General features: G+C 46.5%; 4 protein-coding genes across 4 annotated transcripts in view; 2 read left to right on the top strand and 2 right to left on the bottom strand.

Moving 5' to 3' along the window:
* LTF (lactotransferrin) overlaps positions 1–12,441 on the bottom strand; it is a gene marked incomplete at its 5' end in the record, with an annotated part of 23,550 nt that extends 11,109 nt beyond the window's left edge. Inside the window, 10 exons of the mRNA XM_084247776.1 lie at positions 1,312–1,406; positions 2,533–2,678; positions 3,540–3,714; positions 4,125–4,303; positions 5,167–5,222; positions 5,934–6,081; positions 6,393–6,575; positions 6,892–7,000; positions 9,508–9,671; positions 12,399–12,441. Of these exons, the coding sequence (XP_084103902.1) occupies positions 1,312–1,406; positions 2,533–2,678; positions 3,540–3,714; positions 4,125–4,303; positions 5,167–5,222; positions 5,934–6,081; positions 6,393–6,575; positions 6,892–7,000; positions 9,508–9,671; positions 12,399–12,441 (1,298 nt within the window). The remainder of the gene's footprint in view (positions 1–1,311; positions 1,407–2,532; positions 2,679–3,539; positions 3,715–4,124; positions 4,304–5,166; positions 5,223–5,933; positions 6,082–6,392; positions 6,576–6,891; positions 7,001–9,507; positions 9,672–12,398) is intronic.
* Positions 12,442–23,518: 11,077 nt separating this feature from the next.
* RTP3 (receptor transporter protein 3) lies at positions 23,519–26,468 on the top strand (the record flags this gene model as incomplete). Its single annotated transcript, XM_084247775.1, has 3 exons — positions 23,519–23,673; positions 25,736–26,074; positions 26,180–26,468. 3 exons carry the CDS (start codon positions 23,519–23,521, stop codon positions 26,466–26,468), a joined length of 783 nt encoding a protein of 260 aa, XP_084103901.1.
* A 4,250-nt stretch (positions 26,469–30,718) lies between these two features.
* On the bottom strand, positions 30,719–45,103 carry LRRC2 (leucine rich repeat containing 2; the record flags this gene model as incomplete). The annotated part of the gene is made up of 8 exons (XM_084246996.1): positions 30,719–30,768; positions 32,025–32,161; positions 34,810–34,965; positions 36,358–36,503; positions 39,851–39,987; positions 41,328–41,484; positions 43,845–44,052; positions 44,979–45,103. 8 exons carry the CDS (start codon positions 45,101–45,103, stop codon positions 30,719–30,721), a joined length of 1,116 nt encoding a protein of 371 aa, XP_084103122.1.
* Positions 45,104–65,864: 20,761 nt separating this feature from the next.
* On the top strand, positions 65,865–69,205 carry CRIPTO (cripto, EGF-CFC family member; the record flags this gene model as incomplete). The annotated part of the gene is made up of 6 exons (XM_084247774.1): positions 65,865–65,878; positions 66,934–66,986; positions 67,091–67,186; positions 67,620–67,734; positions 67,820–67,929; positions 69,023–69,205. The coding sequence occupies 6 exons, from the start codon at positions 65,865–65,867 to the stop codon at positions 69,136–69,138; spliced, it is 504 nt and encodes a 167-aa protein (XP_084103900.1). The 3' UTR covers positions 69,139–69,205.
* Between the last annotated feature and the right edge of the window lie 2,104 nt (positions 69,206–71,309).

Here is a 71,309-nt window from a genome sequence, read left to right as displayed (position 1 = left end):
GTTTCCAAAGCTTAGCTATTGTAAAGAGTGCTGCTATAAACATAGGGGTGCAGGTGCTCTTTGGAATTGATGTTTGTGTCCTTTGGGTAAATACCTAGGAGTGGAATTGCTGGATCATATGGAAGCTCTATGTTTAGTAAGTCAAGAAATCTCCACACAGCTTTCCACAGTGGTTGGACCAGTTTGCACTCCCACCAACAGTGCAGGAGAGTTCCTTTTTCTCCACAACCTCGCCAACATTTGTTGTTGCTAGTTTTTTTAATATGTGCCATTCTCACTGGTGTGAGATGGTATCTCATGGTAGTTTTGATTTGCATTTCCCTGATGACAAGTGATGTTGAACATTTTTTCATATGCCTGTTGGCCATTTGCATTTCCTCTTCAGAGAAGTTTCTTTTTAGCTCTTCTGCCCATTTTTTGACTGGATTATTTTCTTTGTTTTTGTTGAGTCTCATCAGCTCTTTGTAGATTTTTGTGATCAGTCCTTTATCATTAGTGTTGTGTGCAAAAATTTTCTCCCAGTCGGTGGGGTTTCTCTTTGTTTTTGTTATTGTCTGTTTTTCTGTGCAGAAGCTCTTTAATTTGATGTAGCTATTGATCTTTTGCCTTCACTATCACTTCAGCAGTGTATTTCATCATTCTGCCTGTTCTGTTCCCCGCTCTGGCTCTGGTGAATTCTCTCACCCTCCCGCGCTTTTGACTGTACCCAGTGCTTGTATAAATAAATAAATAAATCTTTTTAAAAAATCAAATAAAAATAAGTTGGGGCCTCCCTGGTGGCACAAGGATAATGCAACCTATGAAGGTATCCACAGCCACTGCAGCATGAGTTCCATCCCCGGCCAGGGAGCTACCCACACGGCACAACAGACCTCTCCTGATTCGCCCACTGCTCCCCTCAGCAGTGTATTTCCGCCGATCTGCCTGTTCTGTTCCCCACTCTGTCTCTGGTGAATCCTCTCACCCCCCCACACACACACATCTGGCCTAGTTCTTGTATGCATAAACAAATAAATATTTTTTAAAAATAAAAATAAGTTGAGGAAACCAACCTGTGTTTTGTCAGTTCTCGACATGATAAGTTGTATGGGTTAAACAGCCCCTTTCACTTGGAATTCCCCCTGGCTCTCCAGTTTGAATGCATCTGTCCTCCACAGCCAAACCAACCTAAACTGGCCTGATCTCTTCTGAATGTGTCTGTCCAGCCACCTTAATGTAACCACCTGGACCCATCCAGTGGGGCTATTCCCCCCTCCCCCTCCCCCAGAGAATAAACCAGAGAGGACACTCCCCACCCCACCCCCACCCCACTTACTTCGGTTCTCTGCCAGGACAGGCACCAAACCACACTTGCCAGCAATGTAGATATACCCTCCATCCAAGCTCATGGCGTCAGCTTCTCCTTTCTGCAAAGACAAACCAAATCACCAACAAGAAGTGAGGCTGTTTCCTGTCCCACCTGTCTCTCAGAAAATGACCTTATGTCAAGTGTCCCAGAAGCAGCAGGGCGAGGGGTTGTTTGAACTGAGCACCCAAAGTAAAAGTCTGCACTATTAACTCTACCAGCTACATGTCTTCCATTCTGTCACCTCCATTGGGAAGATCAGTCCCAAGCTGCCCTCACTTTCTGTCCTCTGATTAAAACCTTTCTATACTCCTAGCACTCCTGGGATGCCCACCTGAGCCAAGCTCACTGAAAGTAGACAGAAACCTCGGCTCAGCTCACTGGCACTCAAAGGGCTACACCAAGGTGGTTTAACCACTGAGCAGAAATAATCCACTCAACCTACCACAGACCCACACTCCAAAAATGGAATATGGATTCATCAAGATGTAAATTTTCCTCTTTGGTCCAGTAATAAACTCTACAACTATATTTAAAATAATTGGACATGTGGGTGATGATTTCTATTCAAGGGTGCTCATCATAGGGCTATTGGCAATAGCAAAATAAATGGATAAGGCAGAATGCAGTCATGACCAAACTGAGCCACACCCACGTAAAAACTCCCTGACATTGTTAAAGTATTTTTCAAAGACTATATATTCATTTTGGAAAATGACCCTCATAGCCTGTTAAACAAGGACTTCAAACCTGCATAACAAGCAGATGCACAGACGTGCTGAGAAAATGGGAAGTTATCAGAACGTTAACTGTGGCGTCTCTGCTTGAGATCATAAATGGTTTTTATTATTTTATAACCTACTTTTCTGTATTTTCCAAGTGACCTGCCATAATCATCAGTAGGAGTGGACAGCTGGCAAGATGCAGGGGTGTGTGTGTGTGTGTGTGTGTGCACATGTGTGCTTGAAACAGAAAGCTGTGCCTGTTTGCACACTATACTCTGACACTGCACACTATACTCTGACACTGCACACTGAACAGTGTTTGCACACTGCACTGGCCTGGAGCTCCTCCCGGGCATCCCTGCCTGGCCTTGGGGGCAGTGCCTCTTTGCTCCCCATCACTTTCTGAGGAATCAGGTGCCCCACGGAGAGGTGGCGCAGGGCCCCAGCGCAGGCAGCACCTACCAGCACCAGGGTGATGCAGTCCTCGGGGGTGGGGGCCGAGGCGCAGGCCACACTGCCGTCGCTCAGGCTGCTCCACTGCGTGCACTTGCGCAGCTCATTGCTGCCCACGGCGCACCACACCACCTGCTCATGCTGCAGCTGCTGTTCTGCTCGGAGGGACACAGCCAATCGGCAGGTGCCCTGGGCCTAGCAAGGGACACCAAAGCCCACCGACCTGCCTGGAGCCCGGATCCCCGAGAATACCCTTCCAGCTCACACCCTCCTTCCAACCAGACAGGAAGCCCTTCTTCCTGGTGAGAGCTGGCCCCTGTGCCCCTCCCCTTCGGCGCTCAGATTTCCAAACCCATTCAGGTGGAGGAATCTTCCCACTTTGCTTCTCACTCTCCTTCCTTTGGAGATGTGGCTTCTAATCCACAGCAATCCTTATTGTAACGACTTGCCCAATATCTCTGTCCCACAGGATAAAAATTTCAGGGCACAGAGACAGTGGCAGCCCCAAAAGATGGCCTAGGGGACCTGGAACCCAACTCTGACAACACTGGAGTACTCAGCCACCATAACTACACGGTAGCTCCCAACCCACCCAGAGGCCTCCCCAGCAGAGGATGAGACACAGCTGAGCTGGCCTGCCTCGGCATCCCCATTTAAGTCCAACCCCCGGGGCCTGGGGCGACAGTCCAGCAGGCCTCAGGTGCATCCCAGGAGGGCCCGGTGCTCTTGATCCCAGTCTATATTTCTCACTTCATATGGGGCAAATGGATTTTTCTGTCTAGGCTGATGTGCAGAGGACATGTGGCAGATTTCATCAGGAGCCAGCCCGCTGGTTTGGAGACACTCCCACAGGTTACAAGGCCTGGCCCTTGGCACCTGCACCCACCTAGCACCTTGAAGACCTCCAGTGGTGAGAGATGGAGCAGTGCAGCTGGGGGAGGAGGAAGGTGCTCCCAGGAGGAGTCCCCTCTCTCTCCCCCCACCTAGCTACCCCCACAACCCTGGTCCTCACTCACTTTCTCTCAGGTTCCGCATGGCGGTGAGGAAGCTGAAGCCAAGGTACAGTGCAGAATCTATCTTTGAGGGGATCTTCAAAAACCCGAGGGCAGAATCTTTGAACAGCAGGTCCTTCTGCCCAGGAGGGGAGCCAAAGAGTGTGAACGCCGGAGACTTGCCTTTTCCAAACCTCTCCTAGTGAAGGAAAATAGAATTATGGTGTCAGTGGTAAGTAGGGAGGAAACATAACAACAGTGTTGAAAAGGATTTGGAAGATCAGGAGGATTCCCCCTGCGGAGGGGCCCAGCTGCCCCTGCATGCAGCTCAGCTATGGCTGATTCTTTAGGAAATGGCCACGCTCCAAACATCTCCAAGTCCTGAGACTATGGCAGCCTCGTCCCCCTGCCTCTGCTCCAGCCCTTGAGGCACTGTCGGTTGGAAATGCTAAAGGCTTCCTTGCCCTGCTGTCCACCCTCCTCAGCGAGCAGTTTGCCAGGCTCTCAACCCGGCGCAGTGAGGCCGCAGGAGGACTTCAGCAGCAGCAGAAGTTAGGGAGGGAAACTCCCCCACCCGAAATCCAAGCAGCTGGGGAAGAATGGGGATACCTGTGCGTTCTGGAGAAGCTCCCAGATCAGGTCATCCCTGCCATTGCTACTTCGGGCCACAACCGTGTGCTCCGGGACCCGGGCCAGGTGGCAGTCCTTGTACGCGTGCACTGGCTTCCGGGTGCTGTCCGGGCAGAGCAGCTCGTACTGGTCCCAGTCAACGCTGTCTGGCGGGCTCTCTGGGGGTTAAGGCGATGGGGGGGTGCCCAGATGAGCTACTGCAGGCACTCATCCTAAGCTATATTCCCCTTTCCCCACAGCACTGGAGCAAGAAGAGACATCTGGCACAGCCAACAAAACTGGGGCTCAGAAAGGCAGTGAACTGCTCCAGAACATGCAGAAAGGTGAAGACAAATCCCAGAAAGCCTGGGGTCAGCCCAGTGTCCTGCTGACTGGATAGCATGGACTGCCCTGGCTGTGTCGCCGTTGCTGCCTGGCCAATCAAGGAGGCTGGGTCTGCACCTGTCTGTTTCCAAGGCAAACCCGCCTCAAAATGGGTGTATGTGGTGGGTCTGTCCCCCTTGGCCCTGGGTGCAAGATGTTCAAATATCCTGCAAGTGTGCTTCGGTGTGTGGTCGCTCAGGGACATTCTCCAGCAGGACAGCAGGAGGGCACACCCGCACATGAGCCATGCAGGTGTCTGAAGTCATGGAGAGGAAAGAACAGCATGACCTAGACCATCCCTGGGGTGACAGGCGTATAAAATCTCATGGACACCTTCCACGGAGCACCCTCAACTGCTGGAACCACTCGACTAGCGTGTGTACAACATGGATAAATCTGTAAAACAAATGCCAAGTGAGAAACCTTGAGAGCAGCACGGCTGCTAGAGCTCAGTAAAACGCCCGTGAGCTTAAAAACACACACATCACTTACATTGTGCGAGACCATACACGTGAAAAAGCATAACATAAAAGCTGTTCTATAGGGAACCTTGCTATAGTGTGTCAAGAACTGACAAATCATATTAGCTCAGTATCCAGAATTATGGTAAAATAAAACAAAAGGAGGCAGAACCCATGGCTCTTCTCCCTGTTCTTACCAAACAGTATCCTCTCATTGACAAAAGCCACTTCTCCAGCCCCGTCTTTCAGACACCTATGAAAAGAGAAAGCCCCAGAAGCTCAGCATGGTGCCTCCTGTGCCTCCTGTGCCTCCTGTGGAACAAGGCCTGGCATGCGTCTCCTGTGGTCATCTGCTCCGTCCCCAGGGGTATGGACTCTGAGGGTTCCCCCAACTGGGAAGGTGACGGGGCGCCCTCCTGGAGTTCCTGAGGGAGAGCACAGGTGCTGGCCAGAACCCTGTCACTCCACTCCAAGGGATGATAGGACGAAATGTTGTTGTTTTTTTTTTTTCTATGTAAAAATGTTGAAACAGAGTATAAAAGTTCATATCCTTGGCTGTGTGGTTCCTTCTTTGAAGGCCGCTTGGGGAACACTGAGGAGGCCTCCTGCAAACACGCCTGTGCCCAGGGGGCAGATGACAGCAGAGAAACCCAGGGGGGCACAAAGGCAAAGCAGATAAGAGATCCTCTGGGGAGCTGGGGGAGCCACAGCTGAGTGACTGGTTATCAGGCTTGCACAGGGGTGAGGGGCACAGCAGAGGCCGAGGGAGCTGGAGAAGACACGCCTGGACAAGTCAGCAACCTCTTTGGACTCAGTTTCTCCATCTGCGCAGCACAGAACTAGCCTCCTCTGCCAACCCTAATAGCAGGCTGAGCTGTATTGGGGACCAAAGAAAAGATCTGCTGGTCTGAGGACATGTGGCTCTTGAGCCACTGGGGAGAAGAGGAAAGACAGTCTCACTCACTTGAAGGCACCCAAATCGCCAAAGTAGGGTTCCCTGGAAGAGCAGGCACATTTATCTGCCGCTGTCCCTGCACACAGGCGACACAGGCTGGGGTAGTGGTTTCCATCCGCACAGGGGACACAACTAGCGGAGAAGAACTTAGCCGCAGCTGTTGAACAGAGAGAAGTGGACTGAGCATGAGCCAGCCCCCAGCACAGCCAGTTCACCTCTGCCATGGCTTCCCGTGAGCAGACCCTGTCCTCCACCCCTCTTGGTGAGGTTGGGCACTCAGAGAGATGGTGGGACCAGACTCAGCAGCCCCCTTCCAAGGCTGCTGATGCAGTAGACCTGCCAGTGCTCAGCTTCACCCCACCTTGGGTTTGCCCCGGCTGCCTATGTGGTCTCCAAGTGGCTTGTGTATGCAACTAGAGGAGAGACCCCTGCCTGAGGTCACCCACAATCCACCCACCATGATCTTACCTCCCTGAAGCGGCTCGGGTGGTCCTGCCCAGTCCAGGAATGGACGAAGTACCCCCATAGGGATATTCCAGCCAGTGGTGCTGCCAGTGCCCGCGAGGCAGGACTTCACGCCTCGCAGCTGGTTGAGCTGGAAGCTGCTGTCCTTCTTCACTACGGCCAAGGCATAACTGTAGATTTGGGGCTCTGCAAAGAGGGAGAGAGAATTGAAAGCCATTAACCTGGACCAGAGGGAGGAAAACCGCCCACCCTCCCCTGGTGGGAAGGGGACCCCAACACTGGCTTTCGTGGTGAACAGCCCAGAACATGCTATTTGCCCAGGAAGCACACACATGTCCTCCCCCAGTGGGTCAGCACCTGCCCAGAGGTCCCAGTGACTCGGTTCCCTCAAAGTGTGATGCTGTCCAAGGTCCCACTGACCAGACTCACCCACACTAACTACACAGAGACCCAGGGCCAAGGCCAAGGCCACGCCAGCTTCCAGTCCCCAGGGAGAACTTACTTGCTCTGGTTTGGCAGAACTCAGCCACAACTGGGTGCAGGTTGTAGGGGGCCAGGCCAGCCTCAAACACCAAATTACCATCAAGGGCCACGGCATCTGCCTTGTTTGCCTGAAAGCAAAGAGGCCACACGGGCTTCAGGAGAAAACCTGCTAAAACCTAGCAAGTGAGATTTCAGGACATGGGAAGGCTCCATGGCTGGAAGACCCATCGCGTCCACTTCTGTCCATGAAGCGGTCCCGGCTGAGGTCCCTCTTTTTGGGCGACAGGCACTGCCCAACTGCTTTCACTCCTGGGTTGGCACACTGCCTCCTTGTCACGTGCCTCCTGGCATTGTCAGCCCACCCATGTGCCCTTCACAGTCATTTATATTAAAAGTTATTTATTCTGAATTCTTTTTCCCCTGTATTTATTTCTTTTAGCTTCTTTTTATTGAATAGCAATGATATCTATTAAGAATGAACCATGTTCATCCTTTGGGGCATGTAACATCTCACGTGCTCTGATCTGCGGTGTGGCACAGACCACACTTTGTGGACTGCTTTATTCATTGACAATAGCCTGCATGTTCTTACTTCTGTAGAGCCTTTACTGAATTTACTGACTGCATAATATTTTATTATAATGTAATTGCTCCATAGTCATTAAATAATTCCTCAAATGTTCAGCACTTTTTTGCTATTAAAATTACTCTCATGGATGGCTTTGTCCTCATAGCTTTTTTCCTTCTGATGACCTGTTGCCTGGGGACAAGAGGCTGGATCCAAGTCCATCTATTTCCATGGCAACCTCACCTAGAAAGGGGTCATGTCCCAGAGAATAAGCCAGACAATAAGCATGTTTATCATCCTGCCCCTGGCTGTGTTGTCACTCTGCTTTCCAGAAGATTCCTAATGTCAATTTAGAATGTCAATAGCCAAGACAGATAGATAGATAGATAAATGGATGGATAGATAGATAAATAGATAGATAGATAGATAGATAGATAGATAGATAGATAGATAGATAGATAGATAGTAGAATGCCAACAGCCATAAGGATCAGGTTCACTGTAGAATCACCAGCAGGACAGCCTTTCATTTTATTATAACTTTAGAAAATGCAAGTGCTGGGGCCTCCCTGGTGGCGCAGGAGGTTGAGCACAGCGCTGTGAAGATGTCCATAGCCTCTGCAACGCCGGTTCGATCCCCACCGGCCTTGGAGCAACCCACAAGGCAAGGCAGACCTCTCCTGTCTCTCCCGCTGCTCCCCTCAGCAGTGTATTTCATCAGTCTGCCTGTTCTGTTCCCCGCTCTGTCTCTGGTGAATCCTCTCACCCTCTCACACATCTGGCCTGTACCCCAGTTCTTATATAAATAAAATAAATCTTTGAAAAAGAAAAAAGAAAGAAAATGCAAGTGCTGACAAACAATTTAGGCTTGTATTTCTCTTATTATTAAGAACATTTCACAATAATTTTTATTAATTATAAATTCCCTCTGGCTATATACTCTGTTCTTGTCATTTTTCTGATATGATCTCACAATTCTTACCAATATGAAGTAGTTCTTCGTAGAGTGGGTGTCGTAATCATTGTCAGAACAGGCACATACTCACTCTGGTGCTTTCTAGATTTTCTGTTTAAATGTTTTTAATGACTATGAATTAAATTTTTATATCATAAATATTGTCAGTTTACCTCAGGAATTGGCCCATTGTTTAAAAGCTAAGAGATTTCCCACCACAGTTCTGCAAATCAACTAGTCCCCTATTGTTTTTCAATAACACTTTTTTATGCTAACCATTTAATCTATCTCGACTTTACTTAGAGACATGGTATGTAGTAACTTGAAGTAGGGGTTCTTGTTAAGAAGGCAAATTTTGTGACCTCATTTGCACTTATTCCAGTTGAATGGATTAAATAGGACCTAGGAATTTGCATTTTAAGTCAGCAGGAAATGCTGGTGCTATCTGTCCAAAATAATGGCCTAAAACATTGATGAAACTGGACATTTTCCTCTAAGTAATGTTATGATGATCCTTGACATTATGAGAAACTCCTAAACAAGTTAACCAGCCTATGCTATGTCAAGTACACACAACTATGGTACTGGGCAGGTGTACAGAACATATTTGTTGGGTGAATGAGAAAAAACTATTTCAGGATACCATATATCTTAAAAAACAAAAGAAATCTGAAGTCATCCACAGGTCATGATATCTGTCTTTCTCTCTCTCCCCCTCCTCCCCCCAAATTTTTTTTTCAGTGCCCACTGTCCTGGCAGGCCCTGCCCTACCAATGTGAGATGATGACAATGACCAGCTGAGCTTATTTCTCCTAGGGTCTGGAGATAATGATCTTGTGAAGGTCAGAGTAACCTTGACTTTGACTAATGCTACCTATTCATCAATTTTTGCACAGTTGTTATTAACAATTTTTTGTGAGATCCCAGTTTCCCCTTAGAGTGTTAATTTCTACTTTCAAAACAGTACTACGTCCTATCAGAGAGAGCTGTCCCCAACTTACAGGTGCCCAGGGAGACAAGCAGAGGGAGTAGGGAAGGTCACATTGTCTGCGTCACTCCATCCCTTTCCCTTGCATTCCATTTTGTCCCACCCAACATGTGGCACTGACTTACCGCAATGGCCTGGATACATTCAAGGTGGGAGGTTCTCTTTATACAGGTGACGGAGGGGCGACCTACTTTTTTCATATTCCTCTGGAATTTAGCACATTTTGCTGCCTCTGGGTATGAAATGGTGCACCACCGAACATTTTTCTTAGGAGCAGCCAGACACAGTCCTGGGAGAAAGAGACCAAGAGTAAGGGCTCAACTACTAACTACTGTCCATGTTTGCTCCTCTCCATTCTGTGGCTAAGTCAGGCCACTCTCCGCAATGATGCGTCTGTTGGCCTAATGAGCACTTAGTGTTGGCCACAAGGCTGGGATTCTCAATAAACTAGAAGACAATCAGTCTTTGGATTCCTTCCCTTCCTACACTGACACATTCCTTACCCTAAAAAATGATGATGACCGCTCGTATTAGCTGATGGAGTTCTCCATCTACTTTCTCCATCCACTTAAACCTTGGAGGAAAGCAATTTTTCTCCTGGTTTCTTGATGTGAAAATTGGGTCTTAAGGAGCCGGTGTGAAGGACTGTTTAGCAGTGACAAAGTCCTGCCTAGAATCCAGGTCTTTCTAGATTGTCGTGTCAACTGGCACTACCCCAGAAAGAAAGTGATTTCTGACAAAGATGCTAAGGTAATCCACTGACAGAAAAGATAGTCCGTTAGCAAATGGAGCCAGCACAATTAGATATGCACATGCAAAAAAGATGAAATTAGAGCACCACGTCACACCATATGCTGAAATTAGCATCATGGAATTTAGTGTAAAATATAAAACAATTAAACTTTTAGGAGAAAACACAGGAGTAAAACTTTGTGATCTTTGGGTTAGGCAAAAATTAATTAACAACCACACCAAAAATGCAGTCCATAAATTTTAGAAATTAATAAATAAAATAATAAATAATAATAAATTGGACCTATAAAAATTCAAAATGTATGTGTTTCAAAAGACAGAAAAAAAGCATAAAAATACAAGTAATAAACTGGGAGAAAACACAATGAACTCTGACAATTCAATAATGGGAAAACAACCACCAAATACAATGTCCTGTGCCTGTCAAGGTGTCACACCGTGGGCAGTGGAGCTGTGGCCCACAGGGGAGAGTTCAGAGCTCTGCCCAGGGCGGAGGCCAGGGTGCACTGGTGCCTGAGACCCTGGCAGAGAAGCACCACAGTGGAGAAGACAGCAGGAGTAGGGAGCTGGTGTAGCTTGATAATGGAGGGGGCCTGGGGTTGAAGGAGACCACAAGACAAAAGACCATGCCTCAAACCCAGGCAAGAATAGGGATGGGGGCCAGGGTTCCTTTCCTCCCCTGGGAGGGATTGAACCAGGAGACCAAGGGACCACTGATGGATTTTTCAAAGATCCACAGGCCCCACCCCAGCACAAAACAACAGGAGACAGGTGAGGGACACACCAGTCAGTGCCTCCCCTTCCACAGCCTTTACCATCTAGCACTGAAAATCTGTGTCCTCTCAAGACCAAGTGCTCCCTGAACAGGTCTGTGGCTGCACCCTCTATATCCCCAACCCAGCCCCTGAACTGTGTCTGCAACTCAGCTGCTGTCCACCTGAACCTGGATGGAATCTTCCTGAAAGTGCATTTCCTCAGACTCCTTCTCTGCAGACTCCCAATGCCTTGGCCTCAAAACAGGGTCCAGGGAAGGAGTTACTCTCCCCAGCTTCCTAGCCCCTGCAAGTCACCCCTCCACATTTATGGCCAAGACCACCAAAAATCCAAGTGAAAATGAATGCAGTGCAGATTTGAGCCAGGGCCCACAGCCTCCTCCAGGAAAGCAAGGCTTCCTATCCCCTACGGGGGGGGGGGGGGGGGGGGGGGGGGTATGACCACAACCCTATACTGTGGATCCACAGGCCCATGGTGGGGGGCAGAGGGGAAGGGAGCAGTTGGCCCTAGCCAGCCCAAATCCACTTTAGAGAAGAGGGCGATGATCAGCATCCAGGGGATGGAATTTGGAGAAAGGAACCAGCACAGGCTCACTGCTGCCCTTAACCACGCCTGCCAGGCTTGACGCTCACAGCCGGAACAGATGCCCTGAAACAGGGCAGCCCTGGCTCTGACACCTGGCCTTTATTGTGACCCCCTCCGCCCTCACCCCTCTCCCACATGCTGCCTAGCTGCTGAGGCCCTTCACAGCCCTCCTGCTGCTTCCTGGGGCCCTCTACTCCCCCACAGAAGCCACCACACACATTTACATCACTAGTGTCCATCACTAACCCTCTGAGGCTACTTGGGCAGGGAACTAACAGGTGTTTATTCCCCCCTATTTAGTGCCTTTTGGGGCACATTTCAAATGAGAAATCAGGTCCTTCTTTCTCTCTCACACCCTCTGGCACAGGGGGCCATCAGGAGGGTGGGTGCCCCTGCTCCTGCCCCTCTGCAGTGGGAGGGAATGGACACCTGTGCCCACTGCTGAGCAGATCACACCCGCTTCCTCCTAGCAGCTCTGGAAAGAGGTTTGGACTAATTTTTAAGTGCAGAAACTCAAAAAGGTTCTATCTTGCCCTAACTACACTGCCCTTTGCAGGAGCTGAGAAGGCAACCGGGTCCCCTGTGTGTCTCCGGCAAGTTGCTCACCCTCTCTGATTCTAATTTTTCTCTCGTAAAACGCGTGTAAGGGTACAGTGGCCTTCGCGGGCCGAAATGGGACGGTCAGGGCAGGCGGCTCCAGGAGCTCTGAGCTGCGCAAAGCTCTCCGGGACGGCTCCGGGGAGCTTCGCTCCTCCCAGGACCGGTGGGCGGGACCAAGCCCCTGGCTCCCGCCGCGTCCCTAGCAGCAGGCGCTGGGTGCCAACCTGGCGGGTGCCGGAACCCGGGCGACCGCCCGCCGTGAGGGGCGCAGGGACCAGGACGCGCCCCGGGTTCCTATACTCACCAAGGGCGCTGAGGGACAACAGCGCAGGGAAGAGGAACCTCATGTCTGGGGTCCTGAGGCGACTCCCGTGAATGGAGAGTCTGCCATCTGCGCCTCTCTTTATCGAGGGCTTGGTGACCTCACGGATTTTTGCCCCGCCCTGTGGCTCAATAGATGCCCACCCCCACCAGCTCCTTGAAGACCAAACAAAGGCGGGAGGGTGGGGTGGGGGGTAGGAGGGAGGATGGCTGAGGGACGGGGATTAGGGAGGGTGGATCCCCCTCCGTCTTGGCACAGCAGCCAGTCCCCAGTTCTAGGGAGGACCCACAGCCCCAGCCCAGGTCAGCTGCAGCCTGGGACAGAGATAGCCGAGGCTGCCCAGTCTGACCAGGGGTGCCTGTGGGTTCTCTCCTGGCTGTGTACTGAAACCACAATAAAGCTCCCAGAAAACAGAGCCAGCAGTCTCACGGGAGTCCCTCTGTCCCTGCTTGCCCACGAGCAGGCTTCCTGCCCCTGTTTTGTTTTGTGGCAGTATGAATTGGGAGATGGGAACCTTACTTTGAAAAACATCATAGTTTGTCCTCAATAACGAGCTAACCCTATATTCAGAAGGTGTTTTAAAATTTAAAAACCAGAATTCTGCTTCTAAGAATGCATCTGGCATGCACTGGGTGATGCACCAGGACTCGCACAAAGGGCACTGGGAGTCGCGCAGGCCACGGTCAGTGGGTGAAAGCAAAGGACACGTGTCTCGGGCCATGTGTGCAGTGAGGCACACGGGGGTCTCGGCACAGGTCTCCCTGCCTGTGCCAACGTGAGCTTGGCTCCCAGAGCTGCTTAGTGAAGGAGTGAGGTACTCAAGAGGGGACCACGCAGGGCCACAGGCCACAGGTCATGCTGGCCAGTTGTCATTCTGCTCTGTTTGTCCTGAAAAGTTGGGGCCTCCCTGGTGGCGCAAGGGGTTAAGCACTGCACTACGAAGCAATCCGCAGCCTCTGCAGCACGAGTTCGATCCCCGGCCGGCCAGGGAGCAACCCACATGGCGCAGCAGATCTCTCCCGTCTCGCCCGCTGCTCCCCTCAGCAGTGTATTTCGTCAGTCTGCCTGTTCTGCTCCCCACTCTGTCTCTGGTGAATCCTCTCACCCCCCACACCTCTGGCCTGTACCCCAGCTCTTGTATGCATAAATAAATAAATCTTTAAAAAAAAAAAGAAAAAAGTTGGCGTGACTCTCTTTAGACTTGGTACAAAAAGCATTTCCGGGAGCAGGCGGGAAATTCCCAGGGAGGCAGCATGGCAGGATGGGCTTGCGGCAGGCTCTCGACCACGGAGAAACAGGCCCAGCTCAAGCCTGAGAGGTTGTCAGAGGTTGTGGGTTCCCTCTGGCCTGGGTCTTGCCAAGGCACAAGAGTGGTGTCCAGGGCTTGGCCCTAGAATCACCACCTGGATTTGGGGGTGGCAGATCCAGGGACTCTCATTGTTTGGAAATACAATGTTGCAGCATTAAAAGTTGCTTTCATCAATAATTGCAATATGCTATTTCAGAAATAGTGAAGAAACACAAAATTGGCTAATTCTCAGAAATGTTGAGCATCATTGCACCTAAATTAGCAACTTGGTTTTGCCTTTTTATGATTATAAAAGAATTAAGAAACATCACAACCCATGTCTCCAGCTCAGAGTGCAAATTAGGAAAAGAATGGATTGGGGGCCAGGTCTCTAGACCCTCTATGTCTATTACCCAGTGGCAGGAGCACAGAGATTCTGTAACCACAACCAGAGCCTGAGCTTAAAGGGTGCCCTGGAAGCAGGACTGGGGTAGGTAACAGTGTTTTGTGCTGTCTCTGCAGGGGATGGCAGGGGCAAGGAAGCGCCCAGCTGGACTCAGGCAAAATAGCCCTCCAACCCCATATGTGGAGGAAGCTGATATAAGGGCTGGGTCTGCCCAGAAAGACAAAGTTCAAGTGATCTGTTATCAACAGCCACTCATTTGTGCTAGAACTGGTGGGTATCGTGAGGGGCACAGAGAAGAGTGGCCTGCCCTCGCCCTTGGGAGTTCATGACACAAAGGGGCGGTGGGTATAGGCATTTCTATCATACAAGCCTCCTGGGAAAGGGCAAGGCAGCTGCTAATGAGTGTGGGGTTCAGGAGGAAGGGCAGACAGGCTCCCATCTGGAGGGTTCCAGAAGAGTTTGAGGAAAAACATTTGTCCCGGGTCCTGAAGGAAGGGGAGGACTTCTACAAGTAGGGTATTCCAAGGAAAGGGCTCCCAAGTGAAGCTGGGTGGCATGGGCCCAGTGACCAGTTACCCAAGCATGAGGGACAACAAAAGGTCACCGAGCTTTCTGGCCCAGTGATGGGCCAGATGGAAGAAATATTAACAAAGCTACTGAATGCCACGCCAGGTGTCCATCTACCTCTGGACAGCTTCTCCTGCAGGTCCTGTGGACACCCAAATTCAACCATCTAAAATGGAACTCATCCACTCCCTCCAACCCTACCCCTTTCTCATACTCCCTTCCCCTGCCCACCACGCCTGCCAAGCAAAGAGCTTCAGAATCATCCTCAAATCCTCTGGCCACCTAGGCCTGTGCATGTGGTGGGCATTTGATGACCAATATTGAATGATTGAATGAATGAATGAATGAGGAGGGGGACAGGCTAGGAGGGGGACAAGGTTCCTGCTTGCCATGAGTCAAATCTGAAAGACAGTGAGGACTGGAGTTAGCTCTGCCTGGCCACTTAAGAGCCTGAGTGCACAGTTGTTACTTTAACCCTCAAGGCAACCCTAATCTCTAGAGCATCTCCAGTGTAGCAGGAGTGGCTTGAGGCATGGTCCTCACAAAACCCTCAGGCAGAGACAATGATGGCCCCTAAGCATAGAGCTGAGGAGCTAGAGGGTCTTCGGGTATGTCTGTGGCTGGTGGGGCTGCCATCAGGAGAGGAGCCCTTCTGAAAGGCAACAGGAAAATAGTGGCTTTATTAACAAACATGTCTTCTTGCCAAATGTTGCCCAATTTACAAAGAACCCACAGAGACAAAGAGCTTCTATTTCCTTGGATCAGCCCTTGGGACACCTCCTCCTTCTCCCTCTTGCCTCCTCTTCCTCCTTCTTATAATCAGAAGCCTCTGTCCCTCCAGACTGTCACCTCACAGGACCAAACCCTCCCTGGGTGGCAGAGTGCCCCTGCTCTACCACTCTCTCCCAAGGTCAAGGGCAGTGCAAGAGTTCAATTCTCCTGAGCCCATGCCCCTGGCAGAAACCTGAACTCCTTGAGCTCTTAATCACTGCATCCATTGAGATGAAAGTGTGCAGCAGGCCAAGCCAGGGAGAGTCTTCCTGGAAGGTGCCAGCCCAGGGCAGCCTGGAGAGTGGCAGTGGCTGGCCCAAGACCAGCCGTGCATATTTCTTCCCAGAAGGAATGAGACTGTGGAAATCCCCAGGCAGGAAGCATCTGATCCTGAGTTACCTAGTGCTCCCCAACTCCTTCTCCTCCCTCCCTGTCCCCCAGGGTTGCATTCTGGCCTGGAGAGGGTCGGCTCCACAGACTTTAGCATCTGTAGCTCAGCTGGCTGGAGGCCTCCATGTCTGCGGGCAGCATCCTACAGGAAATGAGGGCAGGGAGGCCAGGAGGAGCTTGAGATGGGCACTCAGAGGAAAAAGGAACCACCATTTCCTTCCATTTCCTCGGTCCAGGCCAGTGATCCTCGTCCTCCCCAGTTCCTTCAGGTCCCAGGGTGCCCAGCCCCTGACCAGTCCTCATCCCTCCCTGTTCACCAGACAGCCTAGGAGACTGGAGGGCACAGGGAGATATGGGTAGAGCACAGGGAATGGAGTCAGATACCTGAGTTTGAACCAGCTCCACCTAAAACAGCCACCTGGACCCCAGCCTGTCTCTTAACTTAAGTCCCAGTTTCCCCTTGAGTCATAGGGGGACACGAATAATACCCACCTCGCGAGGTAGTGAAATTAAAACCTGTGTTCAAGTCACCACACGGTGCTCAGATCAGGCAAGGCAGCATGGATATTCGCAGACATGCAGGAGCCTCCACTGTGCGGTCAGACCTCCAGGCCCGGCTTGCGAGGGGAAGCAGGAAGCAGACGAGACTCGGGGAGCACCTGTCCAGTGGGAAGGGCTGTATGTGCTGAGTGTCACCCCGTGTCAGGTCAGGCCACTCTGACAGCGGTGTAGCAGGGAGCTGTCACTGCCAAGGGAACAGCCCACCCTGGGGTGGGGACAATGGCAGATTTCTTTTCCCCACATACCCCTCCTTCAACAGGCCCCAGCCATGTTTTCTAGAGAGTTCACACCCAGTCTTACCTCGTCCTGCTCTTGGCTTTTTCTCCATGCTTCCGTCTCTAATCCCTGCATCCTCCTCGCTCCTCTCTTTACGGCTCCCCTTACTTTCTGGCTCCAGCTCCAGCTCTGTCTCTCCTTCCTTCCCTTTCAACTACATGGTGTCTCCATTTGTTCTGGGCAGTCCCCTGGGATCCTGCTCTGACCCTGACCAAACTTCTTTCTATCACAATAGTTTTAATTACTGACTCATCTCCCACATCCACTCCTGACTGTGAGTTCCAGCAGAGTAGGGGATGGGGGCACATTGGAGAGGGCATGACCCATCTTTTGCTTCCCCAGTTGGTGCCTTGCAGAGGCCTCCCAGCAGGTGGGACATCCCGGTCCTGCCCCGACCTTGGGGAGGAACAGGAACATCAGAACTGAGCAGAACCCAAGATCTCGCCTAATGGAACAGGGGAGACTGAATCCTGCATAAAAGCACAGGGAGCATTGAGACCAGAAGTAAAACCAGCTCTAACCTGTGCCTCTCAGGAGAGGCTTGCATGTGAGTTGTGGCTTTAAAGCCTACAATGTGCACTGTTACTGAAATGACTCTCCCAAGGTCACACAACAAGTGGGTTTCAGAGAGCACTGGCCGAGTTCTCTCCAGGGAAACTTGTCCACTCATCGTTAACCTCTTGTGTGTCCATTTTGAAAGTGAGAGAAGGGCCAGAGAAAGTGAACAAAATGCTCCCTTTTCTTGACCCACCCTGTGGCTCTTGACACTAAGCAATCTCTTCCCCTAGAGAGTATTAATTTCCAGGAAAAAATCCATTTGAGGAAAGACTTGAAATGCAGACACTTGGTTAGCTCTCTTGAAAAGAGAGCTGCTCCATGTGTGTTGGGGGGCAGGGTGGCAGGTGTTAAGAGGAAGCTAAAGGTAGGGGCTGGGTCCAGGAAAGGAATGGCTGTGAACTAATGATAGTGTTACCCAACGTTGCCCCATTTGTAAAGGAAACTCAGCAATCAAGGAGCTGCTCTCAGCTTGACTCCGTCTCTCCTGTCCCTTCTCCACGTTTTTCTCCCTCTCTAGAACCCCTTTCCTGTCTATGGGCTTCTCCTCACGCCTGTCTGGCATTGCCGAGCCCAGACTCAGTCTCGCTAGGTCGGTACTGGTGTGTCCTTTCCGACTGGTACTCAAGGGCACTCGATTCTTCCTCCATCCTGCTCCCATCTGTGCCCACAGATTCCTTTCCATTCCACAGTCCTGAGATGGCCTGGGACTCCTGCTTCAGCTCCTGACCATTCTCCCTACTCTCATCTCCCCCACTGCCACCCATCTCCCAGGGCATCTTTCAAAACCACAGAAGGATCGATGGCTCCAAGCCCCTTTCTTTACCCCTCCTCTCTTTTCCCTGCACTCTGTCCCTAGGAATCTCACCTCCCTAGCTCCTTTGGGTCCATGCTGGAAAATGTCCAGAACTCTATGACTCACCCAGTCTCCCATCTGCTCTGCAGGAGACACGCCTAGCTGTGAAAATGGCAGCTCAGCCGGAAGTCCGCCCAGCACCTCAAACAGTCCAGTCAGCTTCGGTTCTGGAGCATTCGAATATCCACTTTGTTTATGTGGCTGCTCGTGTCATTAATCCAGTTTTTAATGCTCTGGTTTAATTCTTATTGGCTGAAAGTAGTTCTTTATATATTCTTTGGAGTCATTTCCTTCCCATTCCTTCCGCAAACCCTGTGTTCCTCTTCCCTTGGCTCCTCGAATCTCAGGTGTAGCCCAACTCGTCTGAGTATCCCCAAGGCCACACCTCCACCCCAGGTGATTCCCATGCCCCTTCTTTCATTCTCCAGTTAGGCTGGTGTCCTAAAGGCAGCAGTCCTGACGGGGTGGTTAAAACCGCAGGCCTGGAAGTTAGAAACCGGTTTATTTCTTACCCACTTCCCAGACCCAGTTAAATCATTCAGTCTGTCCGAGTTCCAGTTTCCCCGTGTGAAAACAGGGATATTAAAAGTACTTTTCTCCACAGCTCCTCTTAGAACTTTCTGACCTGCTCCAACCCTGGGGTCCTACCTCTGCTTTCCTCTCTTCCCACCTCTGGATGGCAAGGGAAGTCTTCCCAGAAGCCATACGGCCACTTGGTCACTTCCCCAAGAGCTGGAGGTCACTAAGTAGGTGACAAAGGACAGGGGCTGTGCTCTGCCATTAGCGACAGTGAGGACGTGGGAGTGCCCAGGGCCGAGGGTGAGTCTACACGCAGCTGGCCCTTAGCCATCATTCCATGGTCAGCAGTCGGGTAAGGAAGCAGCAAAAGAATAAACATGGAGGCCAGAGGGCAAGATGAGGCTACAAAGGCAGAAGGTGACTTACAGGACAGGAACTGATGGACAAAGCCCGGGATGTGGTAGATGAAGCAGATCGTGGCAGCTGTTTGGAAATGGAGGAAAGGGTGAGGGAAGTGAGCAATCTCCAGAATATTTGGAAATATTCTAACTTGAGATTGCTCCTATGAAATAATCTAACAAAAAAAAAATTCCAAGCCTCAGAGCAAAGCAGGGAGGGCCCCAATGGACTGTGGGGGAGGCTCGCTGGTGCTTTCCCAAGACGTGGGGTGATAACATACCTGAGGAGGAGCCAGGAGCTGCACTCCCAAAACATACAGTCTTGTAACCCAACATTACCTCAATAAACATAATTTTTAGAAACAATAAATATAGTTTTAAAATGCAGACATGGGGGGGGATTTCCAAGGTATATATTTGTGAGCTTGGCTAGAACCAAGCGAAAAAGGTGGAGATTATGGGGGCTAGAAATTGTGTATGGGGCCAGGGTAACAGGAAGAACTTCCACTTTTACTTGGGGAGGTAGGAGCCATGGGAAGCAGCTGAGAATGGACCGAGAGGGAGAAACAAGGCGGGAGCAAAGAGACAATTGCGAGACTTCAGCGATCATCTGGGAGAGAGGGGTCAGCAAGGCCTGGGGTGCAGCAGTGAGGACGTGGTGAGATGGGTCAGAGCCTAGAACGCCATGGGATCTGCATAGATTCCAAGGGGGTGGGGGCATAAAGGTCAAGAGTGGAGGAAGAAGGATGCTAGAGCTGTAGGAGCCAGAATGGATTTGAATTAACTAAATGGGGAGGGGGATTATGGCTGCAACAGAGTGGGAGAGAGGTGAACCAGAAATTCCATTCTGGACACCATCAGATTGGGCTTCAGGTGACTGGTGAGGGAGGCGGCTGCCAGCCTCGCTGCCAGGCGAAGTGGCCTGGTCCTACAGGAGTCAAAGGTAGAGGTCTGGAATTGTGTTTGTTGGACCATGAGTCCATTTCCTCCCCAGGAAAAGGCTGATGTGATGCCTAGTCATACAAAATGGGTTGTCCAAATCCAGGGGTTTGTGAGACACTCCGTATCATGTCCACAGACCATCCTCACCACCTTCCTAACCACCCCTTCCAGCCCCTCCCGCCCCCTCTCGCTGCGGTGGAGAACAGCCATCTCCCACCCGGGCCTCTTCTGCGCTTTCCCTCCTTGCCTGTGAATTCAGAGGCTACTGAAGCTTCTCTCTGCACAGTCCACATCGAGTGCAGAGCCTGCCTCCACAAGTTTCACAGTTAAAACTCACTTGTGGCTGACTGTTGAACCCACCAGGGCCTCCTTGTGAGAGAAAGAGCAGGAAAAGTCTAGCCAGCTGCAAAACAAAAAAAAAACAAAAAACAAAAAACAAACAAAAAAACCACAATGGACAAATTCACCAGCCACAGAGGCCTTGTGTGAACTCCTAGACAGCATTTATTCTTCATTTTACAGGCCACTTAGTGTCGCCCACAGATATCAGGACACCAATTTATTGAGATTGGACCTGAGGTATGATATAGAAGACAAGAATAAAACCCAAGAAAAAAGTCTTGAGAAGGAACAGAACTTCCTCAAACTAGGCTTCTGCCCCAGGGACAGCCCAGCTCAGGCTTCCTGCCAGGTGGGCCATGGTGTAGAGGATGGAAGACCCAGACAGTGAGGGCACGTCTGCCAGTGCAGGTGCCCGCAGCCCTGTGCCCTCTGTGCCTGCTGATGGGGCTGCCCACAGAGCTCACAGGCTGCCCCAGCCCTGGACCTGGTGTCTCCCTTCTGCTCTCAAACTCTCAGGGACTTGGGAGTGCACCTGCATGGACCTAGGCAGGTGCACCAGCAGTGTCTTTTCCCAGCCCTCTGCCCTGCCTGGATCAGCCTTCAGCTAGTGGCCCTGTGGACATGGCACTTGCTAGTGAAATCATTTTTTTTTTAAGATTTATTTATTTATGCATATAAGAACTGGGGTACAGGCCAATGGTATGTGGGCGGGAGGATTCACCAGAGACAGAGTAGGGAGCAGAACAGGCAGACTGATGAAATACACTACTGAGGGGAGCAGCAGGTGAGATAGGAGAGGTCTGCTGCATCATGTGGGTTGCTCCCTGGCAGGGATTGAACTCGTGCTGCAGTGACTGCAGATAGCTTCATAGTGCTGAGACTTAACCCCTTGTGCCACCAGGGAGGCCCTGAGAGTGTAGCTGTACAAACATTAATTGTCTTTCTTTGTGTGTTATATATCTAAAAATGGTTTCTTTTTAGAAGCCACCTGCATGAAGGCTGCAGTCTCCTCAGCATCCCCCAAAGGTGTTGTCCTTGCTTGGAAGGTCAAAAATGCCCTTCTGGAGCCTGCAAAGCTAAGTTTTCCTTGCAGAAATGATCTTTTCGCTCCAATGCTAACTCTGTCAATGCTGAAGAGAGACGGGAGGGGAGAGGTAGGATGGGGGTGGGGATTTATAAATGGACAAAAGGCAAGGTTGCCTGAGTCACGGTGGGATGGGAGTTTGGCCTGGGGCATGGGCTCCTGAGAAGGCAGGCAGCGAAGGAGGGAGGGAAGAAATGACAAACAGGGTAGACACTGGTGAACATCTGGGCACAGTGCCAGGTGCTATTCCAAATACTGTGTACATGTGCCTGGTTGGCTCCTCAGCTACCCCTATGACGTGGCTCTGCCATCATTCCGCCTGTCTCAGAGGTGAGGAGGTGGAAGCTCCAGAGCAAATTCTAGTAGAAGTGCCCACCAGGCAGCAGTGGACCCCATGGGCCATGCTGTCCTCACCCCAACCCACCCCAGCTCATCAATATTCCCTTCAAAAACTGCATGTCCTTGCTTGGAAGCCTATGCCAAGAAGGGCCCAGAATGTTCCCCACAGAATGTTCTGCCAATATTCACCCTCCCCCCACACTGAGCCCTTATGACCCAGGGCCCAGTGTATTACTGTCCGTCAACATTAGCTGTGGTTGACAGAGCAGGAACATCAAAGGGAGGGGTCCACCGGAGGAATAAGGAAACAAATGAAAAATCGAGTGAAAAGTTCCCAGCTGGTGCTGATACCTGAGGCTGCACAACGTGCCTCACAGCACACCCCCAACCCACCCACCTCCAGTCAGGCAGGGCAAAAGCCCATCGCCCCCAATTCTTCCATACCCTTGGAAGCTGCGGACTGAGCTCCAGACTAGAAAGTCACAAGGACTTCAGCCTGACCCTTGAGGCCACGCTTCCTTCCTGGCCAGCGTCCAAATCTTCCACGCCCCAGTGGTAAAGTCTTCCTTTTCCTTTGTTGAATAAATTTTGGATCATTCCAGAGCCCAGCTAGAGTTTCAGGAATCAGGAGGCGGGTAGCAGGAAGCTGAGACAAAAGACTGAACTAGGCAGGGGCCCAGAGGCTCGTGAGGTCTGCTCCAGGCTTTATTTCCTGGTTCTTGCTGTGCTCTGGGCCCAAACCATCCATGGGGGATGCAAGACACAGCCCACAGGGTATGAAAGCAGAGTTCCCTGCCGGAGAGCATGGTAAGCAGGAATGGGGGTGCTGGAGCAACAAAGGGGAGCTGATGGAAAAGGGGGAGTTATAAAGTCCCCCCACGGTTCCTTTGACAGCTGCCCATGGCAAGAGAGGACCGTCTGCTTTCTCAGTGTCAATCACAGAGATGCTGGGGTCACGGGCCGAGGCTGTGTGGGGTGGGCGGAGGTGAGGAGAACCCTAGCAGCTCCTCGCCGGAGTGTGGGGGCTCCCAAGAGGAGAGGATGCAGGAGGCGAGATTCTTAGGAAGCCCTCAAGCCACACTCTTCCCTGTGCCAGCCCCTCCCTCTTTACAGAACCCACTGCAGGAGCTGACTGCCTCCTTTGCCCACCACAGAGCTGGCAGCCACCCTGTACAGCAGTCACGCGCAGGTCGTGTTCCTCAGAGCTTCAGGCCAGGGCCCACTGCTGCAATGCCTGCAGTCGTGGTGCTTTGATGGCCGCTACTGTCTGCCAGGGGCAGAAGCCACAGGTTCACGGGCAGCCTCTCAGGCTCACAATGCCCATGTGGCAGGCACGTGGGACCAACGTCTTCTCACTCATAACTCCGTGTTTGTGCCTCTTGATGGACATGTCCTTGTTTGCGTCTCTCCTCCCCTACCACGAGCACAGCAACCCAACAGGCAAGATTTCCAAGGGTTGGAGCGATGGTCAGAATGTGTGCCCCCGGTTCAAGGGAGGTAAACACAGCAGACTGAGAGCCAGTCTGCCTGACGTGGAGGCCAGAAATATCCTTTGTTAATCATTGATGGGTGAAGCCAGGCATTCTGTATCTTTTGAAATTCCCCATGAACCCTAGTGCTGAACTCTGAACTTGGAGCCAGAATCAACTGACCTTTGTCCTTACAGCAAACACCTCGGCCTGATCCGGTTCCACAGAAGGAGAGCAGGTGTGAGGCTTTGCTCTCTGAAGCGGGACACCTCCCATCTTGCTGTAGACCCATTTGAGCCCAGGACACCCTGACGCACCCCACTCACCACAGCAGCAGTGATGGGTCAGGACATGGAGGAATGGAAGCAAGAGTTTCAGACATTAATTCAGGAGGTAAAACCAGGGCACAGATGGACCCTGACACCAGACAAATACCTTCTTCCCGACAACCTGAAGCCTGGGTGGATACAATACCAGCAGCATACCTTCGCCAGGTGAGTGCAAAATCTGATGGCGCATATCCCAGAAGAGTCTGGCTTATTTCTTACTGTGGATACTTTTTGCTTTCTTTGATGCTATTCCATGCTTGCAAATCGAAGATTATAGAAGGTAAAATACCTATTATTCAGGAAGTTTTAGCTTCAGCCAAAGTGGTTTTTCTTTTCTTACGATGAACCCCAAAACAAGAGCAGGATGAGCACAGATGTGGGCTAACAGCAGATACAGAGAAATAAGGCTGGGACAAGGAGGCAGAGAGGAAAAGAGAAAGGGAGGAGTAGCAACAGTTTCACTCAGTCCTGGGAGACCCGGATGAGCAGACTCAGTGAACATACATTCTGCTTGGGTTCTGGGGCTCCATATGAGAGCCCATGAAGACGCCCTCTTAGAGAGAGGGCAGAGCACAGAGGGAACTGGGCAACACAGCAATCTTGCCCCTCATACTCTGGTGGAGTCTTTTTAAAAATAGGACTGTAGAAGTCATCCAAAGCTCTTTCTAGGTGGAAGAGCAGAGCCACAAGGATGAGGGTGGTGGTTGCCCACCTGCACAGAGAGTGAGGTTCTGGAACTCTATCCCTGGACTGGCACAGGGGCTGGCTGCCTGTGTGATACCCTCTCCAATCCTGACCACCTCAGGCTTCAAGTGTCCCCACATCCATTCAGGCAAGGCAAGGCTCAGCTGCTATAACAAGAGAGAGAGAGAGAGAGAGAGAGAGAGAGAGAGAGAGAGAGAGAGAAGGAGGGAGGAAGAAACCTGAAATAGCGTGTGGTTCCCAAGTCACTGTGGCAGAGGGAGGGAGAACTGGAGGGTTTTGCCAGGCTTCTGTTCCAGATCTGGGAGTAGCATGAATCATTCTGTCCTTACCCCACTGGCCAACTGGTCACATTGCCACAACCTAGCTGCAAGGGGAGCGGGCCATGGTGGGAGTGCATAAGCATTCAAAGTCCGGCCATACTGCTGCTCTCTGCGCCTCCTGTAACTGCTGGTGCAGCACGAGTTTCCCTGCATCTCTCCCACTGCTTCATATGGCCAGGCCTGTATTTGTTCAAATTTCTTAACTCAGAAAATTGCCCTTCTCCTTGCTGAGAGGGGGTGTCATTCTCTTATGCCCTGCTGAGGCCAGGGGCACCTAGGAAAGGAAGCTTTTCAGGCTACCTTGAGCAATGAATTGGGTTGGACCAGTCGGGCCAAAAGAGGGAAGAACTGACTCTGTGGTCTCCCTCTGAATTTCTGGTAGATCGGGGGCCCTGGGTAACCAAGGCAAAGCAGAGATTTCCCCTAGACATGACTGTTCAGGGGCCATCCCAGATCTGTGGGTCAATGGCTTATTGTCTTAGTCTATTCAGACTGCTATAAAAATAAATGAACAAACAAACAAAAAACCAAACAAGCAAATAAATAAATAAAACCTACTGACTGGGCAGCTCATAAGCAGCAAAAGCTTATGGCTCATAGTTCTGGAGGCTGGAAATCCAAGCTCAGGATGCCAACTGATCCTCTTCTGGGTCCCAGACAACAGGGGTTGGGTTCTCCTCTTCTGGGTCCTGGCAACAGGAGTTGGGACACACTGGGGATCTCTTTCCTCAAGGCACTAACCCCATTCAGGAAGACTTCACCCTCATGACTTAATCACCTCCCAAAGACCCCCCTAACACGAGCACTTTGCCATTAGGACGCCAATATGTGAACTTCGGAGCAACACAAAATTCAGATTCCAGCACTTACCAAAACCCACTCGTAGCTATTGGTGGGTCTCAGCTCAGAGTTCTTAGCAGCTGACTGAGTGCCTGTTGTTGCACTTGTTCACGAGCTGCCCACGCGGTCGGTGGCAGATCACTGCCAGCTCTGCGGCCTCTTGATCTGCTCTTTTGAGGGTAGATTCCTGTGGGTCTCCATTGTGGCAGTACAATGGAGAAAGGAAGAGAATCAATGATTCCTTCCCCACTAATCCATGACTTGGACCAAGTCAGCCCTCTGTTGTTCGTAGCTCCTTCCCTCTTGCAGCCACAATTTGGACAGAATGAGCCGACTGAGTGTCTCGTCTTCTGCATCCACAGGTTCCAGTGTTCCTTGTGCTTGCGAAGCTGGGCCTCTGCCCATGTGCAGGTCCTTTTCCACATGCACAGGAGTGAGGGGGACTCCAGGGGCGAGGTGAAGATGAGGGTCTTTGCCCAGAGATGTCAGAAGTGTTCCCAGCCTCCCTTTGAGGCCCCACAGTTCATGAAAGAGAACATCTCGCGGATCCTGAACAACCTGGTATTGCGCATTTTGAAGAAATGCTACAAAGAAGGATTTAAGTTGGTGGAGATTCCCACAATCAAGGAAGTCTCTCTTGAAGGACCACATGATAGTCACAACTGTGAGGCGTGTCTGCAGGGCTTCTGTGCCGAGAGTAGGTCAGGCCCAGTCAGCCCAATAGTACAGCCCCCAGTGTCCCCACTGCTTCCCCAAATAAGCTCACAGCCTGGGAGGGTCACCTCCCAAAAGCCTTTTCCCACAAGGAGTAGCCCCAGCCCCATCGTGGAAACAGAAAAGAAAGAAAAGAGGCTACCCAGTCCCCAGCTTTCTGGGCCCACTCAGGCTGTGAGCTACCCCACTTACTGGATCCCAGAAGCAAACACCGGACACAATGTAGCACCCCCCTCCCAGGAGCTGTCCTCTCCCCACATGGCCCAGAATCCCACACACATGAGTTTGTACCTGTGCCGCCGTATTCCCATCCCCGCTGTCATCATCATCATCATCATTGTCGCTGTCTTTCTAACCAAGAAATCTTGGTTAGAAAGCTGAGCCTCCAAGACAATCACACAGGAGCGTGTGCTGTATTATCCCACTGACAGGAAATGTTCAAAATAGGTCAATCCAGAGACAGGAAGTAGATTGGAGGCTACGGGAGGGGGTGAAAGGGGAGCAATGACTTTCTATGCAGGCTTTGGGGAAGTGTGATTACAGTGTTTGGGACAAGGCAGAGGTGGTGGCTGCATTGTGAAGGCACCAAATGCCACTGAAGGATCCACTGTGAGAGGTTCAGCTTATGTTATGTGAGTTTCACCTCAATTAAAAAAAAAGAAAAAACAACGCAAGAAATTTGGTGCCCTGCCATTCATTCTCTAGAGAACTGACACTGATGTGTATATAGCTCACAGGACCATTCGGAAGTCTTCTGAAATGTGGGTCCACTCACCAGAAAATTCTGCAAGGCCCTCTGATGTCAGTCTGTGGGGTCTTTGTGATGGAAAACTTGAGGCTAGAAACCTGGGTCCTGAAGCAGCGGTCTCCACGCAGCTGAGGGGGCAGTGGGACCGTCGGCCAAGGTGGGGAAGACACCCTTAAAGCGCCATTTAGCTCACGATTTCCTGTTGCATCTGTTACAATGTATGTTTACATTATATGTATGTTATGTTAGTATACTCATAGGAGAGAAGAGAGATGAATGCACACATTTGCAAGACATGCTCAGGTTTTCATTGATAGAATTACACAGTCAAAAACATTGGGGGGACCTCTGTTCTAAAGGACCCAGGTGGAAATCTGTGCTGGATTCTCACCAGGATTCTGAAAACAAGAAGTTTTTAGTGATTAGTTTAAAAAACTTTAAAATTCACTCGCACATATTTTCTTCATCAAGAAATACAAATCCTTCCATTTATGTAATTTAAATTAACAACACTGTCACCTCTTTCTTAAATTTTTCTTTATTTTCAAGGTTTTAAGGAATGCTTAAACTCTGAAAACTGTTCTCAGAGGCCATTATTAACCCAATCATTTCAAGTCAATAGAAAAACATGCAAACGCTGGTAACTTGGTGTAGAGGAATGATTGGCAAAGATCATTGGCCTCTTCAAAATTCAAAAAACATGTTCAGAAAGTCACAAAAATAAACATTCTGTAAGTGGGAACCCCAGATCTTATTTCGGACTGATTCATTGCTTGTACCTGGGCTGCAGGAGCTACTGGGGAGACTGCTCACAGCTGGAATTAGAGATTAGCCACTGATGTCCTGACCCCCCCATATGTGCTGCTCGCAAAGCCATGGCTCTGCCAGTTGGTGCTCAATGCTGGGTCCTCTTGGTCCCCCACCCCCCCAAGCCACCCCATGAATTTCGTAATCAAGACAGTAATTTATGTAATATCCTATCTTCTTCGGTTCAGTTACCAATTTAACTGATTTCTGTCCTAAGAATTAAGACTAGTGTCCAGCATTCAGCTGTCATTTGCTCCCCCTGTGATTTATATCACACTAAAATAAAACAACTCAGGTATCTCAGTTTTTCATTCAGATGACATAGTTGTATATTCTAAGGAGAGACATTCAAGCTGGTACAACTTGGCACCATTTCAAGTTTTAAAATTTCGAAATAATTTCCTAAATGTTAGAAATAAATCCAAATACACACCACAAAATAAAAATTTAAGCCTACATACAGCATAGAACAATACCTCAAACTATCTAAATTTCCTTCCCACTCAGAAGTATGGAGATGCACACTGGGGCAGGGAAAAAGAGGAGAAGCAGACAGAAAAGGAAAGTTAACAGCTGATTTCTGGAGCTACTGTGTGGTCATCATAAATTACCCCAAAATGGTGTTTGGCAAGCATGTCAAGCAGTCATTCTAGAAAGAAAGTCAAAAAAATCTCCTGTGGCTCTTGCTAATAACTGCACAACTCAATCACTTCACCTAGGTGTCTTTGCCCCTTAACTTCAATATATGGAGAATGGGTAGAATAATAAGCTTTTGGAACCGGAAAATTTCTTCTAAGAAGTATATTTTATTTTTTCATTCATATTGCATTAATGTTCATACATGTATCCCACCATGGAAATTACTTTAACAAATTATGTCAGTCCACATACATCATATAAAATGCATTTTTACATTTATATGAATATATTAAACAGTAGGGTATTCAAACAGTATATTTGTTTTGTTTTATATGAAACATGAAACAATATCAATGCAGTATTTTTTCATCTTTCTATATGTAATACCAAGACAAGGTCTTTGCACACACAAAAAAATGGGTTTGATGAAATAAAATTTATATAAGTTATAGATAGTCAATTTGTGTGAAAGCCCCAGATATAATTTCCATCTGGCCATGTAACACATACCTTGGCATAAAATAAAATCCCAAAATGAATCAAGTAATACAATAAATTTGAATTATATTTTTAAAGAGTTAAAAAGAAAAATATAATTGCTTGAGGTTCAATTAAAGTGATTTCTCATTTTCCCACTCTTATCTCTAAATCTACTCTTACAGCTTGTTTTTAAGTTGAAGCAATCCTCTATTAAAGGTTTATTTTACCATGTGGTTTTACAATGTTCTGCTGCTTTATAGATATTAAGGATAAAATATTGGAATTATGACATAAGCTTAGCAAGACAAAATATTGGAGTGTCAATACTCTTTTTATTTTTTTTTTAAGATTTATTTATTTATTTATTTATACAAGCACTGGTTACAGTCAGAAGTGCAGGAGGGTGAGCGAATTCAACAGAGCCAGAGGGGAGAGCAGAGCAGGCAGAAGGACCGAAGTACACTGCTGAGGGAAGCAGTGGGCACGGCAGGAGAGGTCTGCATGCCATGTGGGACCCTCGCCTGGTGGCCGGGTATCGAACCGGCGCTGCAGAGGCTGCGGGCAGCTTCACAACCCAGAGCTCAACCGCTGAGCCACCAGGGAGGCCCAATACTAACTCTTTTTAAATGCATGCCTCTGGGGACAGACTGATTCTTCAAATAAGAAAAAATTTTAAAAATCACCTTTCATTTCTTGCAAAATTGACTTCCTGAAAAGTCCAACTGGTCAGACTTGTGTTGTCAAATTGGCTGCCAACTATGACTCCTTACATTAAAAATTTAGCTTCTCAGTCATACCAATCATTGTCCAAGAGTTCAAGAAGCACATGTGTCTGATGATTACTATATTGGATAGAGCACATTTCCATCATTGCAAAGAGTTGTGGTAGACAGTTCTGGGCTAGACCATATAGGAGTCAATTCATATATAAAAACATGTGAATATATGTGTTTTTTCCTTCTTACTCACAAAAGCTACTTATTGAAGTGTATCTTCAAGGCTATGGAGCTTATATATTTTAGCCCAAGACAACAGTATAAAAATACATACTTGTACAATTTCTCTGAATCATAGACTATGTTGTTAGAGTCCAAAACCCTGCAATTAATCCTTCTTTGCAAATGTAAAACATAGTTGCATTCACTCCTGCTGGGCCACAGTATTCCGGCCACTGCTAAGTCCTCCTGTGGAATCACAAGGCAGCATCACCCGGGTCTCCTCGTCAGGGTGGACCAGTCACCATAGCCATCACATATGACCACATGGAGAGGGGCCTGAGGGCATCACCTGCAGAGGCGAGCTCCAGGTGGGGCACTCAGGGCAGGTGGCCAGCTATGCAAGCCATGCAAGGTTTGCCTTGCCAAGTCCAGCCCCAACTTCCTCTGCTAGGGCCACCAGCCCACCATGGATATTCCAGCACTTCTTTCTACCCCCAAGGCCCAGAACACACCCACGTCTCTCCTGAGAGCCTACACTTGCAAAATATAATTGAAAACATATGGAACTAGCAATGTGTATAAATCTAAGGAAAATTATTCTCAGTAAAAGAAATAATGCATTAAAAACATTTTTCAAAATAATAAAATAAACCTTTGTCAGACTAGTCAAATACAAGTGTTCTCAAGCCCTTTGTCCCTTGACTCATGAAAACAATGCAATCAACTTCAAGATTTGGTCTTTAGGTTATAATTTTCTAAAACAATACACCTTTTACATTATTTGGAAACAACTATATGCACATGCATCTTTAAATGTCAATATATAAACACATTTACCAGTTCTCCTGTCCACAGAGAGAGGTATTCATGTATTTGAAATTTAAAGATCATTTTCCTAATAATTACGATCCGGTTTCTAGTCTTTGTCCTTAAGAATAAGCCATTATTCCTACATGACATGACCCACAATGTGAAGTTTATAGATCCACTCGGTAGGGAGTTTCTTCTGAGGGATGGTATCAAAGCTGAAGGCTAAAAGATACTTTGGTGGTATAGCTGGGCACAGATTCTATAACAAAAGGAAAAAAACATACTCAAGCATTCACCATTTATTATAAAGGTAACTACTAAATGCTATGACATATTTTAAGTATAGAGATAAATGTTCTTATCACAATTAAGTCAACCATCACTAATGTGTAGTGAAGCTTTAAAAATAGCTAGACCTAGGGCCTTCCCTGGTGGCACAGCGGTTGAGTGCTGGGCTGAGAAGCTGCCCGCAGATTCTGCAGCGCCGGTTCAATCCCCGGCCACGGGGCGAGGGTCCAACATGGCGCGCAGACCTCTCCTGTCGCCCGCTGCTTCCCTCAACAGTGTATTTCATCACTCTGCCTGTTCTGCTCTCCCCTCTGGCTCTGGTGAATTCTCTCACCCTCCCATGCTTCTGACTGTACCCAGTGCTTTTATAAATAAATTAATTTTAAAAAATAAAAATAGCTAGATCTAAGAGAGAATAAGATATGGTTATAAACTCGAGGTTTTTACAATCTTTCCACCCAACTCACAGAGTTACGTCAGGATCTTAGAAACTGTATGAGCCTATAATAATGAAATTTGACAAGAGAGAAATAGAGGGCAAAGAATGTGGGACTGTAGATATCAGGTGTTTATAAGAGGAGTCTGGGTTCTTTATAAGCGAAATCACACATGACTTAAAATCAGCCTTTTTCTCAGCCTCACTCCCCCCAGTAGTTACAGCTCATTCTCTCCCTGAAGAGCCAAATTGTCAAAAGATGGTCTATACCGATGGTTCTCAAAATATGATTCTCAGACCCAACACCAAAGTCTAAGAGCCATGAGGGGCTTTTCTTCCTCATCATTCTTGAGTCACATGATGTTGAGGGTGAACATGGTATGACAAAATCTACTTTCATTCCCTATAGCCAAGCACTTTATATGAGATGACTTTTTTTAAGTTAGTTTGAAGGGATTTTGAAATGAAATCTTATTTTCCCATCAGCTAAGATACTCTTGTTAATATCATTTTGTTAGAAACTCACATATAATTAGTAATGCAAGCCTCACATTTTAAGATGTGTGTCCCAGTCTCCTTACCAGAGAGTTGATGATCTATCAAGCTTTCGAGTGTACTAGGAAAATTTGATATTTTAAGGAAATGTGTTTTTTTTTGTAAATGGAAAAATAATTTGCAAAATAACCTGTCCCTAATCAATTAGTTTTTAGTCAGTTTGACTTATATCAATATCAATACCTATGTTAAATGAGTGAATGGAATTCTGTATGTTTTAAATATGGGTAACCTACCTCTTTCTTTAAGATCTTCAATATAGGCTTTCATAAATTCCTTATCAAAATGTTGGCGATCTTGTTCACTTTCCACCATTTTGTCATCTTCTTGACACTGATTATTATCAATAGGATTATCCATGAGGCTTACAAATCTATTCAAGAAAGTATGGAAAATACCACATTTTTAACTGTAAGATTCCTCTCATAAGTAGTTGATTTTTGTGATACTAAATTCCAATTCCTTACTTATTCTTCAAAATCTCAGTGTACCATATAATATTAGCATTGTCAGTGGAATTCCACCATGGAATAATCCAACAGAATTATGGGATCAGGTGAAGGGAGAGTCTGTTTAAAGTTTAATGGGAATAGGAGAGACACATCACAGAGGCCAGTGGCCGGGAGGCTTGGAGGTGACAATGACACTTTCAGCCAGATCCTTAATATTGTACAATGTCCTGTATTTGATATTACTCTCAATTAGTGACATCAAACTCTAAAGGGATATGGGTAAATTAAAAAGGACTTAGACAAAATCCCCACAAAAGCAGTATTTAAAAGACAGACTGCTACAAAACAGAGAAGAGGGAGAGAGAGAGGGAAGGAGGGAGGGAGGAAGTGGTCTCAAGAAGAATAAGTGTTAAATATGTGGTCAATCCACTATCATTAATAGAACATTTCTTATTCTTTTTATAGTTTCTTTTTGATGTAAAATTTGTGGCTTAATCTAGGTTATTTTTGGTATGCTATATATATAAAGCTTTCTAAAAAAAAAAAAAAAACTTTAAAAAAAAAAAAAGGGCCTCCCCTGGTGGCGCAACGGTTGAGTGCTGGGCTGCCAAGCTGCCAGAAGCCTCTGCAGCACTGGTTCAATCCCCAGCCACCAGCGAGGGTCCCACATGGTGCGCAGACCTCTCCTGCCGTGCCATGTGGGTATCTCCCATGGCCAGGGATCAAACCCGCGCTGCAAGGGCTGAGGACAGCTTCACAGTGCTACGATCAACTGCCTGCGCCACCAGGGAGGCCCCACTGATCTCTGCCTTTTAAACACAAGTAAACACCCTTTAAATACCAGAAAAGTTCTATCACATTACTAGCAATTATCATTACTAGTCCTAGCTTTTTGTCTTTCAAATATACCTTCAACTTGGTTTTTCAATTTCCAAAAAAGAAATCACATTGGAGTTAGGATTGGCATATTACAGCTAAGTATAATTTGGGGCACAAATTACATTTTTACATTCAAAAAAAGACCTCTTTTCATCCCAAAAAGGACCTCTTTGATATCCTTTCAGAATACTTCTGAGTTCCCTTCATATAGGAGAACCATTTTTTCTAGGGTTTTCCCCAGATATTTTATATTTTGGGTTATTCCTAATAATGTCAACATTACTTACATTATTTTTCTGGTTTTTTCATTATTTTTTTATTTATATCGTTGTGTAGTCCCCATAAAATCCCCACCACCAGCTCACCCATGAACCATCACCATAGTCCCCTGTGCTCTTTTCTCCCCTGTTGTGATCCCTTGTCCTCCCCTCCCTCACAGAATATCTCTGATTTCTGGTTGCCTGCTAATTTTTTTCCATTATTTTTCTAAGAAATCAGTAAGCTACTGAGTTTTAATACCAACTTGTGTCTAGTCTTTCTCTTGAACTTTCATAATTCTGAGAGCTTCCATCTGCTCCTGGGTTTCCAAGCCCGACTGTGCTATCATTTGATCATTTGAAATGACTGGTTACCTGCACATAGGTCAGCTGTGCCCTGACCAGGTTCCCCTCCCATGCTTGGGTAAGACACTGCTCCAGCTGCTCCTGGCTGCTGGGCTGTGGAGGAGGCTCTAGGGGTGGGTCCTTGCTGGTTGAACCTCTTCTTACCCAGACAACATTCCTAAGAAGATCCACCCCAGTGGGAAGAATTGGGTGACAAAGAGGAGAGAAGATATCATACGCCCCTGCTAATCTCCTGGTTATATAGGAATGAATTTAGTATCTCTCACTTTACAATACTTAACCTCTTTGTTTCCTTTGCTACGCATCTTATTGCAGAACTGGAGGGTGTATGTGGCTAGTGAGCCTTTACCACTGAGAGATCAGGGGAATGCTCCCCCTAGTGGAAGCCTGAAGGAACAACTGGCATTCAACCAAGATGCGGCACCAGGAGTAGGTGGCTCTCACTAAAGCTGTAAGGTTCCTAGGGAGGCTTCAAGTTTCTGAGAACGGGCCAAAATGGTCCTAGGGTAGAGGTGATCGAATAACCCCAAAGCCCTGAATTCTGGCAGGTAAAGCTAACTGAGAGCCAAGAAGATGTGCCTGGAGTCAGTCAGAGGAAGACAGAGCTAAGGCTTTTCAAGTCCACTTCCAAGTCAAGAAAGATCTTCCAATTCCCACCTCAGAGTAGAATCTGTATCACATTTGCATGCATGGAGTTTCTTAGTTTGGGGTGGTTTACATGTCCTTTCAGGAAACCCAAAGAAGAGAGAGGCAACCGGGGGATTCAGCAACCATGAACCCTGCTGGCCAGCAGCCCTGTGAGTGCTGAGGACAGACCAGGAGCCTGAGTATGCCTGCTGTGCCTCCAGCCAGCAGGGAGCATTTTTTCCAGAAATCCTCTGAGCTCCACCTCCCTGGAATTTAAAGAGGCCAAAATCTTCCAATTCCTGCAAAAAAAGACATCAGAACTTCTGTTGACCATCTCACACTTTGTGAGAGCCAGGTCCTGAGCCAGATGCCAGGGTTCCAGATGCACCGCCCTTCTTACCTAGGTTTGATGTGTCTCTACTACGCTCTGGTCTACTCACTTTAAAGGTGTGGATGAGTCACAGAGAGTGGTCGGGAGCTCCACCAAGTGGTCCCCACTGACCACCAGCAAAGTGAGCTTCTTTAGGTTAAGCAAAGCATGAGGGAGATAGGTCAGCTTGTTCTTATACAAGAGAAAGGTCTGCAACTCTTCCAGCCTAAGAAGAATTAAAGGAATTAAACACAAGGGCTGGTTTCATGACTAAGAAAACCACAGTGAATTAAAATAAACTCTAGTATAAAATCCTTACATAGTTCATTTTATAGACATGACCCTTATGAGAATAAACTGACTTTTTAAGTTTTCAATAAAGTCATGCCACATGGCACAATTTGATTTTTAAAGCTTTTGCTGGCTTAACTGTCCATTGAAGGCACAGACACAGCAGCAGGATGAGCATGATCTATATATAAGTATGATATATAGGAGACCATGTGGGGCCTAAAAAAATCAATATGTCCCTCCCCCTAAGAGCTTCCCCACTTTCCCAGGTGTTAATGAGTCATGGGGAAGAAATTGTGCTAGAGTTGGAGTGAGGATAAACAAATTTGCGCAACATATTTCTTCTGTGTATCTCAACAGTAGATATTCTTCTCCCATCATATTTTCTAGTTTGCAAGTAGGAAGAACTCTTCAGAGTGATAAGCAAACGAGAAGGATAACCTTTGTATATGTTTTACTGTTTTTCATTTTATTGTAATTCAATGACCTTCCTCCAGTTGATCCCACAAACATTTCACAAAGTTCTCCTTATGTTTCAAACTAAAACAATTCCCATTTGATTTCATCAAGTTGGAAAGCACTGATACACGTTGTCCATACTGAGTAGAGAAAGGTCACACAAGATGGCATCAGAACTAAGCCGTTTGACTTCAGTGCCCTGCCAGCTTACTTATGCTACTTGATAAAGAAGACTCTGTGTGTGCCAGGAGGCCAGAGATTTTATTTCGTTCACCACTTTAAGCCCAATCCACTTTCTGGGCCTGCCATTCAGGCCTCATAATATTGGTGGTAGAATGAATAAATTAATTAATCTTACATGATTCAGTATAATAATTATGATTTAAACATGAAATAGCTACAAGGATATAATATGAAAACCCTCTAAGCATATCCATTTTGTTTGGAAGTATGTATGATAAATCAATAAATGAAACTGATAAAAATTACCCTCACTAATATTCTAAATATGAAATGGTATGTTCCTATTCCATTCGTAATAAATTTACTTTTCCAATTCTGTGGAGTAAAGGCAAATTAAAGGTGTGGTTCTATTGAGGACTGAAATGAGTTAAGTTCACCAGAACAGGAAATGCATACACAGACATGTACAGACATGTGCGTGCGTGTGTGTGTGTGTGTGTGTGTAATGCAGACTAGAAATTGTCTTATTCAATATAAAACCAAACTAATTTCCTGGAAACAAAAAGCTCTGGAAAATTGGTGGATTTCAAAGAACATTCATGTGCTGTGCATGTTTAAAATGTTAACAGTATGTAAGGATTTGTAACTAATTCATACACCTCACCTTCAGAATTCAAGTAGCTACCTGTCTATGTCTTGTGGCAGGTCAGTCAGGTTATTGTTGCTGATATCCAACCACTGCAAACTAGACATCCGCAGGACACAGATCGGGACGCTGGAAAACTGGTTTGCTGAGATATCTACGAATGTAACTTGCTTCAAATTACTTAACTAGAAAGAAATAACAAAATATTCTAATACTTTCATAAGAGTGGGAATTAAGTACAACTAATAACTTTTAAATTGGCATTTCTTCCCAAAGGCATTTGTATGAATAGATGCAAAACAAATCATTCCAGTGTATATTTGGGAGCACCCACTATGTGCCACTCACTATGCAATGTGCTGGGGGTGCTGAGATAAACAGCACAGAAGTTTGTAATTTCATAAATAAATGATATAATTTTATGTAGTAAGAAACAATGTGAAGAAGTTTTCAACTTGGCATGTGCAATGGATACCAAGAAATAAATCTGCCCAACATCACGGTAAGGGGAGGGTCAGTGGTCAGGAAAAAATTCACAGAGAATGGAGTATTTGAGTTCCCTGAGGTCCCTGGACAGGTGGAAAGTTAGGGAAGGAAACCCCAGTGGAACAGCATGTGCAAAGTCACAGAAGACAGCATGCACTGCCAGAAAGAGCAGGATGTCCTGGGAAGACTGACTTAGCAAATTTTGGCAAATCTTAAGGAGACTTGCTTTTGGTAAAGTGCCATAGCAAATGATCAGAAACACCTACTGTTTATGTCTTACACCCATATTTTTGTTTTCAGCACAGTAACTGAAACATGTAGGGAATTTCAAATGCAAACCTAGAAATATGACTGGAATGGAAATGTCTCATGCTAGAATTTGGTTATGCAAATTTGGTAGAAACATGAACTATAAAACGAGCCGCCTTTTACTGACTTATTTCGAGAGTCCACAAGTAAAATTTGGGCTCCTTCACAAAACATATTTTCAAAACTCGTACGCCACGTGGAGCCACTCACTGTACAACATGGAACCAGCAGGAGGAACAGCCACTCACTGTACAACATGGAACCAGCATTAACAAGAGGGAGAGAAGAAAGCCTCAGGGAACTTAGGCCTCTATTTGTCTTAATATAACATGCAGTTCCATATGTCCAAGTTTCCCTGAGTAAGACACGGTCAGATTCATTTGACTGAAAAGGCACAATCTAATTTGCTCGTTTTAAATTTAGAAAAATGAATGTGAAGACAGTACAATGACGGTAAAGGAAGCCAACAAAGATATTTTGGGTACCCATAATGGAGACTAATGTTTCTGACTGTATTGTCAGGGCGATCAGGTCAGAATAAAAAATAAGACTGAATTACCCTCAGTCTCACGTCCTTCTTTCTTATAATGAATGCAGAAAATGTGCTTATAGGCTATAAAATAATTATTGAGACTCCTTAATAAAATAACTTAAAACTTTTAAAATTTAGAGTACCAAAAATCACAGTGGCATACGAGCAAGGAGAAAAAGAGCTCGGCTAGAAAAGCTATTTCCCACCAGCCACTTTCATCAAGGGTAAAGTAAACACGCATAAATGCTTTTGAAAAGTATGTTTGTCTGAAAATTCCAACGTTGCCCAGCTAAAAATCTGACATTCAGTCAGAGTAAGTAGAATGTGCATTTACACAGAAGTTTCAGGATCTTTACCTTTGTCTCTGAGTTCCTGGTGGTGCCTTCCCTTGACCATCTATAGGGCATTCATTCTACTTGCTGTGCTTTTAAATTTTAAACCAAGGTTATATCAATTATTTGTGTAAGAAACATTCTCATGAAGACAGGCACAAAAACTTGAATATACTCAAAACTACTGAACTGCTCGCTTGAAAATGGTCAAGATGGTATGTCTAATGTTACATAATTTTAACCACAGTTTTGTTTTTTTTTTTAAATGTCAGCACCTAGGTATGGTATTCAGGCCCAACAGGGCTCTCCTGGGTCTGTGGAAACTAGAACAGAGGGTGCTGTGTGTCTCTCCTAGAGAAATACAAGTTGGGCACATGAGATTCAGGTACCCTCACAGACGATACTACCCTTAATATGACCATGTAGTCTGTCCTCAGCTACATAGCTGTTATTTACCTTGAATAAGCTACAAACTGAACTGGTAGCTGACATTTAAGACAATAGAGAATCATTCAGGACTAAATTTGTGAAGTTATATATGGGCAGAGTCAGGGAACTATTATAACAAACAGCCTAAGAGGGAGATGAAACATAACGCACATTTATATGATCCCATACAACCTTAAAGGTTCACATGACATCCAGAGCACAAATGTCAAGGTAGGTCAGGAGAATCATCAATAAACTGTTGTTTTCCAGGAGAAAATAAACAGATTCCCGGTTGCCTAGTGCAAACAGGCAAGTCAGAATTTGGGGGGAAGGAGAGATGGAAACATGTTAAAACTGAATTGTGGTGAATTGTACATTTACAAGGAGTGAGTTGTATGTGTAAGTTATACCCCAATAAAGGGGGGAAGGTAGAGGTCAAGATGGAGACCGACCTAGGCTATTGTTCCAGGCTAGACGGAGGTTGACACAGGCTTGGACTAGGGCTGTTGGAAGGTCACCGGCAGCAGTTAGATACAGAACCTGAAGGGCTTACAAAGTGGATATGGGGCAAGGGAGCAAGAGAGGCCAAAATCACATGGCTTGTTTCCAGAGTGAACAACTGAGAGAAGTCTGAGCCATTTTCTAAACTGGAGAAGACTAGGGAGTGAGCCGACTTGTAAGAGAGCTCAGACCCTGACTGTGCACACTCACCTGGACCATTGGGGGAGTTTCCTGGGGTGAGATGGGAACTAACAGAAGCAGCCACTTCCTCCCACCCAAAAGTTTTCAGGATAAGAAACTAACACCCCTTCTGGGACTAAATTCAGGGCCAGAGCCTCCTCAGAACCTCTCCAGAGCTTCTGCTTGCCGCATCAGTTCCAGGATCATGAGTGGCTTCCAGCTTGTTGAGTTTTATTTGGCAATAAATAAAACTCACTTTTATATGTTCACTTCTATATGTTCCATCTTATCAGAAAATGGTTTAAAATTATTTCCCCAATGAATGCAGGCCAAAAGAAACTAATACATACGTTTAACTTAATGGATTTCTTAAATTCTATCTGTGGGACTACTTCAGTTACCTACAAATTTTATTATGAATATATAACCATTTTTTAATCTTACCCCTTTTATTTCCAACTGTCTCTATTTCACCACTGTGAATAAATAAACCAGAATCTGAGTTATAAACAATGGGCATCATATATTAAATAGACATTAAATAAAACTATCTTGTGTGAATATAGGGATTTTTCCTCATTTTCCTTTGATAGGATTTCCAAACTTAAAGTTAGGTGCTGGGCTAGCATGAGCAAAATGTCAGGAAAATGTGATGTAATAAATATGGATTTCACCTGTAAAACTTCTTCTCCAGATTATAGACCATTCCATGTCAAAAATCAAATAAAAGTAAATTATAGAGCAAAAATGTTTACTTTCTTACTTCAAAAGGGAGTTCAGTTAATTCTAGATTTCCAGAACAATCCAGTTTCTCTAGATTTTCACAATCTCCCAGTTCTGGAGGAATGCTCTGCAGGTGGTTGAAACTCACATTGAGCTCTCTCAGATTCTTCAAACGACCTGTCATCAGAAAAAAATGAACATCCATGGAAAATGTCCTGTAAGGTCTTTTACGAACAAAAATGAAACAAAGATGTGTAGCTGATGATGGGAAAGGCATTATACACAATTTTATATTTTTTTAAAGCCCTCTTTATTAAAAGCCTGATGATTTTTTATCCTGAGTATGTTGGCCCTGCATTGAAGCATTTTTTGCTTATTTTTAACTGTTCAATCTTTTGTGGAACGACAAGTGAGGTGAGTGTGAGGGGGGTGTCCATGTTACATGGTCAGGTTCCAGCACCCACAGAACACTAACAAGGTAGGTCAGGCAAATAATCAATAAACTGCTGTTTTCCGGAGGTGGAGTGGGAGGAGGGGAAACAGATGCCTGGTTACCTAGTGTGAACAGACAAGTCAGAATTTAGGAGGAGGGATCAGCTTGAAGTCTTGACACAACCAGCAAGAAGTACAAAGAGCCAGGGACCAATAGGCCACCCGCCAGCCTATACCATCTTGGCGTCAGGCAAATCTTCACATGAGTATGACAAGCCGTGATTCTGGGACACACTTGAGAAAGGAGCTCTGTGCCGCTCCCCAACCCTCACCCACACATCCCAAGAGAAAGTGAAACAGCAGTGATCACTGTGGTCTTCATTTTAAGATAATGGAACTGAACAACAAAATGATTGAGAATTATACAATTTTGATCATGACGACATAAGCTAAACTAAATGTGTCAATGGACCAATATATAGAAACGATATGTTGGGGGCCTCCCTGGTAGTGCAAGGGGTTAAGAAGCAGCACTACAAAGCTATCTGCAGCCACTGCAGCACAAGTTCCATCCCCAGCCAGGGAGCTACCCACATGGCGCAGCAGACCTCTCCTGTTTCACCCGCTGCTCCCCTCAGCAGTGTATTTCAGTCAGTCTGCCTGTTCTGTTTCCCACTCTGTCTCTGGTGAATCCTCTCACCGCCCCGCCCCATACCTCTGGCCTGTATCCCAGTTCTTGGATGCATAAATTAAATAAATCTTTAAAAAAAAGAAGAAATGATATGTTGTATTTTATGTTTACAATAAACATATTATCGCATGTTTCTATTTCTAAAGATGTTTCTGAAAGGAAATAAAAAGCCGTAAGGTACAACATTCTAAGGAGACTTATGTGCTGAGTCACACAGGTGACATCATGACCCAAAGTGGACAAGCAGCACCGGGAACACAGGAATTGGGCTGTCCGGCAGTTCCCTGGGGCAGGAGAAGAAACAGTTTTCACAGGGTTGCTGCTGCCCCCCCGCCCCCTAACTATGGTCCATTCACCAGACTCTGGGCCTAAGGATTCCTGCTAAGTAACATACCAATTTCAGCTGGAAGATGTGAGATTTTGTTTTTTTGCAGATCCAGAATTCTCATCGCCTGAAACAGCTCGATGTATGTAGGAATGATTTGAATCAGGGTATTGTTGATATGCCACTCTTTGAGGTGTGTTTGCTCTCTCAGGGAATCTGGGAGCTCCTGAAACAGAACGGATCACATCAATCAGAACCATCCCCCTAGGAATCCCAGCTGAGCGGCATGCCAGGTTAACCCTGCTTTTATATAAAAAGCTCCCACCAGCTCCAGGCAACCATAAATATTCACTCCCAGGGGTAGAGGGAACACGCCACCGCCGTGAAATGGGGACTCTACAACAACACCCTTCCACCTGACACACACCCAAAGCTTCCAACCAGCCTGTTGGTTAGTCTAGACACCCAGTACCTCCAGACCTCCAAGAAAGCCCCAATCTGCCAACAAAGACAAGCACCCTGAAAGAAAAAGGAGTCTCTGCCACAAAAAACTCCCCCTCCCCCGCAAAAAAAGCTCTTGACCCCAAGAGAGATAAGAAAAGCCATTACCCTGTGACTTGAAAACAAGACACATTTTTCAAAGGTCTGATTAAGAAATACATGTGAAAGTCAGCGTATGCAGCCCCATCACAGGATTCTCACTCACAAAGCAAACAGCAAGTTCGTGGAAATTAGACACTTGTGAGTAAAAATGAAAAACTTTTGAAGAGTTAGAAAATAAAATGGAGGAAATCTCCCTGACAGAGCAGAATCCAGGGCCTGGGGGCTTCACAAGCACCACAGGAATGATTCCCCCTCCCAATCCTGCCCTAAAGGGTCCCCCTGAGGATCTGACCCGACCTGACTCCAAGGTTCCAGAAGCCACATTCACCTCTGTCAGTGGTCAGAACCCCCTCCCTGCCACAGGCACATTAAGATGAAAATTCCCATCAAGCTTTTCAGCCCCTATTTAGAGGTAAGGCTGAAATTCAGGGCTCCTGGGGAGGAAACAGCCACTGAAGTCAATACAATTTATACTGATTTAACGATCCAGACAACAGACATTAATACTAAGGCTCCGGTGCTCCCTCCCTGGGGTATTCCAAGTAGGGTACCTGTCTCAGGGAGCACAGTGAGGGACAGGAAGACTGGGAGCAATGAGGACACCATCCACCTAGCTCGCCACGGCCTCCCTACTCCCCTTATCACACTAGGCATCATTAAATGCTCCTTACAGTGATTTTCAAAAGGGCCTGAGAAGGCTTCCCCTGGTGGTGCAGCAGATGAATGATGGGCAGCTTCCTCTGCAGCACCGGTTCCATCCCCAGCCACCGGTGAGGGTCCCTCATGGCGCGCAGACCCCCCCTGCCGCGCCCACATCTCCGCTCAGCAGTGTATTTCGTCAGTCTGCCTGTTCTGTTCCCCGCCCTGGCTCTGTGAATTCTCTCACCCGCCAATGCTTCTAACTGTACCCAGTGCTTGTATAAATTTAAAAAAAAGGGCCTGAGAAGCGAAAAGACTCCATGCAGGTTCTCCAGAATAAGCAGTGTCCTCATACCCACTGACTCAGTGATGTAGGAGACAGGCCCAAGGAGGTGTTCTAATGATCATCTCTCCCCTTTAGTGGGTGTGCAGCTAACAGTCAGCCTTATAGACTGTTCCCTCATTTAACCCTCACAACAGCCCTCAGAACAGGTGAGAACCAGAGTTAGCACCATTTTTCACTGAGGAGATAAAATGTATAAAAGTGGACTGAACTGTTCCAGATTGCAATGCTAAAAAAGAACAGTACCAGTACTAGGGACCTCCTCAAATATTCAGTCTCTCAGTCCCAACACTCTCAATCACAAAATGGGGGTGGGGAGAGAGGAAAATGAGGGGGGCAGGTCCCACAAGTCCTGTCCCACTGCAATGGGCCAGCACCTGAGTGCCTCTGCCCAGGCACACCTGGGCTGCCAGGAAACTTCAGGCAGTAGACAAACCCTGGAGCTTTCTTTCCTAGCAAGGCAGCAAGTTGGGGACAATGTGGTCATCTGAGGAAAGAGAGAAGGGTCCTCAGGATATGAGAAGGCATCCTGCCCAAAGGGGCTGCCCAAATTCCTATGCCTGCTGCTCTCCCACCTGAGACAATACAGCAGTGACACCCTTGCTCAGGAATGTTAGATTAGTGAAAGGCTCTATTCCTATTTTATTTTTTAAGGCAGAGAGTTATTTTAAATGTACATGCGAAAGAACAAAATAAAGCATTTTAAAGACAGTGCACGCGGGGGGAGGGCCGCAGCTTGGCAGAGATGCCAGTGGAGCCACTGTGCTCTCCACAGTGGAGTCTTGCACGGAGGAAGACACCCACAACATCTTCACTCACAAAACAGACAAGTGCAGCTCATCAGTCCTCCCCATGCAAGGAAAGTTCTGGAAAGGCGAGGACTCTTCTTCTCGGACGACCGCCACGGCCAGGAGCGCCCCTCAGCAGCCCACGTCCACCCGTCCATCGCAGAGCTGCAGTCAGTGTCCAAGAGATGCACCTGCAGAAATTCAGGGACTCACCTTCCACTGCTCGCCTGAAAGTTCAAACACAAACTTGCTGCGCCGTTTGTCCCTCTCCTTGGAAAGAGTGCTCTGCCTCGTGAGAGAATTCTTTTCAATCTTTTCCAGGAGTCTCACGTTGGTGTCGGTGATGCCATTCTTGCTGTAGGCAGCTTGGGGGATGCCTTTCCTCCTGCACTCGGCCACAAAATTCCACTCCTCCTTTATCCTAAAAGGAGCGGCAGAGGCCACAGTTACTTCCCTGAGGAATTGCCGGCACCTGCCTGGAGAAACCCATCAGGCCACCTGGGCGCAGGCTCAGTTCTTCCTGCTACAGGCGATTTCCTCCTGTGCAGACTTCAGGAGAGGAGAGTGGGGGTACTTCCCTCCTTTCTTGTTCTGTCTGCCCTGGGGTATGTGGGAGAAATAGTAAACCCTTAGAGTTATGAACTATTAACAGCTTTGACTTAAAAGCAGAGGAGGTAAGTGGGATAGAATTCCTGGCTTAAAATTTCTACCAAAATGATCTGTGCCTTTGATTAGTTACAACTGCCTTTGATATTTCATGGCGGTTCCCCAGTTTTCTAAAATGCAGGGGCACCGGAATCTGCCAGTCTTTCAAGGGAATAGGCATGAGTAGAAATAAATATATAGGCAGCCCTGGTTTCTAAAATATGACTTTAGAATGTTAGCCATCAGCCACCTTGGGAAATTTCACTCCCATGCACAAACCTATTACTTATACACTCCAGGTTCACTCACTAGATCTGACTCAGGACCTTCCCCAACACTCCTCAGTATCTTCTTTCCACCAATTTCCTGACCTGTCATTGTACAGCTTCCTGCAGTTATGACTCGTCCCCCCAATTTGGTCATAAGCTCGCTGGTGATAATGGACATCATCTTGCTGCCCTCTGGATGCCCACAAAGCTGGATGCAGAACAATCGATACATTGGCTCTTATAACTATGGCTGCTTCCTTCATGGGGATCAAGTGTTCATCTGGGCAGCAACGTGACAGCTCTGAAGCCCAAGAAGGCAGTGTCACTCACCGTGATAAGCCCTAGAAGAAAAACAGCCCCTCCACACCCTGATTGCTGCCGGCCTGTCCCTGTTTGCTGAAGAAGCTAAAAGGTGAGCAGAGAAAACACATACTTCTCCAACGCACTTTGCTCCAGCCGTTCTGCCTCCTTCTTCTGCCAAGCTTTGTGCTTCTTGACACGAGTTTCCCACAAGCTTCTGATGACAGAAATGTCAAACACGACCACTTTATGTCCCATTTTGGGAGCATGAAATTACCTATTTTTAAAAAAAAGTGTGTATGTCAGCTTCATCGATGCAGGCACACAATAGTTTTCAAATGACCTTTAAAATGAACCATGAATCGGGGGGGGCGGAGCAACATGGCGGCGAGGAGACACTGCGAGTAAGATCTCCCATTAAAAAAAGTTAATAGGGAGGAAAAGCGGCAGGTCCCAGTGAGAACTGGGACACGGAAGATAAGCGGACGACTCCAGCAAACTGCCCGAAGAAGAAAGTTGCCATAAAAGAGGACGAGAAGGGAGGGAAGCGCAGAACCCTGCTCCCCTCCCCCGCCCACAAAGTCGGCACTCTCCGACCAGCAGAAAGGAGGGAAACAACAAACCAAAACGGCCAACAAGAAAAACGGACGCAGCAAGTGGGACTGTGAGTGGAAAGGAACTATTTCAGCCACCACACCCCGTGAACGGGAGAGGCGAACCCTGCAGGATCCGCCACGGAGGTGAGCTCCAGGCGCCATTAAAGAGAGCCACGCCCCCCAGGAGGAGACCAGCACCAGCACACAGCCCCGGCCGCCCGGTAAGGTTGCCTGCGGAAAGCGGCGCGGATCCGGACCGGATCGCAGCTGCCCAGGTCCCCGCGCCTGCGACCTAGGCTTGCGGGGAGACGGCGGAGGCCCTCCCTGAGTGAGCAGGAACAAGGCGCCCAGGCAGGGGAGCAGGATTCAAAAGGCGCCATTCCCGCGCCACTGATCTGGGCTACAGCCTGCGTCCTGGAACTGAGGGCTTTGGAACTGAGACCCGGGGCACGAAATTAGGGGGAGACGGCGGAGGCCCTCCCTGAGTGAGCAGGAACAAGGCGCCCAGGCAGGGGAGCGGGATTCAAAAGGCGCCATTCCCGCGCCACTGATCTGGGCTACAGCCCGCATCCTGGAACTGAGGGCTTTGGAACTGAGACCCGGGCACGAAATTAGGGGGAGACGGCGGAGGCCCATCCTGAGTGAGCAGGAACAAGGCGCCCAGGCAGGGGAGCAGGATTCAAAAGGCGCCATTCCCGCCCCACTGATCTGGGCTACAGCCTGCGTCCTGGAACTGAGGGCTTTGGAACAGAGACCCGGGGCACGAAATTAGGGGCGTGGGTTCCCCACGACGGTGGGGCACAAGGCAGACACAGCACCCCAAAGCCGTTGAGGTGTACCCTACCATCCCCGCTCTGCTCCCTGTCCCACGGGGTGGAAAATCAGCTCCCCAAGGGCTCTAGGAGAGATCTCTGGCACCACCTAGCGACTTGAAGCCAGCAGAGGCTCCTGAAGGAGCTAGTGGCCAGCTGGGGAGTTTGCCCACACCGGGCCCCTTCCGAACAAGTAGTCTGAGCCCACAGGGAGAGCGAGCACCCACAGCCGGGGCAGACCAGGTGCGCAGAAGAGTGTGCCTGAGACCAGACACGCAGGGAGTGTGTCCCACATCACCATTTTAGAACAGGGACATTTCTTCAGTAAAGACTACCTGCAGAAGGCTTCCTCAGGAGCCAGAGGTGAGTGGGGGAAGTTCGCCCACGCCAGACCCCCTCTGGCCTGCAGTCCAAGCCCAGAGGGGAGCAGGAACCCACCGCCGGGGCAGACCAGGCGCACAGGGGAGTGTGTCCCTACATCGGCATTTTAGAACAGGGACCTTTCTCCAGTAAAGACTGCTTGAAACTGACAGATGACTCCTGGAAGAACCAGAGGGGAACAGAGAAGCCCACCCAAGATGCCGGCCAGTCCCAACTACACAGTGTCCCAACGCATACGGCAAATTAGAAAACAGACAGTAGGGAAGAGAAGAACCACACGCAACCTAGCAACTCTCCAGAGAAAAAGCACACCACAAAAAGAAAACCAGCCCCCAGATTGCAAAGACAATAACTTGGAAGAATTTCTGAGCCTTCCAGAAAGAGAATTTAAAATTGCCGTGATTAAAAAACTAACAGAAGTCATAAAGGAAAACAATGATAAGGGAAAAATAATCAACGATCAGAAGAATGCAATTGAGTCCCTAGAGAGGGAAAACAATGGTCAGAAGAAAGAAATTGAGTCCCTAAAGAGGGAAGTAAAAGAAATGCAGGAGATCAAAGAATTAATGGAAGAACTAAAGAATTCTGGGAAAAGCAATGAAAGCAGAATAGATGAAATGGAAGAACGAATAAGTAATCTTGAAGACATAGAAATAAAAAGAACCAAAACAGAAAAGGAAAGAGAAGTACGAAGGAAAAAGAACGAAGAAAGACTTCGGGAACTATCTGACTCCATGAGGAAAGGAAATATAAGAGTTATAGGAATACCAGAAGGAGAGGAGAGAGATGTAGGAACAGAGAAAATATTCAAAGAGATAATTGAAGAGAACTTCCCAAATGTGAAGAAGGAGCTGAAAATTGATATACAAGAAGCAAGAAGAACACCAAACTTCCACGACGAAAGGAAAAATACAGCAAGACACATAATAGTAAAGCTCCCAAGAATCCAGGACAAGGAAAAAATAATGAAGCTGGCAAGAGGGAAGAAACAGATAACATTCAAAGGAAAACCAATCAGGCTGACATCAGACTTCTCCGAAGAAACACTACGGGCAAGGAGAGAGTGGAGGGACATAGTCAACAGACTCCAAGAAAACAGATGCCAACCAAGAATACTCTATCCCGCAAAGCTCTCCTTCCTCTTTGAAGAAAGAATATGGACCTTTCCAGACAAACAGAAACTCCGGAATTTCATTGCAACTAAACCCCCACTCCAAAAAATACTACAAGGAGTCCTAAAGCCAGAACCTCAGAGGGACGAATAACAATGAAAGAAGGCCAAAAAAAAAAGTTATTAAAAGAATAAATAAATAAAATCAAAGGAAAGACAAACACAATGGCAAATACAGATGTTAACATATCAATAATAACTCTGAATGTAAATGGACTAAACTCTTCAATAAAAAGACACAGAGTTGCAGCCTGGATTAAGAAACAAAACCCAACCTTTTGCTGTCTCCAGGAAACACATTTAGCTACAAAAGATAAAAATAGGCTCAAAGTTAAAGGATGGAAAACAATCCTACAAGCAAATGGACCAAAAAAGAAAGCAGGAACAGCTATACTTATATCAGATAAAACAGATTTCAAACTCAAAAAGATAAAAAGAGACCCCAAGGGTCACTACATTATGATCAAGGGGACAATACTTCAAGAAGAAATAACACTCATTAACATATACTCACCAAACGAAGGAGCACCAAAATATATCAGACAACTGTTGTCCTCTCTGAAAACAGACATCAGAGAAAACACATACGTAGTGGGAGACTTCAACACACCACTATCAACAATGGATAGATCAACAAGACAAAAAATAAGTAAAGAAACTAAAGCTCTAAATAAGGACCTAGAGCAATTGGGCTTAACAGACATCTATAGAACACTAAACCCCAAAAAAACGGAGTACACATTTTTCTCAAGCGCACACGGATCATTCTCCAGGATCGATCACATACTGGGGCACAAGACAAACATCAACAGATACACCAAGATTGAAATCATATCAACCATCTTTTCTGACCATGAAGGCATCAAACTAGAAATAAACCATAAAAAGAAGGCAAGGAACTTTCCTACCTCATGGAGATTAAAAACCACACTACTGGAAGACCATTGGACTAATGAGGAGATCAAAGAAGAAATTAAAAAATTTTTTGAATTGAACGACAAGGAGGACACCAATATCCTAAATGTATGGGATGCAGCAAAAGCAGTAATAAGAGGAAAATATATAGCAATAGAAGCTCACATCAAGAAACAAGAAAGAACGCAAAGAAACAACCTAATCTCGAAGCTCAAAGATCTAGAAAAAGAACAACAAAAAAACCCCAAAACCAGTAGAAGAAAAGAAATAATAAAAACCAAAGCAGAAATAAATGAAATTGAAACTAAAAAAACAATCCAAAAGATCAATGAAACCAAGAGCTGGTTCTTTGAAAAAATCAATAAAATAGACAAACCCCTAGCCAGGCTCACAAAGGAAAAAAGGGAGAAAGCACAAATAAACAGGATCATCAATGAAAGAGGAGAAATCACAACGGACACAGCAGAAATCAAAAGAATAATCAGTAACTACTATGAACAGTTATATGGAAACAAGTTCAACAATCTAGAGGAGATGGACAAATTCCTACAACTCTACAATCACCCAAAGCTAGATAAAGAAGAAATAGAACACCTAAACAGACCAATTACAATTAGCGAAATTGAAATGGTAATAAAAAACCTCCCCAAAAACAAAAGCCCAGGACCTGATGGATTTACAAATGAATTCTACCAAACATTCAGAGACGAATTAGTGCCTATCCTTCACAAACTCTTCCAAAAAATTGAGAAGGAAGGGACAATACCAAACACGTTTTATGAAGCCAACATTACACTAATACCAAAACCGAACAAGGACAACACAAAAAAGGAAAACTACAGGCCAATCTCCCTAATGAACACTGATGCAAAAATCCTCAATAAAATTTTAGCTATCAGAATCCAACAATGTATCCATAAGATAATTCACCACGACCAAGTTGGATTCATTCCAGGGGCACAAGGATGGTTTAACATCCGAAAATCAATCAACGTTATCCAACACATCAACAAAAAGAAATATAAAAACCATATGATAATATCAATAGATGCTGAGAAAGCTTTCGACAAAGTGCAACACCCATTCATGATAAAAGCCCTTGAAATTCTTGGGATACAAGGAACATACCTCAACATCATAAAGGCCATCTATGACAAGCCAACAGCCAGTATCATTCTCAATGGTGAAAAGCTGAAAGCAATTCCATTAAGATCTGGAACAAGACAAGGATGTCCACTCTCACCATTGCTTTTCAATATAATACTGGAAGTCCTAGCCAGGGCAATAAGACAAGAGAAAGACATCCAAGGAATCCAAATAGGAAAAGAAGAAGTCAAACTATCACTATTTGCAGACGATATGATATTATATATAGAGAACCCCAAAAACTCCACAGAAAAGCTAATTCAACTCATCAATCAGTTCAGTAAAGTGGCAGGATACAAAATCAACACGCAAAAGTCAGTAGCCTTCCTATACACAAACAATAAATCTGAAGAAGAAGAAATCAAAAAGACCATCCCTTTTGTTATTGAAACAAAAAAAATCAAATATTTGGGAATAAATCTAACAAAAGAGGTAAAGGACCTATACAAAGAAAACTATAAAACACTGTTAAAAGAAATAGAAGAAGACACAAAGAAATGGAGAGACATCCCCTGCTCATGGATTGGAAGAATAAACATTATTAAAATGGCCATCCTTCCAAAAGCAATATACAGATTCAATGCTATTCCAATCAAAATTTCAATGTCATTCTTCAAAGAAATAGAACAATTATTGATGAAATTCATATGGAATCACAAAAAACCCCGAATAGCCAAAGCTCTCCTGAAAAAAAAAGAAGGGAATGGAGGCATCAGACTCCCAGACTTCAAACTATACTACAAAGCCATAATCATCAAAACTGCATGGTATTGGAACAAGAACAGACATACAGACCAATGGAATCGAATAGAAAATCCAGAAATAAACCCACAGATTTATGGTCAACTAATCTTTGACAAAGGAGCAAAGAATATGCATTGGAGCAAAGAAAGTTTGTTCAATAAATGGTGCTGGGAAAACTGGGTCGCTACATGCAAAAGAATGAAGCTTGACCACCACCTCACACCATACACAAAAATCAACTCAAAATGGATTAAAGAACTAGACATAAGACCTGAAACCATAAAATATATAGAAGGAAATATAGGCGAAACACTACGTGATTTGCACATCAAAGACATCTTTACAGACACATCACCCAAAGCAGTGATAGTGAAGGCAAAGATAAACAGCTGGGACTACATCAAATTAAAGAGCTTTTGCACAGCAAAAGAGACAATAACAAAAACAAAGAGAAACCCCACCAACTGGGAGAACATTTTTGCACCCAACACTAATGATAAAGGACTGATCACAAAAATCTGCAAAGAGCTGATGAGATTCAGCAACAACAAAGAAAATAATCCAGTCAAAAAATGGGCAGAAGAGCTTAAAAGAAACTTCTCTGAAGAGGAAATGCAAATGGCCAACAGGCATATGAAAAAATGTTCAACATCACTTGTCATCAGGGAAATGCAAATCAAAACTACCATGAGATACCATCTTACACCAGTGAGAATGGCACATATTAAAAAAACTAGCAACAACAAATGTTGGCGAGGGTGTGGAGAAAAAGGAACTCTTCTGCACTGTTGGTGGGAGTGCAAACTGGTCCAACCACTGTGGAAAGCTGTGTGGAGATTTCTGGACCTACTAAACATAGAGCTTCCATATGATCCAGCAATTCCACTCCTAGGTATTTACCCAAAGGACACAGAAACATCAATTCCAAAGAACACCTGCACCCCTATGTTTATAGCAGCACTGTTTACAATAGCTAAGCTTTGGAAACAACCCAAATGCCCAAAAATAGATGACTGGATCAAGAAGATGTGGTACATATATACCATGGAATATTACTCAGCATTCAAAAAAGATAAACACATGCAATTTGCACCAACATGGATGGCGCTGGAAGGGATCATGCTCAGCGAAATAAGCCAAAAAGAAAAAGAAAAATACCGGATGGTCTCACTCATAGCAGGAATCTAGAAAACTTAAATAAGGGACCAGGAAAATGAATAACTATAAGATAGTGAAAATCAAAATCAACAAAAAACTATGAACCAGAGACACTTTTAGGGGGGCGGGAGGGGAGGGATTGGGGTCAGAATGGGGGGGCTGCAATTGTATGGGGAATATAACAATAAAATTTATTTTAAAAAAAATAAATAAATAAATAAAATAAAATAAAATGAACCATGAATCAACCAGTGGTCTGCAGCCAAGATGGAAATCCCTGTTTATATGTAGGATGGCGGTTTGCCAGTGTTCTCCAAGCCTGAGTGCACTGTGGGTACATTCAGTACCCCAGGGTCATCCTATACTGGCATCCTTGCACCCCCTCCCAACCCCCAGATGTGCTGTGGGTTCCCAAAGCCCCCTGAGCATTCTCAAGCCTCGGGTTGTACATTCTATTGCACTAACATCTAATCTTCCTAGTATGTTGTTACACATCAAGGGTAAATTTAATGTGTTAATCCCAACACACACACACACACACACAAACACCCAGTTATCCAAGGTTACATTTCAGCCATCACATCATTTAAGTAACAAAGCCAGACACTGCACCAACCCCCTGAACACTTTTGCTCCTGCAGCAGGTCACGTGGCCTGGGCGAATGACCTGTGAGCTTTCCCGTGAGCACTCAGCCCTGCTGCAGTTTTCTGAATACAAGAAAAGTCAGACTCAGGAAAATCCTGGCCATCACATCTCAGTGAGACCTTCTCTTCCTCCTCCCCCCAATGTCTGGCACTCAGAACACCAGAGATCATGTGGAGGGAGGGAGGAGGCAGGGAGTGAATAGATGAAGTGAAAACTAAATAAAAGGTTGCATCCAGACTGCTTCTCTCAGGCCACTCAACGAGCTCTCTCTCCTCTTTTTAGTTCCCTCATCATTATTATTCAAGTGATTACTTAAGTCACTGTAAAAATAATCAAAACACAAAGTGATTTCAATATTCATTCCATTCATTATTCCCCTTATCTAAAGAAAATAACTTTCTAGACATTGTTTTAAACATCCCCTACCTACAGCATAGGCATCTGGATAAATCCATTTCCAGAGTTGCACAGTCAGTGGGCAAATAGCTACAGCTGGCCATGTGGGCAGGTGCTAGGAGTAGAGGGGACGAGGACTGTGGATGCCAGTGCCAGCCTGCTCCAGCAGTGCCCACGTGCCAGACAAAAACCCACGCTGGGGTCAGTGTGCTGATCCCAGCAATGAGATTTAAAATCCTTTGCCTTGATGAGTAGTAGTATACCCACAGATTCCGTGACATTTTTCCTTTTGAAAGGTAGAGCTTGGGTCCTCTCTCTGAGTGTGGGCTGGACCTAGTCACTCCATTTAAGGACTGCAGTAAAAGTGATGTGTGACTTCTGAGACTAAGGCCTACAAGGTATTGCCCTCTCCCCCCCTCCCCTCCTCCCTTCCTCTCTTTCTCTCTGACCACTCACTCCAGGAATTCAAGCGGAGTGGACACCATGTGGACACACACTCATTCCCACTCTGATTCATCCCCAGAGTCTCAGAGGGCACGTGTTCCTCACCAACCAGCATCACCCTGGCCTACTTGTGCAGCAGGCTCGTGGCTGTTCTCCTGACTTCCTACTCACTCTTGTACAATCCACTTGCTACACAATAATGAGTCAATTTTCAAGCATGCTACCACCTGGCCCAAGTCCTCCAGAGCCTTTCCTCTGGAGTAAGAGGGCGATCTCAACCCCATCCCGGGCCCAGTAAACATGGCATGATCTACCCAAGGCCAGCCCACCTCACCCCGGCCTCTCTTTCCCTCCCTGCAGGACCACCCCACATTCCTCCCTATGGCTGCTCGCTCCTCTCTCTCCTGTGGTGCCCCCCACCACAGCCCTTGACCTCAGCTTCGGTGTTCTCTCCTGAGCACAGCCTCCTCAGCTGCGGTGGATCTCCCTGGGATTCTCTCGTCCTGTTGTTTATTTTCTTCATAGTGCATAATATGAGTTGAATGGTTGGTCATTTGCTTAATCACCCTTTATCTGTCCATGGGCTGAGCTGAGAAGAGCCAGGTTTACCAGCTGGAGCAGCACCTGAGACACCCCAGCCTCGGGCTCAGAGCCTGGTCTCCTCAAGTCAGCCACCAACACTGAGCAGTAACAGAACAGGGGGAGGGTCGGGGGCTTCGAGGGCTGCAGGTGCCCAATCCTGCTTCTGATCCTCCACACAGAACACTGTGTGCTGAGCCAGTTTACTTGGTGAGTATCTCTGCCCTTTGAGTCCTGAAACCCTAAATAAGTGACATTTATGGAGACTCATTAAATGCAGAAAGATGAATGTCCTTGCCACTGAGATCTCCATCTAGAGGGGCAACAGATGCTTAAGGGGATATACATTTCAATGGCGCATGTAGATTCAACAAGAGATTGAATGAGCAGCTGTGGGAGCAGAAGGGGGACAGGATGCCCTCAAGTGTGTGTGTTGGGGAGGAAGGTTGAGGATAGAGGAGCAGGGATGATGAAAAAAGGAGGAGAAAGTACCACCAATGAGGTTTGGTTGAATAATTTCCCACACTCCCTCCCAACCCAGTTTTCTCAGAATCACTTTACAGAACCATCCACTATGCCCAGCCAGAGGGCATGACTGGAAAAACATGTTCCCTGGCACCAGAGCTCTAGTCTCAACTCAGAAGTCATAAGCCAGGGTTCCAGGCAGGCGGGCAAACTTTCTGGCCACCTAGTCCTCTCCTCTCATGTCAAAGGACCTGGGGCGGGGGAGGGAGGCAGCATAAAGTGGGGCCAAGAGAGGCTAATAACACAGAATCATGAGAAATATTGGGGGAAACTTCAAGGAGGCCCAACCAAGTCCACAGTGCTTGATGCTTCCTCTGCCAGGCTAGGAGGTGCTCCCTCTGCCAGGCTCCCTCACACACACTTTTTCTTTCTTTCTTCCTTTCTTTCTTTCTTTCTTTGGTAATTTGTTAAGCTAGAAATAAGGCAACGGGTACAGGTAGGATTAAGGGGCAATATCAGGGCTGGGCTGGAGTCCTGCCTCCTGGCTTATGTTGGACGTCCCAGATCTTTCCCTAACCTCTCTGAGCCTCGCTGATGCCATCTGGACATAGGGAAGGCAGCCCCCAGCTCACAAGACTGGGAAGAGGATCACAGGAAATCACCTGTGTCAAGTGTATAAGACAGTACCTGGCACAAAGCAAAGCTGCAAAAAGTCAGTTAATTAAAGAAAAAAGACAGAAAATTAAGACAAACTCACAGTCACCAATTAAATAGAAGAGTAAAAAAAAGGTACATGAGCACCTGAGGATTTTTGCCCACAGGTTCTTAGCAAAGGTTCTTGGTAGAACGCCTGCTGCTGTACTGTGGGAGAGGGGCTGGTGCAGCAGAGAGGCGGGTGGCACAGAGGAGCTGCTTACAAAGTCAGGCCATTTTCCCTGAGTCTCTGGTCCTTTTCCACCGCACTGGGACACCAGAGGGCCAGGACCGTCCAGGCAGGAAAGACCCCTCCAGTCAGAGGTCAGTCATCCCTTTCAAGGTGAGGACACAAAGTTGATTTCTCTCCCCGGACAGCAGCTGGTCCAAGTGTTCTGAGCTCAGCCTTGGGCACCAGGGCACATACTAGCAGTCACCCGCCAACCAGAAGCAGGCGTCGTGGGAACCGACGCCCAGGTTCTCTCCTTCCCCATTCAGCTCCAGTTCTTGCCCCAAACCACAAATGAAAGTGTAATCCTCAGCCCCGCGAGCCAGGAGGGGTGTTGACGCCTGTCCTGCCACCCACTGAGGCAGAGACAGCAACAGCCCGCACAGCGCACTGCGCCAGACACCCGGGGGGCGCCCCAGCTTCCACCTGCAGCCCCCTGCATCCCGAGCGGCCTCTCACTCGCCCGCCCCCTTCCCCACGGTCACCTACCCGCGACTGCGCGACTCCCAGCCGAGCCCCTGCCCGCGCCTGCCTCGGGGAGTCCGGGCTGCGGAGCCTGTTTACACCCGCAGCGGCCACACGCTGGAGCAGGAAGCCGTCCAACTGCCAGAGCCTCCCCGCCTGTGCGCTAATGGGCTATATTTGTAAGCTGATAATATGAGCTGCAGGACATGTGCTGATAAACTATCTATCTATTCTATGTGACTCAGCCCCGCCTGAGACAAACCAGATTTCGTTGGGCGCTCTGGCTCACAGCGCACCCCAAGCCAGCCAGTTTGAGCCCAGTAACCCGGGATTACCTGCCTCCACGGGAGGGCGGGCCTGGTGCCCTGCAGGGCCCACGCAGCTAAATAAAACAGGCCAGAGACCAGCACCACAGTCCCTTGTGCAAGGGGCTATAGTGATGGTGCCCGGGTGAGTTGGTGGGGTGGGAATTTCACGGGGAAATTATACATTGTGCAAATATGAAGAATGTAATAAATATATAAAGAACTGCTTAAAAAAAAAAAAAAAAACAGTCCAGAGAAGGGAGCGCTGGTGTTCTCTGCCCTCTAGGGGACCCTACAGAGAACAGGATAAGAAAGCCATCTGACCAAGGATGTAAACATTTTTTCAGCTGTTTGAAGCAACAGATGTCAAAAGTCTTGATTCCATCCTTACATTTTTTTTCTTTTTAATTTCCTAAAATGTGTGTGAGGTTAGGTTCTCTTTAGAGATTTCACAAATTGGGCAAATATGTTTTGCTAATATCAAATATTGTGACAATTTGACAGTTAATCCACACTATGCTCCCCTTCCTGTCAAGGTCTCCTCAATATCTTCATCCTAAAAGAAAGAGAAAAACACCTTTTGTCTAATATATACAAAATAAACGGCTTGATTTTGGAAGATTGTTTTCTATATGGCATGTTTTTATTTATAGTGTCTAATTAAATTATCATTTTCTTTTTTAAGATTTATTTTATTTATTCATACAAGTACTGGGTACAGTCAGAAGCACGGGAGGGTGAGAGAATTCACCAGAGCTAGAGTGGAGAGCAGAACAGACAGACTGACGAAGAAGTACACTGCTGAGGGGAGCTGCGGGCACGGCGGGAGAGGTCTCCTGAGCCATGTGGGACCCTCGCCTGGCAGCCGGGGATCGAACTGGCGCTGGCAGAGGCTGCAGGCTGCTTCACAACCCAGCGCTCAACTGCTGCGCCACCAGGGAGGCCCTAAGTTATCATTTTAAATTGTATACTGCTGGTGGGGGGGTTTAAATAAACATGACTATTTTAGCTCATGCCTCTAGAGTGCTGGGTGTGCTTTTCATTACTGTGACCATAGTGTAAAATGTTATGGGGTGAACCCTCTCTGGACTAGCAAACAAGATAGCCAAGCCATCAGCTGTGAAACAGCTAAGCAAAATCTGCAACCTTTCCAACCCCCATTATTGACCAAGGAGCAGAGAAAGATTTCAACAATGAGTACCCAGCCTTTGCAGGTCCCCAATGCGTTCTTTAGAAAGGAAGAGATTAAACCCGAGCATTGCTCACTCTGGGCATAATAAGGCAAAATAACTTAGAACCAGAAACCCCACCTCCACCTCACCCCACCAGTCTCCCCACCCCTCCCTTCAAGAATAATAACATTTTTATCAAAACCACAACCATCTCACACTTATGAGAATGGTCCTTATCAAAAAGACCAGAAACAACAAGTGTTGGAGAGGATGTGGGATAAAAGGAACCTTTCCTTTGGAGGGAATATAAACTGGTCCAGGCCAGTCCCTATGAAAAACAGTATAGAGAGTTCTCAGGATATTAAAATTAGATCTACCATATGATCCAGAGATTCCACTATTAGGTATCTATCCTAAGATTGCAGAAACACTAATTCAAAGGGATATGTAGCACCATTGAAAATAGCTAAGATATGGAAACATCCTAAGTGCCCAAGGACAGATAGTAGATTAGGAAGATGAGGTATATGTACACAATGGAATACTACTCAACTATTTAAAAAACATAAATGAACTCTTGCCATTTATAGCATGAATGGCGTTCATGCTATGTTGTTGGGGTTTTTTAAATATTTATTTATTTATGCATGTAAGAACTGGGGTACAGGCCAGAGGTGTAGGGAATGGGGGAATGAGAGTATTCACCAGAGACAAAGCAGGGAACAAAAAAGGCAGATTGACTGAAATACACTGCTGAGGGGAGTAGTGGGCGAGACAGAAGAGGTCTGCTGCGCCATGTGGGTTTCTCCCTGGCTGGCCGGGGATTGAACTCATGCTGCAGAAGCTGCAGAAAGCTTCATAGTGCTGTGCTTAACCCCTTGCGCCACGAGGGAGGCCCTGGAGGAGATAATGTTAAGCAAGAAGTCTGAAGGAGAAAATCAAATACCAGATGGTTTCACTTATATGTGGAATAGAGAGAAACAAAAGAAAGGGTCAGACAAAATCAAACCAATAAATAACAAATCTTTGAAATCTGACAGTAGAATTGAGGATACCAGAAGGGAAGAAAAGTGAGGGGCACAGTGGACTATGGTGGTGGGTGGGGTGTGGTAACATACATCTGATGGGTGTGATCATATGATCACATACTCCTAAACTATATACAGTGATGTAAACCAATGTAAACTCAATTTTAAAAAAAGAATAATGACATGTTAATGTCAACGACTTAAAACCTAATTCAATTAGGTTTGAATTTCAGATAAGCATATTTACAAATATAATCACATCAACTGGAAGAAGCCAGAACTCATATCTGAGCCATTCCCATCCCTGTGTAAGTCATCTGACCCCTGGAAGCTGGTCACAGCATCTGGCTTTTCAGGGCAGTCATAACATAAAACTAACCAGCGCCCCCTGGTGGGTCACTTTACCAAAAATATAATTCATTAACCTGTAACCTTTATTGTTCCTACTAAAGGTCAGGCCTCCCCAAGATGCTCAGATAGTTCTCCCCTAAATATCCAGAACCAATCTTCCCAAAATCCCATGACATTTGGTATATGAATTATTTGAGTTGATGTTAATAGATGCTCAAGAGAAAGTATTACCAATCCCCTAGTTACCTAGAGGAATGAAGATAAGGGGTATATCTCAGATTTCTCAGATTTATTTCTGGTTACCTCCAGAAATAAACTTTCTATCAGAGAAAACTAAAGAGCAAACATCGAGTTGGAGTACTTTTACTTTTTGTCATGAGTCTCCCTCCTTGAAGTCCCAAGCCCCTATCCCATTCCTTAGCTCAAGAAAAATACATTCCTGGTGTCCTATTTACTGTAGAATTTATGTCCCTGCAGATTCTCCATACTATGTAATCAAATTTGTTCTTTCCTACTACTAATTTGTCTGATGTTGATTTGATTGCTTATCCAGTCTGAGAAAGACAGTATACTTTTATGAATGCATAATGTACTCCAATAAAAGTTTTAAATCATTTGTATTCATTTTTATTGCTGTGTAACAAATTTATACCAATTTCATGGCTTAATGCAATATCAATTAGCCTACAGTTTCCATAGGTCAGAAATCAACTTGGCTTTTAAAGAGTAGAGCAACTTCAAAGTACCCAGGGTCATTTGCATACAGGAAATCTTCTTGGTAGAGCTCTTTAATCCATTTCTGAATTAAACAGCTTGGTTTTGTGCTCTCCCCTTCCTCCCTCTACTTGCATTTAATCCATTTCAAAACCATTAAGAACATCCTGGTATGTAAAGAACGTCAGGATGTAATCAAAAACAAAATCCACTTAAGAAGCACTTTTAAATGAGATTCTCCAAATCTTGTGAAAGCAAACGGACCCCAGCCTGCCTTCCTAAATCTAACTCCTGGGAGTTAGACCCATCTGTCTGCCAGGCCTTGGCCTTAACCCGGTCAGCAGGGAATCAGGAAGTAACAGCCTCCCCCATTAGCAACACTGTGATAGCACCAAAGGGGCACTAGACACAGGTTAGCAGGTGGCCTTATCTGGGTTTGGGAGGGAGGAGCAGGTAACCAGTCTTGGAAATCTCTTTCCCCACTGTGCTCTGCACAGAGTAGCTGGTCAGTTAATATTTGTTGAATATGATTGGAAAGAGAACTTTTTTTGATACAAAAGAATTCTAATTCAAAGACTTGACTCAAAGTCTAAATCAGACCTTCCCTACTTGAACATGGGTTCAGTAAGTGCTTCGTGATTCTCTTGTAAAATATATATCAGCATATATATGTTATATATTATATTTTATATACAAGCATATATGTGTATATTATATATATATATATAATATCTCTTGAATAAGTTACCCACAATTTGGCATTGCTTGGACACTTAGGATTTGTTTATTTCCTTTATTAGGGAAGAAGGAGTTCTTTCTTTTTCTCCTGGCTCCTCATAGTGTAACAGGGTGGTCCCTCTCCCTGTCCTATAACAATAGGAGCAGCAAGTGGTTTTCCTGTGGTGCTTCTCAAAGACCGTGCTCTTGTCACACTTCCATTGTAGAAAATATGGCCACAGATGGAGTAGATGGAGTAAGATTTAGCAGAAAGGAAACCTGCATAGGCAGACCCTGAGCTACAGGTTCGGGGAAATAAGATTTCTGGAAGCCTAGGATTCTGGACCTCTTAGTCTGGGGGATAAATCTTAGGGGGAAGAACTGGTGAAAGATGGGGAAAGCATTCACAATTCAGTGTCAACAAGATGAGGTAACCCCCACTCCACCACCCCCCCTCCAGCCCTCCCCACCCCCCACCCCACCCCCATGGGCCCCAGGACTGGTGCCCTTTAGCACAAATTGCTTCCCAGAGCAAATGGCATATGGTTGTCTCAAAAGCAAAGCCAGCTCAACTTCCCTCTACCTGTCAGGTCTTAGGGAAAAAAAAAAATATAACATCCAGAAAACATTAAAAATCCAAACGAGATACTATTTTTTACATACGGAATTAGCAAACATTAAGATATTTGTTGCCCCCAGTTGGTAAAGACATAGGAGAAGGGACTGTAGGGCTGGGGGCGGCAGGATGAGGGGGGTGAGGCCCGCAGACCAATGCAGATTTCTGGGAAAATAGTTTGGAAACATCCACTCTCTAAACGAGCAATTCCAATGCTAGAAATTTATCAGCTGAATATACTCTCATGCATTTACTAAAAACTAGGTCCATGGGAGGTCACTGCCAAACAGAAACTCACCAAGTTCATTGCTCTCTCTATACAGGAATCCATGTCATCGTGGTCCCCACACAGATACACTCACACAAGATACAGATACACTCACATCCTTCTTACACAGTTTCCTTTTAGATAAATTTCTAAAATGACTCATTTGAGGTTGTCTTCCCCACTGAGATGGCAGATTTTCGAGAGCAAGAATCTATTCTTCTAAACCCCACGCAGAGGTCTGTGGCAAATACAGAGGTTTCCTGTTGCTATTTGTTAAATTCGCCAATGAAAACAGAAAGCCATTAACTTGTTAATGAATGGGCCAGGACACTTCTTCTGCAAGTTTATCAGAAGCTGCTGGTAGCTGAGCTTGGGATTAGAGGCTCCACCATTCCTCAGCTGCAGGAATCCCCCCCGCCCAGCTCACGAATCTCTCCCATATCCTACCTGTCGGAAAGTTCCCGGGACAATAACAGAGGTAAGACACAAGGTTCCCCTAGGCATGCCGTGATAAAGACAGGCTTTCATTGTGCTGCAGAAATGACTCTGCTTTTGATTAACTGTCTAGTTAATCAAATTTTAATTTTCTTTTCTCAACAAATGAAATACGGTTGAATTGGCTTTTTTTTTTTTTAATAGAGGCATGTTTTTATTTATTTATTATATTTGTTTGTTTTGTTTATACATGCACTGGGTACAGTCAGAAGCGCGGGAGGGTGAGAGAATTCACCAGAGCCAGAGTGGGGAGCAGAGCAGGCAGAGGGACTGAAGTACACTGCTGAGGGGAGCAGCGGGCGGCAGGAGAGGTCTGCGCACCATGTGGGATCCTCCTCCGGTGGCCGGGGAGCAGCCGGGGATCGAACCGGCGCCGCAGAGGCCGCAGGCAGCTTCGCAACCCAGCGCTCAACCGCTGCACCACCGGGGAGGCCCGGCTTTTTTTTTAATTCGGCTTTTTAATGTCAAATTCTCTCCTGTCTCCACATTTTTTTTCTTCCTTGAATTTAGCTGGACATAGGAAGCCTGTCTTTTGCTTATGGTATTTTTTGTTTGTTTCTTTATTTGTTCGTTGGATGGTTTCAAGTCATGCTTCTTTGTATGACTTTATTTTTTTTTAAGATTTATTTATTATGCATACAAAAACTGGGGTACAGGCCAGAGGTGCAGAGGGTGAGAGGATTCACCAGAGACAGACTGGGGAGCAGAACAGACAGACTGACTGAAATATGCTGCTGAGGGTGTTAGGGGGAAAGGATGTCCTGAGCTGATTCCATGCAGGCTTTGTGGTCTCCACCCGCACTCCAGACCAAAGTCATCAAGACACTGGGAAAGACAAATCCCGTCACCACCAAAGGGAAGGTGGCTGAGACCTGAGGGTACCTGTTTTGTATCGGGGCTGCCCTGTAACAAGGGGAGCAGCAGGAGAGACAGGAGAGGTCTGCTGCGCCATGTGGGTCACCTCCTTGGCCAGGGATCGAACCTGTGCTGCAGTGGCTGTGGATAGCTTCATAGTCCTGTGCTTAACCCCTTGCGCTACCAGGGAGGCCTTTGTATCATTTTAAATATGATTCTCTCTCTTACCCCTTTTCTAAATCACGGCAGCGCAGCACAATACTGAGACCACCTGAGATCGGGAGTTTTTGCTTTTCAGTTTCAGCAATCAGTGTCCTCCATGAGGGCTGAGGTCAGGGAAGCCCCTAAGCTCAGGCCTGGCCCTCCATGGATCTCTGCCCACAGCACTCCCCGGTCAGAGTCTGGGCAACTCTGCCAGTTTCAGCAATGATGAAGAGGTGTCCGAGGCCATCCAAGGGTCATGATCAAGTCTCCCACCCAGGGGCAGCAGCAACTTTTTGCAGTTATCACTTACAATCTGTAATTCTTCCCTGTCACACAAGGGGGTCACCTGCACCACTGTGTCTTCAGAGCCCCGCCCTGGATAGGCCACAGAAGGACATTCAGCAAATACCTGATGAAACACCTATTGAATGGATAGTCCTTGGGTCCCCAGCCCAATAGCAAATATCTGGCCATTCAAGCAGCCCTCTCCACTCCCCCTTCCTATTCCAACATGTTGCCCAGGCTGCCTAGCCTGTATGCACGGAATCTCGCCTTCTGTGCCATGGGGAGCGCAGAGCTTTCCTTGAGTCCTCATCCTTGGACCAGAAGAAATTCTGTGGGGGAGAAAGACTGACATCTGTGACTTTGAGGTGAACCCCAGACATACTAACGTCACCAGAGTCGGGGCCACCATTCCTGCTGCTGAAAATGGGGAGGTAATTTCCAGGGGTCCAAGTTCAAGTCAACAGCATTCCACCACTGCCGCTTTGGAGGAGTATAAGGTGGTGTCCTGCTGCCGGTTCTCCCACAGACTGGCCCAGCCTCTGCGGAAAAAACATTTAAATCCACAAATGGGATTAGCTGTCTCCATAAAGTAGGGCTCGTGATGCCAACGCACCTTACCTCCATGCACACTGAGGACTGCAGCAAAGAGCTAATGCACCCTGCCTCCTTAGCCCCTGGGCTTTTCCTTTGCCCTGCCCTCCCCCAGGCGGGTTTCCAGAGCTTCAGCCAAGTTCTTCCTAATTCCCCATGAATCTCAGCATGACACTGGAAGCGTTTAACAAGTTGAAAGGCCACACAAGTTGTTGAAGGGCATCAAGAATTAAACAGCCAGCTGCAGTGGTTATGGAAAAGAAAATTTTGAATTGAATTCTCCCATCTCCCAAGGTACAGATATGGAAGCACCTGTGACCCAGGCACAATCGAAGAGGTACACACTAATGCCAAGCCCTTCTGCCACAGGTAAAACCGATGAATAGAGATGAGTGACTGCCGCGGACCAGCCCAGTGGCGGCGGGAGATCGAGACAGTCTCAGGGATTGAGTGAGAACGAGCAAAAGGTGGTCGAAGGAATAGGGCGAGGGACAAGAAAGAATGACACACAGACACACTCAAGGGAGAGTGAAAATCTGAGTGTAATTTATTGAAAGTATTATGCTCTTTTTATACATTTTCATAGACATTGCATAAGGTTGCTTTTGTACATTATGTGGTTAATCATACACCAGACCACCAAATCATTACATGCAGTGAAACATAACGAAGACAATATGCACTAAATCTAGCTTTTGATCATGCACAAGCGTCGATGAATCAGGTACATACCGAGACCTCTGCAAGAGGTCCCATTTTTCTCTACGCTATTCATGACCTCTAGGTTTTTGGTAATTAACCCTAGCTTAACCACTGACTCAACTATTCAGAATTCTCTTGTACTTAGGATCTATGTTGACCTACATATTTTTGTTATTACTGTTACTGTTTTTACAGCACAACCTAATTCTAAGCTCCCCACACCCACCAGATTCCTGATGCATTTTCCATAAGCAGTCAAACTAGTTTTACAGTAAATGTGTGACCTCAGCAAATTGAGCAGGTTATTGAAACTCAATGCTATTGTCTTCTAGCAGTTATTTTCCATATAGTTAAAAAGGGGGGACACTTATAAATCCCCTCAGGGACTGCACCTGTCTTAGGTCGTTAGGAGTCACAAACCAAAGGTCTGTTCCTGATCTTACCCGTCATTGGCTGACCAGTCCAGCGCACAGGGGAAGAGGGTCTTACGTACTCTATTTGTAAGCATCCACAGTACAGCCACTCTTTATTTCATCCAATTACTGGCGATCAATGGTGGCAACAGTGTCATTGCCAACCATGGAGGCAGGAGCTGCCACAAGTGACAACAGAATGACATAGAAATTTCTCATTTGAGTGCCTAGCAATATAGGGTAAACACCAGACTTTTACTTTAGAAATTGTATTAAAGGATATTTAGAAATTACTCATAACTTCAGACATGGTAAGAAAGTAAGTCATCTCTAGAACTGTTAGGTGGATGGGCCTATCAGCTGTGTTGTTTGCGGTTAGTGAAGCCACCAAATATCTGAGTGGGAGAGGCTCCATGGTGGCCACTAGGAGACTGAGATAAAATACAAGTGAACCCCAATGGTAAAGGCTAAAGTGGCCGCCTATGCCAGAGTGCTGAGGTTACAGCTTTCCCCTATAGCAGACCTGAGCTTCTGTCACAGCCCCTGACCACCCCACCTCACCCCAGCTCCAGGCTTCAGCTCCTACTTCCAGCCTCCACCGGCAACTCAGGTCCTCCTAGGATTTACACTCACATCAGGTCAGGAAACCTCTCCGATCCTGAACTTGTATCTCACTTGTGAACATTCTAGCCTTGCTCCCCACACACCCAACTCCCAGGGTGCAGAGCACACCCTTCTTTGTCACCTAAGTGCCCCAAGGTTGAGCACAGGCTCCACATACCTTTCCTGGAAAAACAAAGATAAAGACAAATTTCTAGAAATAAAACTTGACAATAAAATGTCAACTGCTTTGAGAGATCCCTATTTAATCCTGATTAAAGCAATTAGCTTTCACCTCTCCTCCAAACTGGAATCACCAACTGAATAGCCATTGACTTGCTTTTTTTTTTTTTTTTTTTTTTCCTCCCAGAAAAGAGTAAATCTGATGTTTGTAACCGGAAATTAATGATAGCCACAGTAGGGCTACTTAACCACAATTTTACAAGACTCCTCCTTTTCCATTCTCTCTTTGTTTCCACAGCTCTACCCTCCACCCCTGGGGGTTATAAGCACAGTAACCCTCCCCCGCCCTCCCGAGAGCCCTCCTTGCACCCCAGGGATCTGCTGTAGAGGGAGGAGGGTCCCCGGGAAAGCTGAGTCCCTGGCTTAGGGTTAAAACATTCCTTAGGACCCAACCCTGAAGAGCTCCCTACTCCCTCCCGAACATCCTGACCCCGGCTTCTCCAAACACCCGCTGGGGAAAGCCTATTACTCCTGGGCATATTTTTCTTTTTAAATTCCCATTTTCACTTCAGGTAACTGACGTTTTCCTTCAGGTGTTTGGGCAATGACGGCGAATTAAAGCCACACTAACAGGCCCCCGCCCCACCCCCCGCATCACTGGGACTGCGGACGGCAGGAAGATGGAGCCCTGCAGGTAAGAGCCCATCCGGAACGTGAACTTCGCAGCTTAGGAAATCATGTTCTACACCTGTTACTTGATTTTCTCTTTTTCAGCCTTCAAAACTACTAAATGTGCTTCTGTTTTTCCTAAAAGACTTGGAACTTCCCACTTACAATTACATTCCGTTCGGCCATTAATATTTAACCGTTTCGTTCAGGTTAGTGGCTCTGCCTATGAAATGGCTAGTGTTTCCCTACTCTTGTAGAAGAAAAGGTCAGTATTGCAACCAAATTAAAAATCTGCTTCTGAAAAGATCAAAGGTATAAACAGGTACAATATTTGCAAAATCATTAAGGATAATGGGGGCATTTTTTTTAACCTGAAAATCTTTCAATGACTGGTTTAAACAAAATCGTTTATAAAATGTGATCAGTTACATAGACTGTCAAACAGCCATTTTAAAATTCTTATGTGAAAACAATGTGCAGAGGAAAATATGTGAGAAAACACGAAAAGTATCTCTACTTAAAATTATGACCATTGAGGATAGAGCCTAAGAAGTAATAATTCAGATTGAAAAGTAATATTCATATTGAGTGTTGGGTGGCTTTTATTATCATTTTTCTTTAGGCTGTTACATGAATTAGTCAGCCATTTAAAAACAAAGGAAGGGCCTCCCCGGTGGCTCAGTGGTTAAGCACTGGGTTGCGAGGCTGCCCGCAGCCTCTGCAGCACCGGTTCGATACCTGGCTGCTCCCCGGCCACCCGAGGAGGGTCCCGCATGGCGTGCAGACTTCTCCTGCCGCCCGCTGCTCCCCTCAGCAGTGTACCTCGGTCCTTCTGCCTGCTCTGCTTTCCGCTCTGGCTCTGGTGAATTCTCTCACCCTCCCGCGCTTCTGACTGTACCCAGTGCTTGTATAAATAAATAAAAATAAATCTTATAAATGAATGAAATAAAAACAAAGGAAAAAGAAAGGAGATACTCAACTTCTTGGATTCTATGGTCTTGTGATGAGAAAACCCAGGTGTTAAACAAAAGGTTTTATTTGCTTTGTTCTGCTAACTGATGTCTGGTTTCCTCTTCCCAGTGTGATGTTGATCGTGGTCATTTCCAAAGTGTTTGGTTTGGGATTAGTTGCAGGTGAGAAACTTTTTGTTCGGTTGACCAATTTTCATTTGGCCTGAAAGACTGACTCCAAGAATTTATTTTGTTGTTGGGTCACCGTGAGCTTGCACTTCACACAGGTCTGGCTTTCAGAAGTGACAGCACTGGGTCCCAAGAGGAACCTGCCACTCGTCTTCGTTCTTCCCAGTTTGTGCCGTCCATGAGAATCCAGGACAGTAAGACCTGCCTAACTACCTTCGAGTTCCACTGTGGTATCTCTATACTATCCTCCGTGGGCTTCCTCAGCATCTCACTGACACTTGTTCACCAACGAGAGTGGGCACCCGATTCTGGAGTGAGAATCCGGTCTTATCTGTGGAGGCAAAACGTCTCCTCCAGTATGCAGATTCCCTCCTCTGGCCTCACTTCGCACTGGGCACAGCCAGAACCACCACTGGCCTGTGCATGAAAAAGATTTTTCGCTCAAAGGCACGGGTAGCAAAAGGAACACTGAAAAAGCAGTCTAGTCCTGTGCAGTTCACCATTCTAGACTTCTACTAACAGGGAAGGGCGATCAAGCCCTTAGTGCTGTACTATCCTTTGCTGGTCTAAGGGAACTCAGCTCTTCCATCCTCCCCACCCTCTCAGCCACCTCTTCTTACATTTCAGGTAAGGAGCTAAACAAAACCTGCTGTCTGAATGGGGGAACCTGCATGCTCGGGTCCTTTTGTGCCTGCCCCCCCTCCTTTTATGGGCGAAACTGCGAGCATGATGTCCACAAAGAGTAAGCCATTGGTGGGGGTAGGGGGGCAGAAATGGAAGGAGAGGGTTTCAAATACATACGTATCACTCTGCCCCTTTACTCTCAGGAACTGTGGGCCTCTACCCCACGGTACCTGGCTGCCCAGGAGGTGCTCCATGTGTAAATGCTGGCATGGCCAGCTCCACTGCTTCTCTCAGGCCTTCCTGCCCGGCTGTGGTAAGTGGCTACCCCTCCTGTGCCCTTCTGGGTTAGTCTGTTGCCTATTTCCCCCTACCATGGGCACCGAGTTAATGGGGTCCCCTCTGCTCGTGGGTTTCAGGAGTCTGGCAGCCAAAGTTCTGCTAGTAAAAGTGCCAGGAACACCAGACAGGATAGTCACCTTGGCCTCCTTGCAATCTCTTTCCTGGAAATGTGCCTAGTTGTGCTGCCTCTCTGATGGAGAATTATTCAACTCTATTGACATTTCATATTATATGAACTCAGAAAAGGGAAATAAACAAGACCTGTCTCTTAAACACCAAGAAGTGCTCTCCCATGTCCCTTCCCTTTGGGCAGAGAGACCCAGACCATCCCGGGGAACAGCTCAGCACCCACCCCAACAGCATTGCTGGGGACACACAAAATGCCCTTAAATTCCACCAGAGACTTGACCCCACTCTTGTTCTTTAGGAATCTCTTCATGAACCCCAGAGGACCCTGCAGGGACCCCCACTCCCCGCGTTGGTCTCAGGACTCTTTCTCCTTACTCATGTTTATTGATTTGAGGGAAACAACAGAAGGGCAGGGACCTAGAGGAGAATGCAAGGGAGAGGGTTTTCCCTCCCTGACCTGACCTGACTCAGATTTCCAGGACACCCAAGTTCCGAGCCTCTCATAGTTCTCAACTGTAGAGGCTAGAATTGAAAGCAAATGCTTCGTTTGAGTGCAAGTTGGGACCCCTGGCCCAGGCGAGGATTGGGTCTTTTCTATTTTTTTCCTGGAACTTGATTCCCCAGACATGCTGGTTCCTGGTCATCTTAGCCTGAGCAACTGCCCCACCCACAGCTGGCGGGGGAGGGTGCCAGGCTTAGAGCCAGGCCCCTGGAAGAGCAAGTTAACAGTAGGTCCACAGCAACTTTTGCTGAAAGATTTTTTTTTCAGGGGACTCTGAATTCCATATAGTCAGCACTGTGGATCCCATAAGCCTCCTCCACTCGTCAAATATGAGGCCCAGATGATTTTTGGCTCATGTGGGTATGACAGGTGTGTGGGCAGCAGGATAAATTGCCAGAGGGATTTCTTTAAATGATCAAGTGTCCCTACCTTCCAGATGGTCCTGTGATGGATGAGCGCCTCACAGCTTCCAGGACGCCAGAGCTGACATGGTCTGCGTGCACCACTCTAATGCTGGCTGGCCTGTGCCTGGCTGTACAAAGTTACTGTTGATCTACATTTACCTGCAACATTTGTCATGCAAATGTCACGGCCAGTCAAGGCTGTCCCTCCAGGGTCCAGACTGAGAGATGACCCCTTAATTGCCTTAAAATAGTGAATACATTTTCATAATGGTCCCTAACATTTCCTCGAGGTACCAGTTACTTTCCTCTGCCTGCCCTTCCCCAAAAAACTAACTTAAAAAGTAAGCTATATCTGCTTTATCTGCATTGTGCCCAAGTCCTGCCTCTCTCGATAAGTGTAACTCTACCAAAGGCTTCCTGTGTTTTAAACAATTAAATACTATCTTCAGATGATTTTCAGGCTAATCCTAATGTGGAACTGAGGATGAAGTTTTGAATAGAGACTTTTCAAATCAATCAAGACAATATCTTGAAAAGAAAAGGAAAGGAAGCATCTTTAAGGAGAGTAAATGAGGGGGGAGGGGTTGATTTGAGGGCCAGGATGCTGGGGTAAGGGGAGGTTGTGGGTGCACCAGGCAGGCTACGTAGAGAAGAGGAAGTAAATGGGAGACAGATTGGAAAAAATAGAGGATTACTTAAGCGATGAAGATGATGAGAAGCAAGTTAAAAAGCTAAGTTGGAGGGCAAGTTTCTATCATCCATAGAAAAGCTATGAAACAAGCACCTTCCTTTTTTCTCAATATATAAAAAGAATGACGTCTTCTTGGAGAAAAATGTTTTCTAAATTTCCCCAGCAAGAATTCTTAATTATGTTTTCTACACTTTGCAATTATTTTAACTGCTATAGAAGAGAAAATGTTAATGTATTTCAGTTGTGGACCAGACAATAAAATTATGTACTGTGGTACCCATTTTTCAAATAAGTTGCATATAAGGATGCCCAGTAAAAATGAAGAATATATTGACCAAAAGGTGAGCTGTGGTTATTTCTAGGTGGTGTGGTGGCTAGTTCTTTGTGGCCTTGGATCTTTTCCCTCTTGTGTTTTCCATGGTGTGGGTACATTACATCTGTTTTCATATGGAAGAGTCTGGAGCCAGGTGTTCAACTGTGGCATCATTTTGTTTCTGGCTTGGGTACATGTTCTCCACTGGAAGGGACAAGATTTGCTTTTATTAAGTACTGCTCAATCCACAATTCATGTTTTTACAAATCTTCCCTGGCAGATGCAAAATTCAAAATGAGTGGGATTTTTTGTAATGGAAAGAAGGTGAAACGGGATAAGCAGGAAGCAGTGAGCGACACCCCAAAGAACTCAGAATGTGGAGATAACTGATCCAGGGTGGAGGGCTGGGCTGGCCATTTCCTGGCATGGGTCCCGATTCCCAATCTGCAATCCTGGGTTAAAACCTACAACCTGTGTTGGAATTAAGTGAAATGAAACTGTTGAACATAATAGGCTCTCAACAGATGTTACATTTCTTCTCCTACCTACCAACTTACCAAAGTAAATTTAAAGACATGGAAATTTTAGGAACAAAACAAATTCTGAGTATGAAAGGAAGGCTTCTCATTTGCAAGCAGGCATTTGAGTTGTTTCACCTTTGGGCTGCTGGGAATCACGCTGCTAGGAACATGATGGGAAACTGAGTCCCTCTTTCTGTTCTTTTATGTTTATACTCACTGGAGGAATTGCTGAGTCATGAGGCATCTGTTTTAATTATGTGAAGTGCCAACATACTGTTTTTCACAGCAGCTTTACCATTGAATATCATCCTTATGAGACAAGTAGCACTTCCTGAAACCACCTCCTAGCTGGAGAGGACTTAAAACCCCTAACTTTACAGATGAATAAGGATGAGTGAGTTCAAGGCCAGCACAGAGCCACATCCTCACCCTGAACTCTCCCAAACATTCCAGCCCCTCCACACCCCACACACACCCTAATAATCAGTTAACACCATAAAAACCTTAACCTGTTCTAGGCAAACTCCAGGGAAAAGGGGGTGACCTGGTTTGTGAGTCCTCACCCACATGCTTATAAATACAGGACAGGACACAAAAGCAGATACACAGAGACAAGGGAAAAAGGGAATTTGAAAAGGACTTATTTAAATGTGGAATGAGGAAAGGGAGAGCTAAGAAAGGAGAATAAAATCTATTGGTCGCCACGTGTCCCAACTGTACCTGTCCTACCCACAGATGGTGTCAGCTGAGACCAGGGCGAACAGGAAGCCAGCCAAGAGGGAGCCCACCTGTGC

This window comes from Talpa europaea (genome assembly GCF_964194135.1).
Source record: "Talpa europaea genome assembly, chromosome: 11".
Taxonomy (NCBI): Eukaryota; Metazoa; Chordata; class Mammalia; order Eulipotyphla; family Talpidae; genus Talpa; species Talpa europaea.
The sequence above is the reverse complement of the archived record's forward strand: the minus strand, read 5'-3'. Positions and strand labels throughout refer to the sequence as shown.